This window comes from Engraulis encrasicolus, chromosome 9 (assembly GCF_034702125.1).
Source record: "Engraulis encrasicolus isolate BLACKSEA-1 chromosome 9, IST_EnEncr_1.0, whole genome shotgun sequence".
NCBI lineage: Eukaryota > Metazoa > Chordata > Actinopteri > Clupeiformes > Engraulidae > Engraulis > Engraulis encrasicolus.
The window spans coordinates 13,269,759-13,340,900 of NC_085865.1; the positions used below are offsets into that span (position 1 = coordinate 13,269,759).

The 71,142-nt window shown below is 41.8% G+C and overlaps 4 protein-coding genes across 10 annotated transcripts in view; 3 read left to right on the forward strand and 1 right to left on the reverse strand.

Annotated features, from left to right (window-relative positions):
* zgc:111976 (mediator of RNA polymerase II transcription subunit 1-like) overlaps positions 1-7,224 on the forward strand; it is a 10,520-nt gene extending 3,296 nt beyond the window's left edge. The window contains exons 7-18 of the mRNA XM_063206067.1: positions 129-200; positions 294-368; positions 657-733; positions 1,349-1,414; positions 1,825-1,936; positions 2,309-2,433; positions 2,828-2,955; positions 3,259-3,460; positions 4,156-4,251; positions 4,478-4,580; positions 5,322-5,476; positions 6,528-7,224. Of these exons, the coding sequence (XP_063062137.1) occupies positions 129-200; positions 294-368; positions 657-733; positions 1,349-1,414; positions 1,825-1,936; positions 2,309-2,433; positions 2,828-2,955; positions 3,259-3,460; positions 4,156-4,251; positions 4,478-4,580; positions 5,322-5,476; positions 6,528-6,841 (1,525 nt within the window). The 3' untranslated portion in view covers positions 6,842-7,224. The remainder of the gene's footprint in view (positions 1-128; positions 201-293; positions 369-656; positions 734-1,348; positions 1,415-1,824; positions 1,937-2,308; positions 2,434-2,827; positions 2,956-3,258; positions 3,461-4,155; positions 4,252-4,477; positions 4,581-5,321; positions 5,477-6,527) is intronic.
* Positions 7,225-9,701: 2,477 nt separating this feature from the next.
* On the forward strand, positions 9,702-46,320 carry si:dkey-192l18.9 (F-box/LRR-repeat protein 7). The gene is made up of 4 exons (XM_063206540.1): positions 9,702-10,078; positions 15,202-15,291; positions 39,173-39,730; positions 44,270-46,320. The coding sequence occupies exons 1-4, from the start codon at positions 10,042-10,044 to the stop codon at positions 45,028-45,030; spliced, it is 1,446 nt and encodes a 481-aa protein (XP_063062610.1). The 5' UTR covers positions 9,702-10,041; the 3' UTR covers positions 45,031-46,320.
* Positions 46,321-49,395: 3,075 nt separating this feature from the next.
* Positions 49,396-58,018, reverse strand: mettl4 (methyltransferase 4, N6-adenosine). Of its 6 annotated transcripts, none has more exons than XM_063206549.1 (8): positions 57,933-58,018; positions 52,537-52,605; positions 52,104-52,458; positions 51,763-51,832; positions 51,353-51,527; positions 50,829-50,950; positions 50,389-50,489; positions 49,396-49,838 (listed from the first exon to the last, which is right to left on the reverse strand). In XM_063206549.1, exons 3-8 carry the CDS (start codon positions 52,414-52,416, stop codon positions 49,654-49,656), a joined length of 966 nt encoding a protein of 321 aa, XP_063062619.1. In that variant the 5' UTR covers positions 52,417-52,458; positions 52,537-52,605; positions 57,933-58,018; the 3' UTR covers positions 49,396-49,653. The 6 variants fall into 6 exon arrangements, with proteins under 6 accessions (XP_063062619.1, XP_063062617.1, XP_063062615.1 ...); XM_063206547.1 differs by lacking the exon at positions 57,933-58,018 and adding an exon at positions 57,708-57,806; XM_063206545.1 differs by lacking the exon at positions 57,933-58,018 and adding an exon at positions 56,766-57,171 and having other exon boundaries at positions 50,389-50,448.
* Positions 57,491-71,142, forward strand: part of smchd1 (structural maintenance of chromosomes flexible hinge domain containing 1) — a 46,984-nt gene continuing 33,332 nt past the window's right edge. The window contains exons 1-12 of one of the 2 annotated variants that reach the window (XM_063206542.1): positions 57,491-57,617; positions 57,854-58,074; positions 61,712-61,787; positions 63,101-63,259; positions 63,442-63,524; positions 63,973-64,109; positions 66,941-67,055; positions 67,170-67,289; positions 68,326-68,492; positions 68,779-68,872; positions 69,143-69,356; positions 70,272-70,389. In XM_063206542.1, the coding sequence (XP_063062612.1) occupies positions 57,880-58,074; positions 61,712-61,787; positions 63,101-63,259; positions 63,442-63,524; positions 63,973-64,109; positions 66,941-67,055; positions 67,170-67,289; positions 68,326-68,492; positions 68,779-68,872; positions 69,143-69,356; positions 70,272-70,389 (1,478 nt within the window). In that variant the 5' untranslated portion in view covers positions 57,491-57,617; positions 57,854-57,879. Of the gene's footprint in view, positions 57,618-57,848; positions 58,075-61,711; positions 61,788-63,100; positions 63,260-63,441; positions 63,525-63,972; positions 64,110-66,940; positions 67,056-67,169; positions 67,290-68,325; positions 68,493-68,778; positions 68,873-69,142; positions 69,357-70,271; positions 70,390-71,142 lie in introns of those variants that run through there. The other variant, XM_063206541.1, reaches the window with a different exon arrangement.

The window sequence follows — 71,142 nt, forward strand, 5'->3', positions numbered from 1 at the left end:
TTAGTTCTTAGGCTATGAATTCTCTCATTCAAATTCCACGCACTACAGTTTCCACCCCTCTAGAAAAGCTAACTTTTCCACATTGTGCCCTATACTGTATTGACCTACAGTACATCTGTTTTATACAGGCAGAGAAGGTTCGAGGCCTTCTCCACAAAGCTGAAAGACCTCTCATCTCGTTACAATGTACCCGGAGACAAGTACTGCACCCTTGACTATCTGTAATTTAATCATTTTATTGTTCTTGTTTCTATGTACCTACCAAGTGTAAGCGCATTCAATATCTCTTGCAGTGATGCAAAGATTAAGGTATGTACAGCCCTGCAGTTTTTGGAGAAGGACTTGCTAACCATGTCAGACATAGTCAGGTGAGTGAGACACCGCTGGTCAATCTTGTCTTATCATATCTTCATTCTGTATCGTTATCCTCGGATATATGGTACATTTAATTCCGAATTAACTCAATTCAATTCCGAATAAAACTTGATTCTCCTCTGAAAACCTCATGTAAACACTTTCATTTGGAATTAAATGAAAGTGCAATGTAGACTTGACGGAACTATTTAATTCGGAATTATTCATTCGGAATTAGAACAATCATGTAAATGTAGCAATTGTCTTGTATGATTTTTTTTTAATGACCAATTGTTTTGAAGATCATCTGTAGGAAAGGATGCCCACATTGACACAGTTGTGAACGGGAAAGTTGGACTTATTACTGCAAGTGGCCCAGGTAAATATGGACACTAGATGTATCAATTTAGATGTCGTTGAAAAAGTAACTGCCCTACCTTCAGTAAAGCAACCCCTAACAGTTTCACTTCTTCACTCAACTGCTAATTTTAAGAGGAGGTTGGAAACAGGGGAGTATGAAGCACACTTGAGTATAAGACACTTCTGTTAGTCAATTGGGAAGATAGAAGATAGGAATAGCAAGTATTTATTTGGTTATCCTATGTGTACACAATCATCAGTACCTAGCAGGCTTGTACGAAATTCCGAATGGAAAGAATTTCAATTCAAAGTAATGCCATAATACAAACACTAGGTGGTGGTGTTCTATGTGCTTTCAATGGGTGGTGTAGATGAAATTCAAAGAAATTCAAGGTAATGGCACCACCTAGTGTTCGTATTATTGCATGATTTTGAATGGAAATTCATTCAATTCGGAATTTCGTACAAGCCTGGTTCGTAGGTGTCATCATCACATCATTTTTATGGGCCATTCTGCTAAAATTGTTGCGATGCTGCGAAAATTGTTTTTTCTCCGGTTTACACTGGCAGTAGAGAATGCAGAGATGTTGTAAATACTTGAAGGTGCAATAACACTATGTTTTCCTGTTTCAAGAGATCCCTATGAAGATCCAGTATTTGATCAGTCCGTCAGACTTGCTGTTACAGAAACACCGTGCAGGTACTGTACCAATTCATGCTTCAGCTAAATTGCCTATTTTGTCTGATCTTGAAATGCAACCACAAAGTTCATGGGTTTGTTACTATTGGTTGACTAAGGTTTGCATGTATTATACAAGGAATTGAACTTCTTAAAGTGAAAAGTTCAGAAAACACTGCACACATGATACTGTTCTTTTTTATCTTTATTTTTGTGAACAAAAAAAGTGTTTCGAGTAGTGCGTCTTCAGGTTCACTGTGCACGGTTTCCTGAACTTTTCACATTGATCAAGTTTTCCTGCCTTACGCCTGCACCTGGACAACTGAAGGCTTACGCACAAGGACTTCCATGTACATTGAATTAAACTTCTTCAGTGAATTTGCTGATGTTTGTGCTTGATTAACATTGTACACGTCAATCCCACTCCACAGATGTAGATGGACTTACTCAGACTGCTTTGGTGATGCTTGGGTCAAGTAGAGTGACACACCAACTACAATTGGCACCTCTAATTCCATCTCCTTTACAGATTGACGCCCAGGGGTAAGTGGGATTATGTCATTGAGACATCGCAATGGATTATCTGGCTGACCTATGGATTTCTCTATTGTGATTGGATGATGTGGCACTTAAGTGTCTGGGAATAGGATGCCATAATGTACCTCTCAAAAGGAAGGTCAAATGAACGTTCAGTTCCTATGTACTCACATTTTAACCAAATAACGTCATTTAATTCTATTCCATGCTCCATACTTTTCCCAACAGCCAATTGCATGCAATACTAAAGAGATTAACTGGTAACTTAAATTTCTTTAATTATTTTTCAGTCATATTTCTTTTATGAGGGACACTGTGTATTTAACTTCATGTGACTTTTAGAGGTTTTTCAGGAAACTGCTGTTCTTTTTCATTTAGCCTTCCCGTGTTTAATGACCTCTCAGACGTGGCGTCTGAGTCCCTGCCAGCCCATTTCATACTCAGCCTGAAGCCACCTGTGGTGGTCTCCTCTTCCATCATCCATCGCATCGAACAAATTTCAGGTAAATGGTTACTGAACGGGCCTACCAGGCCCAGGGGCCCAAGAGCGCAAAAAAACCCCACTTCATTACTAGTCTATATTTATGTTCTCATATTATGTTAAAATTGCCTTTAACTACCGTATTTTCGCATTTTCTCAGGGAAGAAACCCCTGAACCCCCCAAAACCAAAAGCTTTTTAACATCTTCAGCAAACACCCTTTTCAAATCTTTTCAAACCTCATGATTTCAAGGAGGGGGGCATTTCTTGTTGTTTGGCCCATGGAATCTTAAAATGTAACCATTGTCAACTGTAACCAATACCCTGAAAAACAATATCTGTAACCCGCTTTGGAATAAAGCATCATTTAATTTGAATGTAATGTAATATAAAGTTGTCCTTGTACTTGTCCTAAAGATGTAGGACCTTTGGCTGACCAGCAGAGGGAGTCAGTGATGCGACTGCTGAGGAGAAGTGCAGCAGCAGGAGGAGAATTTTGCCATGGCTCCTGGAATAGCATGGAAGAAGAGGCAGACTACTTAGTGGTTTGTATTATAGGATGATGGTATATAGTTTTTGAGTGTTGCACTTTGTTTCCTTTTGTGAGCTTTTACCTCAGCAGGCCATTCTCTGATATTAAAGGTAGGGTATGAGATTTTGGAAAGTAGTTCCAGTAAGACATTGAAAAGACCCACCCCTGCTTTTCCTTGAGACCTCCCACCCAAACCATGCCTCCTTAGTTCAGGAATGCTATCAAGTGCTGACCTTTTGCATGTTTGCCCCCTGTAAGTATTTCAGCTACAGGTGCGTGCTTTGGTGGTCTGATAAAGATCTTCTGTCTCTTACAGACTCTCCGAAGTAAACAGGTGCAGAGGTACGTGCTGGTGGAGTCGTCTGCACAAACTGAGGGATCATGGGAAGGGGCCTTGATTGACAGCATCCCCTTCACCCATCCGGCTCATGTGCCTCCCCTGCTGCAGTTGCTACGACAACAATCGACTCTCAATATTCTTCTTGCCAGCTGCATCACAGGGCATCAGCACCACACAGGTCTCTTGCTGTCTTGCCTACTGTAATGACAATTTGACATTAAGGCTCTTTGTTCTTTCATTGTTGCTAATTTTAAGTGAACGGTGCTACCTGTGATGGCTGCATAATATTACGTTTCATTAATTTTATTTGACCAAATTCAATTGAAGTATTTGAATTGGTGGCGTTGTTGTGGCACACAGTGCCAATACACCATCTAATAAATGGATCTACTGTCTCAGGGTGACCCAGGTTTGGAACCGGCCTGGGACTTTAAGCAACCCTTCTTCTTCTATCTCTCTCCCTATTCTATCAGTTCTTCACTGTTCTGTCAGTGAAGGCCAAAAACCCAAACCAAAACAAACATTGTTTTGAATTGCTGCTTCCTAAGCTCAAGGTGAGACTTTCTAGACGAGACTTTCTATTCAGTTGACGGGTGGTCCCTGAAAAATTGTGGGTGGACAAAGTGATCCTCGGCCTGAAAAAGTTTGAGAAGCACTGTTCTAGACTAAACTCACTGTTTTGTCTGGCAGTGGTGGCTCAGGTAGTAAAGGTCCACTGATTCCAAAGACTGTGTGCATCAATTAAAGCAAAAGATCCTAGATAAAACGAGAATCATCAATTACAATTAACATTCATGAATCCATGTTTTCATTTAAAGTGCATATAGATTGAGGATTGATACCTTTCCCCCGTGTCTTCTGATTGGTTTGCAGGAATGCCATGTGACCTGTACTGTGAGGTTATCCCGCAGTCAGAGATGAGTTTCTCTGTCACGTTTTTGCAACCTGGTGCAAGTTCTCTGTCAGTTTGTAAGTATATTTTAGAATTAAGTCTAATGACGAATTTGGGAATGGGCAGCATGAATTCTGAAAATTAATTACAAAAAATATTACACAGTGCACCTTTTGTTGAGATGATTATTTATTCAGAAAATTGTGATTCATTAATTAATAAGTAATAAAAGCAATGAAAAGTGGAGATCCTGACCGCGAGAATTAATATATATGTTAATGGAGGTCTTCTTTTGTATTTCAGTGGTGGTGACAGTGGTTGACTTTCTCCAAGTTCGCTGTCAGCTGTTTGCACCCCAGCTGCAGGATGACTCCACGAATGACTATGTCTCCAGGGTGATGACTCGGTATTACACTGTAATATTTATATTTAACAAGGTGCGTCTGCACACTGCTGCAAAATAAACTCCAAAAAAAAAGTTGTATTAAACTAAAACGGCAACGTTTCGACCACCCTGGAGCTTATTTCGCAGTGTGCAGACGTACCTTCCTAAACTGTCTGACACTTTTTGTCTGGCACCTGCAACAAGGGCGCACACTACCCAAAATGAATATTTATGGTCATTTCTGTTTCAATTGAACCAATTATAACAAGAACATCAATCAGATGGCTAGTCCAGCAGCTAAACTAAGGTGTGTAATATATAATGAGATGATCAGGTCTATTTTTCTTGCTGGCCTTACTACTTTGAAGTAAAGAAATTAACAGCCACATTTTTTCAACCTCCAATTATTATTTGTGGGGTATGTGATGAAACCCGGGTGTGGTGTACTATGAGAACTTCTTTTCAAAGTCTATTAAGCTAAGTAAACTGGATATGGGTCAAAGACGTCCAACATGTCCTTCAGTGCAACGGATACTTTTGCTTACTGTAAATGCAAAAAAGATTTTTTTTAAATATTTTTTTTTGGCTTGGCTTTCATGCATTCACTTCTCAAAAAATGTTTTGAAATGTCATGTTTTTCACAGTTACAGTAAGCAAAAGCCTGTTAGCACTGAAGGACAGCGGCATGTTGGACGTCTTTGACCCATATACACTTAAGAAATTGACGATCGTGGCAAAATATATCTGTTGTTTGTTTGGCAGATGTATGTCAGTCCCCATCACCCTGTGGGCAGTATGCAAGAGGTTACTTGGCCCAGTCTGCCCTGAAACTCCAAGTGTTGGTACTGATGAAGTCAACGCATCTCCCGATGAGGCCATGGACACTGCGGCCGTGATGGACACAACAGATACAAATGGTACAATGGTGCATCATAATACTAGACAAATGTACTGTAGCCTACACCATGTACTATGCACTCTGTTACAATGTGAACGATAGTCTTGTATATAATTTGAAATTAATCACATTTGCTTTTAAAACCTTAAAACCTATTCCTGACTTTCTCAGAAAACTATATGTCTTCCCATTATACCACTTATAACTCTGCTGTTCATTCTGCCAACACTATGGTATGCCACAGAAGTGAGTACACCCATCACTTTTCTGTAGATATCTAAGTATATCTTTTCATGGGACAACATTGAAAAGGATCCCTTTGACACAATGAGCAGTAGCCAGCACTTGTTCATTCAAATCATTTGAAATTCAGCCATTAATGTCTCAAAATGTACCTCACAAGAGTGAGTAAACCCTATGTTCAAATCCATGGCTGGATTGACCACATGATCTACAGGGCGTTTGACCGGTGGACTGTTCGTGACATTCTCCAAGACAGTGAGATGATGCGTTTTGGCTGTTGCAGTCAACATGGCTCATATTTGATGTCGAGTGAAAAGGAAGAAAGGAGTCGCACACTGGAGCTGAATGCAGAATCAAAAACTGTAAAAGCCCATCATCAGTGTTCCCAGTTTGAAAAACTGAAAAACTGAAAACATTTTCAAACTGGGAACACTGATGATGGGCTAGACCCGAAACGTTTGTCCCCTGTCTGTCGGTTTTATTTACTTTTTTCTGCTTTGTTTAATACCGTTTTTGATTCTGCATTCAGCTCCAGTGTGCGACTCCTTTCTTCCTTTTCATTATACTGCTCTTGGAATTACGCACCGAGCGATACGCTCAGGATAAGACATTGGCGTGGACGCCACCCCACCATTCATATTTGATGTCCTCCTATGTTTCATTGTCTCCCTGGATGCCTGGTGGACTAGTCTCAGTTGAAAATGCCCAACCCAGTTTTGTACAAATCTGCAGAAATGTGAGGGGTGGTGTACTTCCTTCTGTGTGTTATACTGTACATGTCCTCCGTATTTAGGCATTAATAAAACACCATCTCCTCCTCCTATCAGATCAAACAACCTTCTCACCAGAAATGACAAGTGTGAAAGAGGAGAGTCCATGTCTACCCGTTACCCAGAATGCACCTGAGGAGGAGGAGGAGGAGGAAGAGGAGGAGGAGGAGCATCCAGAGCAGGTTGCGGAGGGGGATGCCTCCCCTGATTGCTATGTGGTGTCTGTCTCCTCAGTTCAGGAGGAAATGAATGATGATGTAAATAATACAGATGCTGGTGCTGCTGATGCTGCTGAGCACTATCCCTTGTCTTCCGCGTATGTCTTTCCACCATGTTGGCCAGCCAAAGGGCCTGTGGCGGAGCCTGTTTGACCGTGTGGGTGCGTGCGTGCATGCTATATTCACACTGAGCTTTGTGATGGTTGCACTGTGTGTTTGTGTGTGTGTGTGTGTGTGTGTGTGTGTGTCTGTGTGTGTGTGTGTCCTGTGGTTAGAGGGGGTGTTGCATGAAGTGGGTCTGATTTCTGCATAAGTCTAATGCTGCCTGATTGAAAACCCAGTGTTGGAGGTGCTATTAGGAGAATGACCCTAAAGGGACTTTTATACTACCAGCCAGGTTCAGCACCTACTCTGGGTGAACTAAACTGAGATCATCTCTAAAGAATGTTCTTGTAATACCTCTGAAAGATGCCCCTGTAATTGTGCCAGATGTTTTTAAGTGAAAATGATTTAAATAAAGACAGTGATTTGGTGTACCATGGTACAATTCCGAAATCATTGTAACCAGTGTGTGCGTAAAGGAAAACGCATCCAGATCCACGCATCAAGACTTGTAATGCTACTGTGAACTTGCCATAAAGATTAAGTTCTCCGCAGTATTGAGAGAGAAACAAAATCCCATGGGAACTTTTTACAAGCAGAAAATATGGCTGTCATTGTTGGCCCTTTCCTGTATTTTTCTCCTGTGGGTCAAAGTATGTTTTTGTTGTTAAAGAACCCAACCTTTCGTGCTTCTGCACTGGCTTAGTGAATTCTGTCAGTATATGGGATTTTTTGCTGCATTGTTAAAAAAAAATTCAACCATAAAGTGTTGACAAGACTTAATGGGGATTTGCCCAAATGGTAACTAAGTTGAGCTTATGTGATTGCTACAGTTGACTGAGCCATTTCAGTTTCATAAAAAAACTGCCCAATGCACTGTAAGATTTTCTACCCTTGTTTACTCCCAAAGACCATGTGCAGCATACACACGCATGCAACCAAAGTAGGTCTCTTTTTAAGGCAGGAAGTTAAGTGCATTCTTGGTATGCATACCGCCAAGACTGAGCACTTTGGCTGTAAAGGAAAAAAAGAGCCTTGGCATTTGACCCCTCCAAAGACGGCCAGAAATGCCCACTGATTGGTAGCGTGTGAGCCAAATGACAACTGTAAAACGTACAGCCTGGATCACCATGCGCAACTCACACCCCAAACAAAAAAACTCCCAGTACTGATGAAGTTTCGCAGGCCTTCAATGCAGTTGTGGTGATCATGCGTTGGATAACAAGGTAAAAAGGCAGAATCGAAGCGAGGACGGAATAAGAAATAAGGTGTAAAGCTTTGCTGCATTTTTGGGGAAAATAAAGGGGAGGGGAAAAGTCAAGCATCAACTGTACATTATGTTTCGTGCCATCCACTTTTTTAACATAATCAGTCCACATGTCCAAATATTTTGTCACCAGGCTTCTGTGCTGTTGGCAAGATTGTGACAATGGACAAGACGTTAGTTCATTGTCTGGGCGCCTCAAAGCTTGCAGGAAGTTACTGATAGGAAGGCCATGGAAGTAATAGACTGATATAAATACTTTGGGTATTTGTGTTCCAGTTCCTGTTGCTTCAGTGTTAACCAGAGGGGGGTGTCTGTTAATAGTATTTATTATATGGTTGTGACGTCATCTGTCGAATGCTCCATTCATTTCAACGGGGCTCCCCAACGTTCGGACGTCTGTTATTTTTCGATAACGGACGGGTTGGTCTATAACAGACCGCTGTCAATGGCAACAAGACTTTTCACTGCTAAAGCGACTTTTCAACAAGACTCTAATCAGCTGCTGTGATAGACAGCACCCGTTGTCCTGGCTACCGCTGTCAATGGCAACAAGACGTTCACTGCTAAAGCCACTGGCTTGTATGTCAGTGGCTAAAGCGAATGTTTCATATCACTCCGCAGGGGGTCCGGTCTTTTGTCACTCTAATCAGCTGCTGTGATAGACAACACCTGTCCTGGCTAGCCTACCTAGCTGTTGCCTAGCGGTGTTCCACAACGGCTCTGTTTTGTTTTGCGCAGCAACAATCTTAACATTAAATAGGTCTAAAGAAATGTCCCCGCATGTGTGAATCATTTAAGTATATCCATATAATAAGCGGGTTAACTTTCGGCGAGTCGGTCGCTTTGTGGAATAGCAGCACTTCAGAGAGAACAAGACCCCTCCGCTCCGCGTCGGGGTCTAAAGATTCTCTCTGTCGTGCTGCTATTCCACGGTAGCGACCTTCTCGCCGAACGTTAACCCTTACTTGCTGGCCACTCTACAAGGTTATTTATTTTCTTTGTTTACGAGAACCTTTGGGGACGAATGGCTACTCTGCTTGAAAACACACTGATTTACCTACTGTTCACTCTCCAATAAATAAATAAAAAATGGTATATAGCCCCATAAATAAATACATACACGACAGATGCACTATAGTAATTGACATTGTTTGACTAAAAATGTATCAAAGCAATAAAGAAACATTTGCCAAGGCCTAGCTACCACTGCCACAGAATCTGCAGAGCAAACTATGGGAACATCTTTTTCTTTGGTCTTGTGAACCTGCAAGGGCCAAACCATACAGTCAGGACCTAGTTATGCATTTTTAAAACCTAAACATGTAATTGCTCTGCTCTACACTTGGTCATTTCAAAGGAATTACAGGCATAATTTAATCACATTACATTGCCAAAGGAGGCTTGTTGGACCTTATCAGCTTTGAATGTAAACCTAATCAATTCAGTGGGGTAGCTATAGCCTAAGGACTAAAGACATCTCTTGAGGGTTTTTTTTCTTCTTTTTTCATTTCTTTGAGAGTAAGATTGGGTTTAGGGCCAAAATTACCTAGAAGAATTGGGAAGTCCAGTGTAGTGGTGTTTGCTGTCTCTTTAAGTGTGGTCCAGCCCCTATTCTGCTCGCAAATTGTTCATGTCACTAGTGAAACGCATACTTGAGCAAAACTTTAATCCCCTTGCAACGGATATGGTCAGTGCGTCGTATTTTGGGTTGAGGTAACTTTCTCCAGCTCATTCCAAGATTTTACGCACGTCTACGAAGACCTGACTTTCAACCAATGCGCATGCCAAAGTGCGGCTGTCCGACTTGTCTGCAGTGATTTGCGCAGTCTCACTTTACCGTTATGTACTTGAGAGTTAATCCGAGTACATACTCCCATCGGATGCATTTGATTTTCTATTGACATTGTGACTGGATTGTGTTGTCGGATGGCCGTATGGACATCCCCGCCTTTTAAGTGAACTTTTGGGCTATGTATTCGCCAGGATGGGCGCGAACAATGGGAAGAACTGTGAGAGTGAGGGTGAGTATAGTTTTGTGTATCCCAAAGGAGTTGGACTTTTCTTTATGCCTTTGTGAGCCTGTATGCCAGTGTGTTTTTGACTGTACTTTTTCACGGTGGAGCACTGTGACTGCCAACGCGGACAAGTACAAGTAGTATGACAGAAAAACACGTTAAGAGATTCGTACGGAAAACTTTTGGGTTTTGCATCGATGTCGTCCAGCCTTTTTTCGCTGTTATCACTTCTCTGATACTGGATCCAGGGTGAAGCCACACGTTAGCGTGCTCCACAACAGTAGGCCTACACACCGTGTTATGGGTTGATGGTCGTTCTGGAAGAACAGCATTAACTGGCCTTGATGATGAAAGAGAGTTTAATGAAATTTTTTCTTGTACCAGTCAACACGAGTTTTATTAACCTGGACACAAGCATCAATAAATCCACCCATCACACAATATCAAATTAGTAATTTAAGTTTTCCTTGTTGATGAACAATAGGAATATAATATTGCAAATTATTCTGTGATAACTGCCTTGTTGATGGATGATGGAGTTTCTTTCCACCAAGTATCATTACTTCTTCATGCTCCCTGAGCAAGTATTCAAATGTAGGCCTACTGTACCTGTCTACCTGCCTAAGTGGCAGATCCATGCACATGAGTGATACAGGTGCACGTGCCCCATGTGACAGTCATTGTTCCACTCAAGACCATCCTCGAAATTAAGCAAAACTTATTTTGCTTTGGTCATACTAGTAAACATTAGTTTATTATTTAGTTAATATTCATGAAAAGATCAAATCTGACCTCTTTCATGTTTGCGGCCACAAAGGGGGATCTGTATTTTCCCTGTTTTTTTTGTGACCAAAATATTATTTAGCCTACTTCTGGTCTCCCGTAGAGAGATTGGCCAGGTATCACAATGACCGACTGTCTGATTGTCTAACTGTGGTGTATGTGTCTACAGGGAGAGCCGACACACACACACCCACAGACACACACACACAGAAACACACACACACACACGCACACACACCTACGTATCATATGATGTAAAAGAAAAAAAAAAGTAACCTGCAGCGTTGACCTGGGGACCAGCTTGCTATCTGATTTCACTTGTCTATTGAGTGTAGGACCAGGAAAGCTGCCAGGCATGTCAGGAGAATGTCCCTGGTGTGGTGAAAATGTCCCTTTCTTTACTGGTGTTGAGTGGGCTGATTATGATTGCAAAGTGTTGTTTTTTTGGGGAAGTGGTCTAATTTAGCAGTACTTTGACCTGAGCATCCAGGTTTGAATCCAACCAGAAAATAGTCCAAAGACTTGGCATGGTATGAAAACGCACGCACACTTTGGCTTCCAACAGCCTGGGTGCTGGACTCGAATCAAGAACTAAAAAAAAACCTGTTCGCAACACCTGTGAGCTCCCATCCTTCTCCCATGGAGGAAACAAAGAAGGGACAGAGAGAGGATGGAGTAATCAAGCAGCACGTGCTAGCCTGCTTCTGCGGCATCTCTCCTCCAACTCCATCCTTGTCCTTTCACTATTTTATGTACGTATTGAGACATTCTTGATGACCTCAGTCATGGGTAAGCTGTCATAGCGTCAGACCTTTAGCCCAAAGGTTGCCCGTTTGACTCCCAACCCGCCAGGTTGTATATAATCAGTGCTCTCCCCCATCCTCTTCCATGACTGAGGTACCCTGACCATGGTACCGTCCCACCGTGCTGTGTCACAAGGAGAGTTTGCCAGGTGGCTTTCACAGTGAGCCTTGAGGCATGAGGCTGGTAGACATTTGTAGACATTGTTCCCTTTCCTGTGTGGTGTCATAGCTGCTCGGTGTACACGTGTGATGGGTTAAAAGACAGTTGGACATTTCCCCATTAATTAGTGGGACATGTATGAAACATTGATTTAAAAAAGTTGAAAACCTAGTCTCATCCTTACAAGTATGAATATAAATGCATGTCTTTATTATTACTGTAAGTTATTATAAAAAGGTTATATTGTGTATCAAATCAAATAAAAACTATTATGAACATATATTATAGTAGAACCCTCGTGAAGTTTATTATATTATCAAGTCAAAGTGTTCTTCGCGATATCAGTTTAAAGAACGCAGGAAATTTTCAGGCAGTTCTGACCATCTACTGTGCAGTGTTCTACGGAATCCAGTCAGAGACGGTTGCCTGGTTAACACCAGACCTAATCACAAGTGTCTTTCAGATCGAAACGATTGTGTAGAACTAAAGGCAGTATGGGAGTTCCCAGGCTACAGAGACGGTACATTATGATTAGAAATGAAAAGAATCTTTGATCCAGTAGAACCGAGATGTGGGCCGCTGCTTGAATAGTTGTATCCATGGAAGTGTCATGCAGCATAACAAAAGCCCTCCCTCGGCTTCATGCCTCTCTTTTGGGTGCCCAGGGGACATTTGGGGTCCAGCAAGAATGCTAGTGAGTCACATTGCAGTAGACTGCACCGTCCGAAACATTAGCAGATGTTCCGTCTCAGTGACGTCAGCAAAGCATGTCATCAGGATGGTGGAGGATGCTGAAGCAGAAGGACTACTTCATGAGTTCATTCCCGTTATCCTGACTCCATAGGCGTAGCCAGGGGTGGGCCTGGGTGGGCCTGGGCCCGCCCACTTGACATCCAAGCCCACCCCATTCACACTTGACAGTCAACTGTTGTCTCATTGAACTATAATTAATGGCATAGCACTGAGCGATAATTAATCATTTTGTCAAAAGTCTGGTTCATCTTCTGTGATTTCTATGATTTCAATTTCAAAGTATCATTTTTGAGCACGATATTATAACATCTACCAACACACTTTCGGGTTGGGCCCGTCCGATTTTTTCTGGGCCCACCTGTTTTATTATTTCTGCCTACGCCCTGACTCCCGTCATCCCTTGTGCTTGTGGCCTCATGATGACGTCGCAAGATTGTCTTTGACAACAGCAGTTTAATTCAATATCTCTCAAGACAAGAGTGCAATTCAAAAGTCTTTTTTTTCTCATTTGCAATCGGGATGTTGAATGGGGAAAGGTCCCCCAATAGTTGATGTGGCTATGCTGACAGCGGAGATACTTTATTGTTTTCTCCACGGAGGCAGGGCGTCAGCGACGCACAAGGTCACAAGCACAAGTCGAGGATGGGGGTTAGGACAATGGAAAGAACCCCATGTGGTGTTGTTGAAAAAACTATTGGGGAGGCAGTAATAATCACATATATAATTATAAAATACAGTATATAACTGCTGTGATCATCTTTCTTTTGATGGTGCTGATTGGATACATAAACATACAACATAAAAGTATGTTTTTATAATATGACCTATATTGTATTGTATTGTATGTAAGCGTGGTTCAGAAATGAGTACACCCCAATGAAAGTCTCAGAGGAATGCTACATTTTAGTTATTGAGCAAGCATTCAATCAGTCGCAGAAGAGTTTAATTACACAGTTATTATTACCACACATTACACAGTTTTCTTTCGAACAGTTGGCTATAAAACAGTATTTCGCACAGCAAACCTAAACACACACCTAGGGTCGATGCTGATTTTCTGAGGAGGTGAGTGATTCAGTGATTATGACACTTGATTTGAACTCATTCGAACATAAATGGGGAGTTCTGAAGAATCAAACTAAGCATCAGTCTGTAGTGTACTCACTTTTGCACCACCATCATTTCACAGAAATGTAAAGGTTTGTCGTTTAAGTTATATAATTAAACTTATTTCTTTTGTGGTAAGGTTCACATGTGTTGTATTAAACTTACTCTATGCACATTTGGAAATAACTTGTGTGTTTATCGAAATATTGTTGAAAAGGTTAATTTTCTAACAGGGCCTACTCATTGTTGCTGAGCACTGTACAGAATGTTATCAGAAGGCTACAGATAGCAGGACTGCAAAAAAGGGGAACGAAAACAGTGGCATATTTTCCGTATTAGTGTCAACTCTGTATGCACATAGACCTGGTGTGTCTTTGTCAACAGTTATATCATTTACGAACCATTGTCTTGTAAAACAAATCACATTTTACGCCTTGTTTTTTCACAACCCACTGCGACCTTTGTATTTGGCGTGTACTGTACTCTATGGCTGTTTGACATGTCGAATGAGTCTAAGTCACCGCGCCCTGAAAACTGCACAACCTACATATACGCATAGTTGCGTTACTGCATTTGTTATTGCTCTGATTGATTTCCAAAACAGCCACACTAATTATGCCCAAATATTTATCCTGTCTTCTAGAATGGATCACTTAATATGAGAACAGGCACACAGTGATGTCATTTGAGGCATGAAGAATTTTTACATTCTCACAGTAACCGAGTAAGACTTAGAAGAAAGTGAGAGTTGTTTGTGCAACACCTGTTCAAATATTGTGCCTTGTCCAACCCAAAGGCTGGTCTCTTAACCTCCACATCTTGGCATAGGCCTATACAAGTACAATCATGTCAGTCAGTTGCTCTAGCAGAAGTGAGCACTTCAACAGCACATTTTCTCACAATGGAACACTAAAATTAGACCGTAGCTAATATTAAGCTGTCCAATTATAGAACCATGTTTGACAACTCATCAATTACCCGTTTCTTCAATTTCTACTGTCTTGAAAGTGTGTACGGTGCACATGACTGGGCTATGAATAATTCCATGAGAATGAGTTTACGCTCGACTACATTACTGTACCTCCAAAGGCGACTTGCCTACCCCCTCAACAAATTAATTCCCAGCAGCATGTCCTGCTGATGGGAGCCTTTGACTGCCACCCAATATAAAGCCAAATTACTCAAAGGTGATCTGGCTTCAGAGGCAGCTATTCAGTACCATTGTGTGTGTGTGTGTGTTGTTTCAGACTTTCACGAAACTGGATTCTTTTAATTGGCACAACTCCTTAGTCAGGTGGAAAAACAAGGCTAAATCACCTCTTCACCATACGTACTATGTTATTTGGCATACACAGTTGTGGTCATGGAATGGGACCTGTGTGTTTGTGTGTGTGTGTTTGTGTGGATGTGTGCTTGTGTGTGTCAGCCTCTGCGTACAGGTGAGTTTCAGCTTCATCATGGTAACTGCTGTGCTGCCTGCATCACTCCCATCATGCCACTGTGTTGTGTTGTCTTCCTGGCAGGTAAGGGAAGTTCCAGCATCTCCTCCGACGTGAGCTCCAGCACGGATCCCACGCCCTGCAGGCCCTCCAAGAATGCGGCTACCAGCGAAGGTAAACCATCTGCTCCTCATTATTGACAAACTGCCCTGCATTCCCCTTCTCTCTCTCTCTCTCTCTCTCTCTCTCTCTCTCTCTCTCTCTCTCGCTCTCGTGGACTATTTTTGGAGTTGTGTTTTGTTCCTGGGATGACCATAAATTGAAAACAAACTCAATGCTCCTGTCAGAAGTGAACACTCCAAGGCTTTTCTTCTCCTTGGACAGGGGGCAGAGTATTACTGCTGTTTGTCCAGAAATGCAGGGATACCTGAGGCCAAAGAGTTGCTTGGAAGAGAGAGATAATATGTGTGTGGCTGAAAGAGTGGAAAGAAAAAAAACTAACAAAATGGAATTTGTTTTCGTATGTAATACTGCAGTATTTGAATATTTGAATATTTCTTTCCACCAGCACTGTGGAACTCAGATGATGTGTGTGTGTGTGTGTGTGTGTGTGTGTGTGTGTGTGTGTGTGTGTGTGTGTGTGTGTGTGTGTGTGTGTGTGTGTGTGTGTGTGTGTGTGTGTGTGCGCGCGTGTATGTGTATTATTTTAGTTTGATTTACCCTCGGCTCTATCTCACAACTGATGTCTTGCTAGGCAGAGCATACTATGGACCACACAAGACTAGCAAAACTTAAGAAAATGCTCTGCCGTTATAACATTATAATTCTGTCTTCGGACCAATAAGCTGCACTATTATGGCAGAGGAGCCGTGATTTCCTGTCTGGGTGGGTGGGAAGTTTCTTTATCAGTGTTGTGTGTGGTAGACTACACAGTGATTTGGCTTCCAACAATAATATCTGGCTGGGTTGTAATTCCAAAAGGATAATAAGAAAAACATTGCCATCCCCTGGCGGAGAGGTAGATGCTTCCATGCGGATCAATTTCAGTTACGACCCATTTTACTACCAACATGAATTTTACATGTGCAAATCTTCTTCACCTGTTTTTTCTGTGACAAATGTAATAATGGATCTCATATCAAAACAAAATATAATATCTTGACATTGTTTTTAGACCTTTTACAGTTAATGTCTTGATTAATTAGACATAGATATTGTATGCAGATCATAGTAGGTTTACTCAAGAGTACAACTTGACTGAGGGTTTCTTTTTCCAAAAGACTTTCAGAAAACAGAGCCAGTATCTTGTGTCACCTGTTACCTTTTTGCATGCTGGCTGTTTTCTGTGGAAATAAACGCATTGATCTGGATGATGATCGCTATGTATGCACGGGCGTCCCAGACTACTTTCAGAAAGCAAAGTGAGTGTCTCGAAAGATCACCTGTTAGCTTTTTGCATGCTGGCTGATTTCTGTGGAAAGAAACACACCGTTGTAGATGCTGATGACGATGGCTTAGCTTAGAGAGAAGCGGTGTGTGAACGTAGCAGACCCCTGTGGGCAGGCAGGCATTGTTTTCATTACACCGTGGCACTCGCCCTCCTAACCCCCCTCTTTGTGCCACTGCCCAGACCCAGACCCACACAGCTTTCTTGGGCCATGCGCCAACCTCCCTGAACATTCCTTTATTTTCTCACTCTCTCTCTCTCTCTCTCTCTCTCTCTCTCTCTCTCTCTCTCTGAGTGTGTCTATCTGTCTCTCTCCTCTCTCTGTGTGAGTGCAGATTTGTCTGTGTGTGCATATGTGTAAATGCATGCTCATTTGAAAGCAGAGGCAGTCAAAGTAGGATGCCAGGTGTGTAGTGGCATAAGTGGCCTGTTTCTGTGCCCTCCTCACACCCAGAGTGCAATTCAACCTCTTAATGGGTCTGCGATTTAGTGCCAGTGCTTCGTAAGCCAGCTCTGGCTCCTGACGCATGTCCCTTTATACAGTATTGCGTGCCTCCAAAGCACATCATATTGACTTAGCAATCAATTGGTCTCTTGTTGGTTTTCAAGCTGTGGCTGGTATGTCTTTTTCAGACAAAATGTGAGGATATTAAAACCTTGTCTTTATTTTTCTTCGAGGGGCTGACTGCCTAGATTGAAGGCTGGAAACATGAAGTGAGCAGTCTTTGGCTTCTGTTTTGGCAAAGGAAATTCCATGACCGATACAAATGTTATAACATGCATGCAGTTATAAAGCTTTTTTTCTTCATTATTATAAATTAGTAATTGCCCTTGTAATGTGACTTGTGTCCATTGATGTGAAGGCTTTTTCAATTCGTCTGACCTTGCAGATTTAGGATTTGTTAGCTCCATTTAAGGCTTATGCATTTTCTTCATCAATCCCTGCTATTTGGTAACCTGGCTCTCCCGCAGAACCTTCGTGCATCTTCGTTAAACTTTGTTTGCTCACACTTGGGAACAACCATCGTGTGAGAACCAGGTTAACTATTTGGCTGAGATACAGTATATCACGAAAGTGAGTACACCCCTTGCAGTTTTGGCAGAATTGTGAGTATATCTTTTCATGGGAAAGCGTCAAAAAAATGTCACTTTGACACAATGTTTAGTGACCTTTTAACAACATATTTAACCGCTTAAATTTCTTGTTCACTCAGAACAGCCATTAATGTTTGAACATGTACCCACAAAAGTGAGTTCACCCCAGACTGAAATCCGGTAGAGAAGGGGCCGTGTTGGCTCGAATCGTCTCTATAAGAAAAGGGATTAAAAGGGAGGTCATTGGTGTGCGTTTCAACCTTTCTTTTCATTGAACTTTTACATTTTTGGTGTGCATCTGGCTTAAATGGATTGGTGTGAGATTTGAATGCAATCCTATGGAGAATATCATGATCGGCCTCAGTAGTCACAGTGCATGTTGACATGCATGTTTCTTTTAGATGTATTTCAGATTGCCAATGTTGACAGCATTCATGCATCCCCAAACCATGTCAGTCCCACTACCATGCTTGGCTATTGAGAGGATTCACTTTTTTTGTAAAACTCACTTGTTTACCACCACACATGCTTGACACCATCTAAAGTAAATTTGTTTACCTTGGTCTCTTCAGACCACACAAAATTAGCCTGGGCGAAAAGCCGACTGTTGACTCCGTCAATCAGTCTGGCAAAAGCCATGAGGAATTCGTCTCCGTGGACGATGGGAGATGGTCTGATCTTACTCTATCATTTAAATTAATTGACGTTCCAAACTCAAATTAAAACCCATATTGTGCTTTATTAGCATGCCTGTTACGTTATAGCGTCGCAAAAGCATACAAATAACAAAACGAAAGTGTGAATATAGTTACCTTAACCAATCAGTAACGGAGCTTGCGGGTGAGTTCTACGTCACCACTCTCAACTGTTTGCTGATTGGCGAAACACTGAGAGAACCGAGCTCGAGGCTTTTGCCAGACGATGTGTGGAGCCAAAATCTTTGGTGGAGTACAGAGGATGGCGTCGCGAGGCTAACACGACATGGCTCCAGTGACCCATATCCTTGGTCTGTTCATCTCTCTTGAGACCAAGATAAGCAAATTTGCTATAGATGATGGCAAGCATGTGTGGTGGTAAACAAGTAAATACTGTTTTTCGTGATGAAGGGATTAAGCATCTGTACGATTTTCCTGGGCATTTCAACACAACCAAGACCGCTTTCCAGACTACTGAAAGGTAAAGAATGCATTCGTGGCGTTATTTAAGCTCACATTGTATCTTTAACACATTTCAAGACTCAAGTGATGTTGAGGAACCACCACTTTCCCCATGTAAAGTCAATGTGGATCGTTGAGCTATTGAGCTAAGCTAACGTGGCTAGCTCCGCCCACCGATGACGTGGTGTGCTACTATTTTTTTCCCCGGTCAGTTCAGACATGGTAGAAGATAGGGGAGTGGGTAAATCGATTGCACTTTGAACATGGATGGCATACACAAGCAGCAAACTTTACATGTGAAAATCCGTCCGCCGGCGGACGTTTTCAAAGGCCTTCAGCGGCATCAATTAATGGCTGTATTTTGTTTTTTTCTGAGTGAACAAGAAATTTAAGCGGTTGTGTCAAAGTGACATTTTTTTATGCTTTCCCATGAAAATATATACTCACAAATCTGCCAAAACTGCAAGGGGTGTACTAACTTTCGTGATATACTGTATGTAATTGTTGAACACAAACCGACCTAGATAGACTTGGCTTCATCTGGTCATTGATGGTGACAGACAGCCTTTCTTAGCAGCACTCTGTGAAACAGGCTATGAACTTGACCAACTGGGTGGAGGGCGTGTGTTCTTTAGCTATGACTGACACAATCTTCAGGATAAAACATTGGGGGAAACACTACGCATGGAAGAAAACATGTGGTTTAATGTGTTTTCACTGTTTTCACACACATTAAATGCCACAAGGCATTTTTTACGAAGTATTCACAATGTACTTTGTTGTGAAATAAGGACTAACGCTTTGTTGGCACCGTCCCATTGGTCTGTGGTCTTGTGGATGACATTTAGATGAAGATTTCTGCAGTAAATTGGCTGCGATGAATTTGTGACGGTCTTTGCCCTGAGGATATAACACTCAGCGGCTGGCCCTTATGTCTGTGGTAATCATAGGCTGTCATGTAGAGAGAACATTTGTCTTCATCAGAGGTCAACGTGTTTCCCTCAGCAGAAAGTTTTTATGCTGCTCAACTCCAGTATGTAATGGCTCACCTTACAAACGTATAATCAGCGATGAGTGGACAGCATCTCCTAGTCAGAGAAGATAGTTGAAAAGAGAGAGTGACAGCTTATTTTTCCAAAATATAAAAGGAAATGTTCATCTGACTCGATCCAAACCAAAACAAAACTCGGTCTCTGTTTAATACAACAGTGCATGCAGTAGTTCTTTCTTCATTTAAAACTTTTTTCAGAAACATTTTAGTGGTTCATCAACTCATAGAAGGTTGAATGTGATATCTGAATTTGCTTTGTTGGCCATCTGTAGTTTGAAAGTGATGCAAGACAGACAATTTTCCTTCCAACTTGTGTGTCTGAAGAGGAAAAGAGTTTCAGTGTTGCTTCAAAGTTTCACTGACATTATTCATCTTTGAAGATTAATAGATGATGAGCCGTTTTATCAGCCGATCAGTTAGTGTGGTTCCATTGTCTGTAGAACGGCCTTGCTTGCAAGATTTATCCTTTGCACCCAAGGAATGAAAAGACTCAGGAAGGAAGAGAGCTCACGGTTGCTTGATGCCACGGCAGGCTTTGCATATAGACATCAAGTTGGATCATGACAGAGCCAGAAAGATAAAACAGTGAGGGTAACATTGGAATGATTTCTTTTCTTTCTCTGCATATTCATTTCGCTATGATTATCATGTTTGAATAGGTTTTTGTTTGAGCTTTGTCTTGTCTTGTCGACAGCCAAGTTTGTAAGAAAACCACCAAGTGTCCACCAAGTGTCTGTGAAATGTGCTTTTCATGCTGAGTTAGACTTAGACCTAGTCTTTATTTTCCAGCTAGGAATTGAAGTCAAAATCTCTGGAATAAAAAAAAAAAAGAAACTCACTAGGGACTGTCTGGCTGAGGCACAGCCAGCTACTAATGTTTTCGAAGATTTTTGTTACCAGGTCTGTTGAGTGCTGAGTAATTGCAGGCTCTCAAACAGCCGCAACCACAGCGGCCACCGTCCCCACTTAACTGATAAATGCAAAATACAGTCTGCACACACCAGTACGTACACATGGTGGGCGAGCAACAGCGCCATCACATACCACAGCCATTAAATACGTACCTCGGAATTACGAGGAGAAACCACAGCACTTGCTTGTTACTTGAAAGTATGAGATGAGTTGGAGATGAATACGAATCGTTCTTTTTTTTTTTTTTTTTTTTACAAATAGCAACAACAACAACAATAATAGCAATGGCAAAAAAAATATAAAGGCATATTGACAGGAGCACCTATCCTAGCTTGACATAAGTACAGTATACAGTATGATGCACTTAACAATGGTGAAAAGAGTTATCTGCTGATCAGCCTATGTTGAGGATCTGTTCGCTTGCCAGATTTGCCAGTTTGGAAAATGAAATGACGAAATATTTGATTTTGCAAGTAGGAAAATCTGATGACCTGTTGCTTGTCATCATCGCTGTTAATGTTTAAATCATTTTTATTTTTAAATATATTTTTGGGGGCTTTTCGCCTTTATTGTAAGGACAGCACAATGAAGATGGGCTGGCAAAGGACCCGGGTCGGGAATCGAACCCGGGTCGGCCAAATAGTAGACGAGTGCCCTACCATTAAGCCAAGGTAGGGCCTTTGAGCTATGGTAGGGCCGTCGAAACAATTTCTAATTGCATTGCAGCAGTTTACCCAAAGTGCTTTGCCGTATAGTATCAACCAATAAAGGAGTAGTCTTAAGTTTTGTTCTCCTTAGAAACAGTTGATCTGCAGTCACACTCAAGTATTATACTTTCTTCACCTGAAACGACGTTCAGGACACAGAGTAAGTTCAGCCCTGGGCTGCCTCTTGCCTGCCTGTGCTGTGTGAGGTTTGTCTTGGCAGTGCAGTGGTCCAGAGGCACGTTGTGCATTTCTCTCTCTCTCTCTCTCTCTCTCTCTCTCCTGGAGAAGCACTCTCGAACTGGGACACATTCCACCCAGCGGCCCAGTTGGCCAATACTATCCTGCCTGTCTGCCTTTGATTCGAAAACGTTGGTAACTGCTGGTATAAACTACATCAATATACCATAGATTTTGGACTATTCTGTTCTATTCTATTTCAAAAACAAATGCAGCATGCCATCTGACTCAACGTTCTGTTTCATTATAGATGTCTTTATCATATCTCTTTGCTAAGGAGACACAGATGTAAAAAGTGGCTATCGACTAAACGTATGTTTTATGACAAAAGCTTCATAAAAGATGGAGAATTCAACTTAGTTATTTTGCGTTGCTGAATCTGAAAGTTATCTTCCACACACCGCGCTATTCCTTATTGTTGGTGCGTGTCACTGAAGTAATCAGACATATAGGCAATAGATTGCACAATCCTTTTCCTTTTTCTTGTCATTTTATTAAATCATTGCCAGGTCATACAGACCTTTTGACTACAAGAGCCTTCATCAGTGCTTTAAAAAGTTCAGGAAATAGGCAGGAAGTGTTGCGCTGATGAAGTTGAGTCAGAGAGAGTAGAGAGAGAGAGGTTCCATTGGCCCATTGTTTCCGGGTTCTATTATTGCAAGGGGGAGGGGGGGAAATCTCCCTTTAGGCAGACCTAGGCAGACCTAAGGACTGTTCTATTCAATGCTAGGAGCATTATGACAAGCCCCTTTAGGCAGACCGGAACCTGGTCATGTTAGGTGCCCATAGCAACCTATTACATTGGCATATCTCTATATACTTAAAGAATCTCTGGTTGAGTCCCAACTTGTCTGAATGTAGCATGCTGATATATTATGAATAGTGAAATATTCTGCAATAATACAAATCCTTGATCAATCTGTATGCGTAAAGCCTTGATGAAGTGGCCCACTGTGGCTTTGGTTTACCAGTACACAGCACATATGGAAGTGTTGATTCACCACTTAGACAGTTTAATTTAACACTCATTGTGTTGGTCCTACTATAGGTGTTGATTTAGCACTGTGACATTTACTGGGTAGTATGTACATGTAAACAGACTAACAGAGCATGCAAATAGGACACCAACGTTCTTATAAAACTCTAACATAACCATATTGTGTAGCTCCTGCCTGGACGTAAGCTCACACAGCCATTGAAGGACAATGAAGGAGTTTCAGACATGGCAGCAGACACATGCCTGTAAAGAGGCCAAATCCGAGTCTTCTCAGGTTTGTCAGAGACTGGAGTGGAGTTTTATATCACAGCACACAAGTCAGCTGGGCCAGCTGGCAACTTCTCCGTTGCTGGCTCAGGTCTGCACAGAAAATTTAGTTGCAGGGATTTCGTTAAATGACTTAATGTTTTCTTTGCTGGATTTAGAAAATTTAGCATTTAGAACAGGCTATAATTGTCTGTTAACTCATTATTTGGATAGTGTGTCCAGAGAGGTACTGTATTACAGTTGTTTTCTTCACTTTTTTTATTGTCTACTGACTTCACATTAACAGTGTCAAACTGTCAACCTTATTGCCTACCATTTGATGTGTTATTGTCTCAACCTATGCTGGCAGTCTACAGCACCCCATAAGACCATCTACTGTATAGATATTGTGGCCTAGAATTAATGGCAGACAGATAATAAAGACCCAAATACAGCAAAGTAGTCGGTATGTAAAACACCCACACCAGGCACGGATTATGACTTCATGGGCCTCTGATCCAGACAGTGGAAAAAGCCATGGGTGTTGCTAGTTTCAAAAAAGATTCAGGGTTTTAGGCCAAATGTTAGAGACTCTACATCAGTGATTCTCAACTGGTGGGTCGGGACCCAAAAGCGGGTCGCGGAGGGTTCCTGGGTGGGTCGCGGAGCTGTGATGCAATGCACTAAAAATTACTATGATGTCGAAGACAGAGTGAAACATGGTTAATAGGCCTTTTCCTCTCCACTACTTCATAAGACACATTGTATATCAGCATACAATGCAAATAATAATGCATATTATGAAATGCATGGTAATATTTTTTTATTATTATTGGAAGAATCTGACGGTGCGACACACAGTTTGGGTCACACCATATTGACCACGGGAAATTGTGGGTCTCAAGACTATTCCAGTTGAGAACCACTGCTCTACATTGTTGGTGATTTGGGGGTTTGTCTCCCAAGAAAAAATGAAAATAGAGTTGTTAAAAGTGTTATATTTAACACCGTGTGAGAATGGATACATAGAGGATTGTGCTCGGGGGGTTCCCTTGGTTCTTGGGCCCCTGGGTCTGGGCCTGGTAGGATCATGCAGTAAACCAGCCTTGACTCCCACCCACATAGATGAGAGCATGATAACGTGGATACAAGCACTGATTTACGTCGCTATGGAACAGCTGTTGTTTATTAAGAGGAATTAAAGTGGCCATAGGCTAAGTCTAAATAGCGTGTTGTTACTCAACGTAGGCATTTGCTTAAGCACTCTATTAAGAGTCCGATGTGTAGGCTAATACTTCCCGTCCATTCTTCATACTTGCCAGGGACGAGAAATAACCTTTGATAAGGACACAGTTTGAAAATGAACACCTGGACCTTACCAACAGCTGGACCTTAACATTTCATCACACATCACATATATGTTAATATGGATCATAAATAGATCACTGGTGCTCAGGAATGGATTATGATTCCATGGCCACTGGGCCAAACAACAAGAGAGGTCCCCCTCCATGTTGCTCGTTTACAAACCGATTCAGGGTTTTTGGCCAGGTGTGAGAGCCTATGTTGTCTTGGGTTTCGGGGGTTGTCCCCCAAGCAAATTCGAAAATACAGTTGTTAACTGTTGTTAACTGTTGCAATATGAGAAAGCAAATACAGAGGCTAGAGCTTCAGGGGCCTGCCTTAACTCTTGGGCCCCTGGGCCTGGGCCCGGTAGGGCTGTGCAGTTATCTGTCCCTGCTTGTGCTAGAAGCCTTGAAGGCCTACATTCTTCAAATGTGCCGACAATAAAATTTCTAGTATGCTTTGCATATTTATGGACTCAAATAGTGTAGCCTTTTCGCAACAAACGCAACAAAATGTACTATGCTTTTCAAATGTATCTTCAGTGTGAATGGGACCGTTCAGAGGCCTTTCTGGTGTTTTTGGCTATGACATTCAAATCACAGCAAGCGGATGACATAAAAAGTTATGAAACTAACCACACTCCGCTCAAATTCTGCGGGGGTAGGAAGTGTGCACTGATCCCCCCGCCCCCCCAAGAGTGTGTCTGTCTTTTGCGATGTCTCGGCCACATGACAAGAGCTGACCACAGTGTGTGTGCTGTTCGTCATAACCAAGTTAGTGTGGAGAGGAGGAGGTGTTCTGGAACCCAATGCTGCCTGCTGAACATATGTGAGTGAGTGTGTTTGGTATCTTTTGTGTTTTGCACATGTAATGGTGTAGAGGGGGGGTTTGTAGCACTTGAGCATGGAAGTACATACGAATATTTATGATGGGTGAACTGGATTCAGAGGCTACATATTCAAAATTAAATGTTTTCACCAATAGATATTATTTATATATTAGCTTATATATTAGCTTCTGAAGTCCCAAGGTTGCCCATCACTTTTTGCATACACAACTTATCAGTATAAGTATAAGTATACCAAATATACGTGTACTTCGAAACATGTACTTCCAGTGAACTAGATTATACTAATTTAATACTTCTTTGAACTGAATTGTAGCCTATATAAAAGTATACATATGATTCATAATAAATATGCTGTAATTACAAGCACCATAGCAATTCACATTCACTTCACGATCATACACAATTCAGGCATTTTGAACTGGTTTGTGCAGGATTTGAACCTGCAACATACTGGTCTAAGGACCTGCTCCCTAACCATCGGCTACAGCTACCAGCTGCTTGTGTATTACCAATTACTATATATACTTCAAGTTCCCATTAGTATAGTATACTTTTCAGTGTAGTAGTAGTAGCAGCTTTATTGTCCCCCATGGGGGAAATTTCTTCTAGTGAGAGGATCGTAAGACATGAAAACAATCACAATACAGTCAGATTCAGTGCACCTCAAAGAGTGTACTTCAAAAGCAGTATACATATTACACTTTAGGACAGTGGTTCTCAACTGGAACAGTCTTGGGACCCACCATTTTCACTCTCATTCGGTCGCGACCCAATTTTTTTAGCGTTCAAGTCAATTCAATGCAATTCTCAAAATGTAACCAAGACTCGAATGACTGGTTGCACGCTATCTATCTCGCATAAACATTCAGATTGTATCTATGACGACAGATGACACGGAGTTCACTAGCCTATCAAAATAAAAGTTGTAAATTGTTGCAGGAAAAGTTGGATTTTTTTTTTAGAATTACGTTTTTTTTTTTTACACCAAGGCTCCGCGACCCACCCATGACCCCTCCGCGACCCACTTTTGGGTCGCGACCCACCAGTTGAGAAACGCTGCTTTAGGACAAAGGCCGTATATACTCATTGCACACTTCAATAAACTATTTTTTGCTAAGGGTAAATAACCTTGACACTCCCTTTCATAGTCAAACTTGTATTTAATCCCAACCCATGGCTCCTCCTTTCTGCGTCTCTCCATCTCTGCTGTCTGCCAAGTGAAGCACAGTTTGAGTTGTCCTTGGATGTCTGACTGACCATGTGCTTCCCGTAGGGAAGAATCACAGAGAGTAGAGAGGAAAGGGGGAGGGGTCCAGTGGTCTGCTGTTGCTGCTGCTGCTGTTAACACTTTGGGTGCATCCCAATATGTGACCTTGCCTCCTCCACTTGTGCTTGTATCCTCGTCCCGCCTCCTGGCCCCTCCTCCGTGGAGAAAACTATAAAGTTTCCCAGCTGTCAGCCTCGCCACAACAACTTTTGAGGGACTGTTTTTCATTCACCATCCCAATTGCAAATGAGAAAAAGACTCTACAATTGAGCTTTTGCAAGATATTGAATTATAATGCTGTTGTCAGTGATGTTATCATGACGAGAAGCAAGTGGAGGAGGCAAGTGGAGGAGGAGGCAAGTGGAGGAGGAGAGGTCACATATTAAAATGCACTCTTTGGGTGCATCCCAATATGCTAACTCCCGTCCTCAACCTGTGCTTGGGGCCTCGCACTTCCCTGACACTCCGCCTCCGTGGAGAAAAAAGTTTCCCCGCTGTTAGCCTAGCCACAGAAACTTTTGGCGGACTTTTCTCCATTCAATACACCAATTGCAAATAAGAAAATGACGTTTCGAATTACACTTTTGTGAGATATTGTATTTAACTTCTGTTGTCAATGGCGTCTTGTAACGTCATCACAAAGCCACATGCACAAGGGAGGGCGAGAGTTAGGATAACGGAAAGAACCCGGGTTGTTGATTGTTGGAACGTCGGTTTTACAGAAGGACCTGCAGAATATACAGTAAATATGTGCGGTGACTTATACAGTATTTGATGTTAGGAAGGGAGTAAGTATCAGACAAGTTGAAGTAACACTAGTTAGATCTACTTGCACTCTTCTACTGAAACATAGGCCCACAAACTCAAATGTTTTATCTGAGACTGCAAAAAGGCCAGTAAAAAATCTTCTCAGAGGGTTTTCCCCCCACTTTTTTTTTTTTTTTTTTTAACTAAAAGTGTCTTAAAAAAGCTACCATTTAAAAGGGCTAATTTCATGTGTTTTTTTCTATGGGCAGGAAAAACTTTCACAGCTCAATTTTGTTCCCATATATGAGACATCATTGTAAAGTTTAGAGTCTGCACTCTCAGATTCCATGATTAACTCTGTTTGCCTCTAGGCCTACTTGCGGCCTGTTTTCCTGTGACTGGTCACATTTGTGCATTGAACAGCTACGGGAGAATTAATGGGAAGCAGAAAGTAAGCAAGTGCAACTGAAGCCCTTCTTAAAGGTCGATAATTGTTTCAACTGGTTCTAGATTAGTTTTGTCGAAGAATGTATCATAAATTTCATTACATTATACTCAGTAGACGCACGCTTTTATCCAAATCGACTTATCGTAATTTAGCCACAGGGTATTGGTTATGTTCATTGAAGTCATGTGGGGTCATTTCATTTGCTTTGCCTGGCACACTTCAGAGGCCAGTATGGGATTGGAACCCACAACCTTCTGATTTAAAGACCAATAGAAACAACCTAACCCCTCGGATTCAGTATCTTAACAATGTATCTACAATACACACCTTACATACAGAACGCTGAAAGCAAATGCATTGAACTGAAGTCTCTACTCAGAGCATCCAGACTTAGCAAAACCTGTAATGAAAAAAAAATCTGGTCCATCGGGTCTTACTGTTTGAAATCCTCCCCTGCTCCCCACAGCTCCCTCTCTTTCTGGGACTATTTTCTATTTCATGGTTTATTTCCTCATCTTGGTTTTGGAGAGGATGTATTAAGCTCTGCTTCCTCTCTGCCAGGGGGGATTTGGAGAAGACTGCAACTTCCTCCTCCTCACACTCTCGGCTGCTCAGAACTGGCAGGCAGATGCTCTTGGAAAAGTCTGTTGCGAAGGAGTCTGTCAGGGCTGGAAGGCAACTGAGCCAATGGTTGAGAGGGTCTTTTTCTGGCCAAAGGCAGGGCTTAGCTGGGACAAAAAATCAGGCCAGGCATTTTCAGCCAGACAGTTAGAGAAACAATGAAGCCTGTGACAACACATTTAGTCATCTATTCCGAGCTATTTTGACCTCAACAGACAAAATTGATATTTAAATCTGGCTCGGAGAGGTCAGCTGTAGCGGCTTGAGAACTGATATCTCTACATTGAGGAGAGGACCAGGCCAAAATCATCAACAGTCCACCGGGCAAATGCCCTGTATACCTTATGACTAATCCAGCCATGGACGAAGGGTTATGGGACTGGAACCGGTCTCTGTGTGTATTGTGCAGTCATGCATCTTGAGAATATGAGTTACTTCTGTTGCAGCACAAATAGACCACATTGAAGAGCCAGCTGAATAGCTTTACCAGTGCACTTATGAGTAGCAACAAGGATTAAATAATTTGTACACAATATAATAGAGTTCGCTATTATTGGCACATTTATGTTTGTACTCAAACAAACACGCAACGAACGCACAGGTGAACAGAAATTCTCTTTTTGTTTCTATGTCTATGTCTACCTCTCACATTCTCTCTCACTATTTTATATACCTTAGTGGCCACATTCTAGCTTTATACACCCATTTCCTGACTCTCTCGCAACCTGGAGGGTGTTGGGCTAGGTATTGCAATGGTCTTGTTCTTGCAATAATTTGGGTCGTCTGCGGTTGATGCCAAATACTCAACACATGCATCAGGCATTGGAGAGGAGGACGGTTCACCATCTCTGATTGGTGAGGAGGACAGGTTAGAAGGATCAGGAGCGCGCTCAACACCTTGTAGTCTAATACTTTACACTGGGTGCTTAACTTAGTCAATGAATTAACTCAAATCTCAAAAATAAATGAATAAAAAGCACTCATCAGATTTCTTTTTGCTTTTTTAATCGCCTCACATCCCAGACGTTTAGGGCTTACCAGAGCCATTTAATAACAGAGTTGCGCAAACCGGGGACCAGGAAGTCGGTTGGTGATGTGATTCGCGTAGATTAAAATGTTTCTTAACAGTAAACTTCTGTTCGTTGGAAACTAACACAGAACCATCACATACCAAACAAAGATTAAGTACAAACAAATTACATTACCTTTACCACATTTTCTGTGTTCTACGGCCACCTCCTGGAACTAAGTAACTTCTAATAGAACTAAAGTCAATGGGGATTTCCATGTTAACGCTCCGTGAGGCTCCATGAGAGCCGCCATTGCTGTGGAAAGATTGGTCCATAGAGGTCTATGGGAGTGGCGTAACTCTGATATTAGATGGCTCTGGGGCTTACACCCTTCTTCAGTGTGAAATGGCGATGGAGGACAGGTTGCCGTCTCTAATTGGTGAGGAGGACAGGTTGCCATCTCTGATTGGTGAGGAGGACAGGTTGCCATCTCTGATTGGCGAGGAGGACAGGTTGCCATCTCTGATTGGTGAGGAGGACAGGTTGCCATCTCTGATTGGTGAGGAGGACAGGTTGCCATCTCTGATTGCTCTAGTTTTCTCAGTGCAGAGTTTATTTCCAAACGTTATGCTGTCCATTCACTAATTTGACCTTTTTCATGAATATTCACTGAGTAAATAAACTAATTTTTTGGTTTGCCGGCAAAGATTACTGGTGGACTACATGGAAAGCATCCACCTATGCATGTATTGAATAGTGTAAATGTCCAGGTATAATGAATACTTGTCTCCTCTACCTCCCTAAAATGTGGTAACCCTCTCAGAATGTTCTTGATTTGGTCTTACAAGTTATCACTGCTATTCAGTGGATTTTTCCCCTCTGTTTTCTGTTGGAGAAACATTCCAGAATATAAACAAATACTATAATGTATGCTCTAAACTTAAAGAATCAGTGTCTAATAAAGTTATTGAAGTTATTCTTCAAGTTTCTCCAAGCAATAGCCGGTTGTAAGTTAAGACGCAGACGCCAACGTTTTTGGTTTCCCTTCAAGTTGAAGTTTAACATCTCAGCCACACCTAATACTCGACACGAACACGACTAATAAGCGTCCAAGAGAGAGCTCACAGCACTTCTTACTGCATGCAGCTCATTGTTAAGCCGTCAACACATTCGTAAGAGATAATTCACCATTTCAATCAACACACAGTTGAGATATAGTTCCCAGCCTTTTGATTTCCCCTCCCTCTCCCCTTATTTCCCTCGTCTTCTGCCTCCTCTCACTTTCCCGAGTCAGACAGTCTTTCTCCCTTGTAGCTCTCTTTGTTTTTTTGTCCTCCTGTTTTGCTCTGCTCTCTTCCAAGCTAAAGACCAGATGTTCAACTATTTTCTGTGTGATATCTTGAGCTGCAAAAAAAGAAAAAAATAGAAATACAAAAAAAATCTCCCGCCACTGCCAGTTCACATCAAGTTCATGCAGCTGGAAGAGATATGTTTGTAATTACGGGATCTCAAAGCAGACTGATGAAGCGAGGTTCACAGGGTACAAGAAGGAGACTGAGACTTCACACGCCTGTGCACGCCAGTAGACAGGCATCATAGGCCACGGCCCATCAGACTACATCATAGTAGCATGTCCATTTTTAGTCATGGTGATAATGTTTAGTAATGCCATGCTAAGTTTTGCCATGAAAAGACATGCAGTTCAATAAAACTGATATTTAAAGATGGAGACATAGATGGAGATTTCTGGTGGTGAAATGTAAATACATGTTGATTTTGGGACAAAATGCCTTATTTGAATGGAATATGAGATCTGGCAAATCAGAATTCCTCATAGGAGAGTTGTGGTTTATGATTCCCCATGGCCATTTATTGGGCGTTATGAATGTATCATTCGGTATAGCCCATAGCCAATCGTGTCAGTTGCATTCAAGCAAGCTGTTAGCTTCCGTTTGTCAAGTACCACATGTCAAAGCCTTTCCACACCTCCCTGCTCTCTGATTGGCTCCCTGTCTCAGGTTAGTGTTTTGACACTAGGTGCGATCGACTTGTCGTCAACGCATGCATGCGCATTTAGACAGCAATGCACCCTGGATGAAAATGCTGCATGACGGTTAGATTTCCTGTCAAACTTCGAAATTTCGTCGATGTTGCGTCGACGAGGTGACATGTCACATGGTGTCAAACTATCGCGGGATGAATGCGACTGCAGTCAGATCTTGCAACCTCTGCAGTTGCTTATCCCCTTCAACGCTCGCCTGCAGACTGCCTCCGAGGTCACGCGCCCATGAACTGGTTGGTCAACAACTCACTCACGTGTGTATATGAGTCTTGTCTCACACCCCTACACAAGTTTGCGCAGGTCCCCACTTCAGCTCCTCCTTACTGCCTGTCCCCCCACTCCTCACACGTGGTGCGTTAGTAGAGCAAACTGGTGCGAGCTCATCGTCTCGTTCATATTTGTGGCCGACTTTAAATGCGCTGTATTTAATAACACCCACATCGTGACAACAAGTTCTCGCTCACGTGCTTCGTCAACGTTGGTCGACAGCAACAGAAGTCGTATGGGGCTATTGGCATCTATGCTGTCTTTCAGATCGGAGCGATAATGCAAAGCAGCATGGGATTTCCCGGGCTACATTTGTGCACCTCCAGTCAGTTAATATTTCCCTCCCTATTACTTCTTGATCGGGTCTTCTGGGAAGACGGTTAACTGGTGTAACCACAGGGATGTTGGAGCGGGACGTACAATGATGCATTACATACAAGCAGATTTACATGTCATGACCAAACGTTAGCGTTTGGGTCAAATCAGGCACACATTTCACACTTCAACAGAGTTCACCCCTCCCACCAGTCAATGTTTCTATATTTGGTCGTTCTAGACCCTATTATAATTAGTTGAAGGGTATGACAAGACCAGGATACTTTTGCCCTCTGTTGATTTGAGTTGGATCCAGTCATCTGTCACAGATTCGTATTTGTGTGACAACTTTTGTGTGGACAGATTTTTGAAATTTTCTGTTGTACTACTCTATAATTGATACACAAACTGATGCCCTTTTGGAGACCAACACTTTCAAGATTTCTGACTTTTAAGATACCTGTTGCGTTGTCAGAATAGATGCTTCGGCATCAAGTTCCACACGTTTCTTCACAAAGTGTTATTACAGTTTCCAATATTTATGCCCCTCAGAAGCACTTTTCCTTTTTTCCCCCCTTTTTCCTTAAATTAGAAAAAATAGTAAGTTCAACAGCTTGCTGATTAGACAAGTCAAATCATTTGGTTTCATCCATATGGTAATCATCATCAATCAAGGTACCAGATGCATCTTGAATCAAGCGAATCAGCCCTGGGTATGCTAACTACTGAAAAGTGCTCTCGATGGTTTATGGGCATTATTCAAAAAGAGATTCCAGGCATTTCTTCATTGAGAAGGCTAAAACAGCAGAACAACTTCAACAAATGAAAGCTGTTCTGATCCTCCTTTAGCAAAACAAAAAGTGTGTCTTCAGTTCCTCTTCCAGCTATGTAATGCAGGAAACCATGCTGATTAGCCACACTGATTTTGTGTGTAACAGAACATTGTGCTGATCAGTGACACATGTACGTTATGGCACCACGGCAGGCCGCTTTTTGGCAGGGGCGTCATGTTTGTTGTTGGGGGAATGTGTTACCCCGAAGTAGAGATGTCATTCAATCATCATTGAATTAGATAGAAAGAGCAGAACACGTGGCCAGCCTGTAGCTTATACGACCAAGATGTAGGCTGAAGGAAAGGTAACAACATCCAACATATGGGATCACGACACAAATCATCACCTCATAAGTGAAATCGCCTGAGCTAACTGCACAGTAGGACGACCAGATGGCTGATGCTTTGAGAGCACTGGATCTACATCAGTGATGGAAAACCTGACTGTAGAAACTCAAATTCAAAACCACATATTTGTTTGATCACGAGGATGAGAACTTTTATGCCAGGTTAAAGGGTACATTTGGAAAATCACTCGTCACCCAGAACCACATGATTAGTTGATATAGAATTTGAGCTTTGGAATCGTAATCGGCCTTCATTGATCTAATACTGATATGCAGGGCCACTGACAGCTTTGGACGGGCCCAGGACAAAGTCATCTAAAAGCCCCCATCCAATACATACAATTTATGTATCATATATGCCCCCTGTCTCTCTGGGCCTGGGACAACTGACCCCTTTGTTTCCCCACCTCCCCGTCGGCTTCCTTGCTGATATGTTTGGAATGTACATAGAGTACTGGCTGAACGAGAAATCACGCATGCCCTAAAAACAAGGTCTGGTGGTGTAAAAACAGATCACATACATCATGTGCATGAGAGCACCATACCGCTGGGACTGTATTCAGCTGTGTACACTTGGGCGTGGAGGTGTTGAGTGGGTGACATGGTTCTTCTGCGAAGCGTGACAGGGTTGAGAGACCACCCAAGCCCAGTTAGGGTTTTTTTCAGTGCTGAGGTGGGATGAAGCTGACCTGAGATCCCTGTTGCCTCTTGTACACAGAAAATGTTGCAGTGTTAATTCAACGGTTCTGAGCACATATGGTCCCACTCGATTTCATTGTTAAATTTTAACTTTTTTAGTGTTGAAGTAACACTGTGAAGCTATATGTGCTAGAAGATACGACACTGCTCAAGGCAGCCCTCTATGTGTTAATTCAACACTCAGAGTTGAATGTAATACTAAATCGAGTGAAACCATATGCTCAAAACAGTGTTGAATTAACACTGCAGTCTTTACTGTGTATGCTTTCATTTCATGCTTTCAGTGAGGTCACTACTCATACAATTCTGGCATACAATATGTAACGCTTGCACTTTTGTGAGAAGACGCATGTGGAAGGAAATGTTTTAGGTGCATGGGACAGGATATTGTCATTATTCCAATGTTGTGCAAATGAGCTAAACTTGGCTTGTGTGCATTGTGCCACAATTTTGTTATTAATCTGAAAGCTAAAGCTTTTGATTCCAATATTGTATTCTCTGGTAATGTTGGTTAAAAAAAAAAAAAAAACTACTGCATTAAACGGCCCACCTCAAATGTTTTATGCACATTTAAAGTACAGTTGACCTAACTGCATTGTGTGAGGTTCATAAAAATAATTTACATAAATGAATGTGATTTTGGGTAGCTCCACCTTAAGTTAAGTTAGTACAGTAACTAGCTTCACACACACAAACTAAAGTCAATAATAGAATGTGCATGAAGACAACCAGCAGGTTGTGCTTTACTTAAAGGAACAGACCACCCTTTTTTGATTTTCACATAATTGCAGTATCTCCAAGCATTATTCATGAACGTGCATATAATTTTCGTCTATGTGTTTGCATTGCCCCGTTTGACAGTATACCCAAATTAGGCATAGTAATGCAAGTCTATGGTACAAAATAAAACACCATCAAATGTACTTCTAAACCACTTTAAAATGAATGTAACATTCACCAGAGAGTAAAACAGCAATTTAATTCGGTCCAGTGATCACTTGTGGCTTGATGCTAAAGATACCAGTTACTTTCAGTGATTATGCTAAGCTATGCTAATAATTCTGATCCAATAAATCTAAGTACTGAAAACACAGAGAAGACAATGATATGCACATTCATGAACAATGCTGGGAAATACTGCAAATATGTGAAAATCAAAAAAGGGTGGTCTGTTCCTTTAAGTGCATGGGAGAATAGATCCCAGGGTGTGTAAGTGGGTCTATTTTCTTCTCAGAGGCCATCTGTTCACACACTTGTGAATCACTTATAATGGGCTTATGCAATATGCTACAACTGGGGTTTGTTTGGGCTGAGGGAAGGCATAATTCATTTGCATGATCATACAAATATCCAAGGTTTATGGTTCAGGAAAATTCATTAGATAGACCGAAGACAGATTTAATTTATGATATAATGTGCTAAGTACAGTCACAGACATGGATAATAGCTTTATGTGTTTTTAGAAGATTAGTTGTTGAAATTAAATAGAAGTATCAGAGTTTCAGTGCTACAAATTATAGTTAGACATTCCTAGTCCAAATAAAGTGGTTGCTTCTCTGTAAAGCTGTCTTTGCATTCAAATACTAGGCTACTGATTTTCATTGAAGTGGACTCGTTTCTGTCACCAATTGCATACCTGTACGACTTCAGCCAGCTTTTACTTTACTTACATGTATCTCTTTTAAGCCGTTTTCTCCAGTATGTGTGTGCTGGTTGCCACACAGGTCATGGCCATCAACGGGGACATTCAAGATGTTGGGTGTGTGTAGTATACATGTAGGCCTACGTACAATAAGGGCCTGTTTGTGTCTATAGCCTTTTCTTTTGTCCTTTTACGTGCTGAAGAGAAAACAACAGTGCATGACTGGGCCCTTAGCATAATAAATCAACTAAATGGTTATGTGAATAAACCTTTATACAAGGCCGCAATATCTAACTGTACATCATGTGCTATGGTGGATGAGGGGTATTGCCAAAAGGTATGAAACGCTTTCTTAAGTAAGGATAAGTACAGTGAGCGTGTCGGACATGAGATCTTTCTGGTTGGGATAAGTCCACAGTTAATGGATGATGGCACATAGTTTTGAACCGAGGTATGCCAGTGTTACTGTTGCATCCGTTTAAAGCAGTTTTATGTGTTCTAGTTTTGGCTCTTTGAGCCCTTGATATGCAAAATGATTGTCACATCATCTAATAAAAGCAATATGTAATACCGGTAAATCTCTCTATATGAAATAATATAATACCACTGATAAACACCCCCCAATGTTTGATAGATGACAAATACGTACAAGCTAGTACTTCCTAAAATGGACAAAGAGCTAACGTCGAGCTAACAACCACTGTAGTCGGGGAAAGGCATCCCTGGTCACCTGAGCAATGGAGCACTCCAGTCTGCTGCTGCACCGCCAGTCTAGGCCCATGTCATCTGTGGATTTCATCATAACCTGGCCACAAGGAACCCGTGGCCCCATGTCAGGTCTGGAATACCCATCTCTGGTTGCCAAACTCTCGCTGTAGACCTGTCTGGCTCTTTCTGCTCTCACAAATCTACCAGGCAGAGCTACAGTACAGTAAGATGGATCTTGTGTAGACAAACATGAGACAAAAACTACTGGCCTGAAGGTTCAATATGTATTCAAGAAGCACAAAGGAAGAAGTATTTACACTAACTGTAGAGAAAATTGATGTTGATTCTTCTTCTTCTTCTTCTTCTTCTTTTTCTTCTTCTTCTTCTTCTTCTTCTTCTTCTTCTTCTTCTTCTTCTTCTTCTTCTTCTTCTTCTTCTTCTTCTTCTTCTTCTTCTTCTTCTTCTTCACCTTTCTGTCTTTCTTTCACAACAAGAGGCTGTTGCAGATATACTGCATGTAGGTCCATAATGCCGGACCCCAGCTCCTCACTCCAGCTCATAACAGGGGGATTTTGTCCAAATCCAAGGATGACATCATCACTCTGTTTGCCTGCCATATTCTATAGTCGAGTAGATTTCATCTGTCTTTGTGTGTTTGCTTGCAATGGGCTGTGTGTGTGTGTGTGTGTGTGTGTGTGTGTGTGTGTGTGTGTGTGTGTGTGTGTGTGTGTGTGTGTGTGTGTGTGTGTGTGTGTGTGTGTGTGTGTGTGTGTGTGTGTGTGTTTGTATGTGTGTGTGCGTGGCTTGTGAAGCTTGCTTGGCGGTTTTATGAACTTGTGGGACAAACTGATAACTATCTTTGTGGATGATGCTTCAGGCTCTGCTGTGACCCCTGGATTATGTACAAGTCTTTCTTTCTCTCTCTCTCTCTCTCTCTCTCTCTCTCTCTTCTCTCTCCCTCCCTCCTCGCACGCCACAGAGATAGTATCCAGCTTACCCTAATCATGCCTCAATTCATCCTTCCTCCCTTTCCCACCAAGCCCAGTTCACCACCACAAGCTCCCTAAACCCTCTTCCCAATTAACCACAGCTGTGAATAAGCTTATTTAAGGCCAATCACCCACCATCAGCTCGAGGCAACCGCAACAGTTAAAAGACACAATGTTCTTGAAAAGCAGATGTCTTGCACTGCTGAGGAGGTGGAGAAAGAGAAGATATGCTCACAAGTACACTCAAGATAAACTTGACACACCTTCAACACAAACTCCTCATGCCATATGAATAGCATCATTGACGATCAAAGGAAGAAAGCTCACTAAAATCTCTTAAGGAAGGTTTTCAGATTTCACTGTGTCCTCACCAAGAGCAAGCAAAAAGAACAAAATAGATACTTTTATACAGAATATAGTGAGTGTGAACAATGATTTGCTTCACATGTGTTATGAGCATCTTGACTGGTGAGCTTTAAGCGATACTGCACCATTTCTAGAAATAAGCTCATTTTACTCCCTGAGTTCAGTTATTGAGTTTTACCTTACTCCTGTTCTTCCAGCCGTTCTTTGAGTGTGACAGTGCACATTTTACCTCCAAGCTAGTATTTATCATTGAATCTTATGGGTTGCTAGCTTGTTACTACTCAGGTAGCAAAGTTTATCTGGCCCATTGTTGGCCCTATCCTTTTGTCGCGAGTGCTGACAGTCGGCCCAATTCTGGCTTTGTCCGCGGCCCAATAATGGCCCTACTACCGTATGCCGACAGTGTCGGCTCAGTGTTGGCTCAGTTACTGCATGAGACTGACAGTTATGTTCAGTGTCGGCCGAGTGTTGGCTCGGTTACTGCATGAAGTGTTGGCTGAGTCACGGTAACCAGTGTTCCAGCCGAGCTGACACTCAGCCGACAATGCCGACATTCTGCCAAGATCGGGCCGACTGTTCTTGCTACCTGGGTAGGCAGCATCATCAGACTAAGACAATGGCTGAAAGAACAGAAGAAATGAGACTAGAACTAGAGGAACCATTTAACTGATGGAGAGGTTTAAAATGGACTTCTTTTCAGAAATGGTACAGTATCGCTTTGATATTGATGATGGCATGATGCCACCAGCAATCAGTGCAGACCCTTTTCAGCCAATATGATATATTAATAATGTGGTAAGATCACATTTTCAGCCATTGTTGAATGTTAAGATGTTTAGGTGCTGTTTCCACGTGGCAGGATATTTTTTTAGCAGGGTATTTTTTTCTCCTGTTTAGGTGTAAACGCAAAATGTGGATAAAAAATTATCCTCCATTGTAACAAATGCGTTTCAGCCCCCTAAATAGGATATTTTTTGCTCCTGCTTTTTATACCTGGATTTTGAATATCTGCTACGTGGAAACGGAAGGCCAAAACCAATGCAAAACCAATGGACCCAGGAGAAAAAAATATCCATATAAAATATGTGGAAACCGCACCTTAGGGTCATGGATGACATGGGCTCCACACAAAAGATTTAAGCTAGCGTTTTGTGTGAATGCCACAAGGGGTTTTAATGTGTGTCAGGACTAAGCAGCCTCTGAGTATAATGACTATATACACGTACCTCGATCAGGTTGATACATTGAAATCATCTATATTCCACACACAGGTGACTTGGAATACAGTAGGTGTCATGAGAATGTAGCTTTGTAACACTGTTTGCTCATTTCTGATCTAGTGCATAACATGCAAAACGCCATAGGTGTCAAGTACAATTCATTTAACACTAGCACATTACATTGCTGTTACACCATTGTACCTAATTAGATAGATAGACTGTGTTGTTACTTAAAAAAAAAAACTAACAAGGATCCCACCACAAACTTAATCCAACAGGTGCAGAGTCAACTGATCATAAGACAAGTACACAGGTCTACTGGTCACTCAGAAAGGTTACTTGTGTTTGAAGGAAACTGTGTTTCTAATGTTTTACTTTTACTTTTGACATTTCTGCAAAACACAAAGCTGCTATTGTAGAGGCTGTGAATGTGATGGTGTTGCTGTTGTTATCTCTCTCCTCTCCCCAGGCTCGGACAGCATGCGGACTCTGAGCACCCCCAGCCCTGCTCTCATCCTCACTCCCCAAACCATCATCCCTCTTCACACCAACACCTCCGGCTCCACAGTGTCCGGCGAAACGGTCGCTCTGGTGCACCCCCCTCCAGGAAACCACCAGCTGGCCCCCGTCGACCTCCTCCCAGACAACATCCTCCTCCAGATCTTCTCCCACCTCTCCACCAACCAGCTGTGCCGCTGCGCTCGCGTCTGCCGCCGCTGGTACAACCTGGCCTGGGACCCTCGCCTGTGGAACGCCGTGCGGCTCACGGGAGAACTGCTCCACGCCGACCGAGCCCTGAGGGTGCTCACGCACAGACTGTGTCAGGACACGCCCAACGTCTGCCTGACCCTGGAGACGGTGGTGGTCAGCGGCTGTCGGCGGCTTACCGACCGCGGCCTCCACACGGTGGCCACCTGCTGCCCCGAGCTGCGGCACCTGGAGCTGGCCGGCTGCTTCAACGTGTCGGACGAGGCCGTGTTCGAGGTGGTGTCCCGCTGCCCCAACCTGGAGCACCTGGACGTATCAGGTGATGTGTCTTCTTTGATATTAGGTCTATATCTGATGATATTAGGAAATTGGGCTTTGTTATGATCTGATCTTATTTAGGACTAATATTATTACTGTGTGTGTGTGTGTGTGTGTGTGTGTGTGTGTGTGTGTGTGTGTGTGTGTGTGTGTGTGTGTGTGTGTGTGTACTTTCTCATGTGAACCCTGGACAATTGGCGCCTTACGGCAGCCTCCAGAGCTGGTGTGGGCAGGGCATTACACTTAGCTGATGCTTTTATCCAAAGCGACTTGCAGTTATTTACAGGGTATTAGTTTCAGTCCCTGGAGCAATGTGAGGTTCAGGTGCCTTGCTCAAGGACACTTTAGACTTAGAGTAGATGGAGGTGTAGACTGACGTTGGTGATCTCAAGACCACCCCCTCACCATTAGTTGTAGTGGTGGGTGTCTTGGCTTTATAAAGTCAATTTCCCCGTCACACAGATTAGTTTAGTAGGTAGGTAGGTTAGTCTCCTTAGTCGATGCTGCACTGCACATAGGTCATTATAGACACTGGGATTGAAAGTCACACTGTACATGAATGCTGGAGGTGCACACTGTATATGTGGCTGCAGCAAGAGTAATCATTTTGTGCAATATTGCTGGCACCTTGGTCATATGCCGTTATTATTACCCTCAGCCCATCTCGGACAATTATTTTAAAGACAGTTTAGTTATGCTTAAGTCTGTTGTGTTGAATGGTTGGAGCAAAGTATTAACCCAGTGTTTCTCAACAGGGGTGCCGAGGCACCCTGGGGTGCTGCAGGCCCCCCTCAGGGGTGCCGCGGAAACATGGTTGATAATACATTTTGTAATATAATACATATTTGTGTAAATTAACAAATGAATGCTTAGTCAGTGGAATCTTTCATCTGCCATTTACGCACAATGAAGTAAGCTGCAACTTCGAACGTAGATTGTGTGACATCTCCAAATGTGTTAATTTTCTAATCTTGTGTGATATCGGATGCAATGCCATGTTACAGCTTGTTGGCTTGGGGTGCCTTGAAATTTTTCATGAATTGAAAGGGTGCCTCGCCTAAAAAAAGGTTGAGAAACACTGTATTAACCCATTGGTGCTGGATGCTGCAAAGACAAAACATTAGGTGCGATCGAGATGTCATCAACGCATGCATGCACATTTAGACAGCAATGCACCCTGGATGAAAATGCTGCATGACGGTTAGATTTCCTGTCAAACTTCGAAATTTCGTCGACGTTGCGTTGACGAGGTGACATGTCACATGGTGTAAAACTATCGCGGGATGAATGCGGCTGCAGTCAGATCTTGCAACCTCTGCAGTTGCTTATCCCCTTCAACGCTCGTCGGCGCTCGTCGGCGGACTGCCTCCGAGGTCACGCGCCCATTAACTGGTTGGTCAACAACTCACTCACGTGTGTATATGGGTCTTGTCTCACACCTCTACACAAGTTTGCGCAGGTCCCCACTTCAGCTCCTCCTCACTGCCTGTCCCCCCACTCCTCACACGTGGTGTGTTAGTAGAGCAAACCGGTGCGAGCTCATCGTCTCGTTCATATTTGTGGCCGACAACAAGTTCTCGCTCACCTGACTTTTGCAACATCGACGCTCGCAACAAAGTCGTACGGGGCTAGTGACCCAGGTGCCTGAAGCTGCGTGGACGTAGCATTCAGGCTCATGAGATTTTTATTCCAAATATGGTATGTTAGATCTGAATAAACACATTCTAATGCAAGATGATGGGCTTTGTTTTTAAATGCAAAGTTTATTTCATGTTTTATGTGCTTCGGAGGCTCAGATATTTAGGGTTTTATAGGCTGAGGGCACCTTTTCGAAAAAAAAAGGGCTTAGACATTTAAGCAGGTGTTGTTTGCAGGTGCCTTAGGCATCAATGGATTAATCAGGCGCCGTTTCATCTCATTGAAGCTGGAGTTTTAGTTTAATTTGTGATTTCAAAGTTCTTTTATTGAGGGTCGTGTTTACTTGTGGTGGATGTCCAAATGAACCTTGTACAATGCAGGCCAATGCCTCCACAATCAAACTGAATCATATCATTAGCATATCATAAGGAGGCGTTGCTCCCTAAATCCCACATTTTGCTGTGGACATTCACGATACATTTCTTAAAAAAAAGAAAACAATCATGATTCATTGCACTTCTGTTTTCTCTGCGCTGTGCAAAGCTGGAAAATACATTAAGGCATTGAGGGGGAATCACTGCCAGTGTCTACTACTCCCAAGAGGACAAAAGGCGAAGGCCTGGTCGGCTTTGAAAAAGCTGGACTCCCCAACCTGAGAGAGAGAGAGAGAGAGAGAGAGAGAGAGAGAGAGAGAGAGAGAGAGAGAGAGAGAGAGAGAGAGAGAGAGAGAGAGAGAGAGAGAGAGATTCAGGCTGGCTGTCTGCTCCTTTCATTAGGGGTGTGACACGCTAAAAAGCTATCCTCATTATTGAAAAGTCCCCATTATTTCATGGTCAAGGAAAGTCAAAGTCATTACAAAGAGGAAGTCACTTTCATTGAAAGAAAGAAAAGAAAGTCTCGCAAATCACCATTGTTGCTATGAAGAGAAATGGATCAAATATAACGAATGAAAGTGAACCAATATTATTCTGCCAGTGGGTAATGTGTCTGACTGAATTCTTCCCCTCTCTCTGCCTCTCTGAGGAAAGACTAAGAGGTAAGACCATTTCTCTCATTCTTTCTCTCTCTCTCTATCTCTCTCTCTCTCTCTCTCTCTCTCTCTCTCTCTCTGTAAAGACTGAGAAGTGAGTCCCTACTTGAGGGCGCATTAAACTGCCACGGATCACTTCCCTCTCTAAATAAATGATTGTAACCATAATAAGAGCCTTTCTTGCCACGTCTTCCCAAACCAAAACCTTACAAGACACTGATACAGCAGAAAACTGCTACCAACATTAATAAATCTTGATTCTCTTAAAGATTATTCAGACTCAGCGTGGCCTCCAGTTGGCCTTTGGTTAAAGCCTTTGACACTCTCTGGTCTTTGTCAGTTTTGAATTCTCATAAACACTCTGGCTGAGCTACTGTAAGACCTAAACTAGTCCCTGCAGGCCTCCGTACAAAATGCTCTGTCATTATGTCAATGAAGTTTGTTTCGTTTTATTTTTGATAGGGACAGATACATAGCATGTACGTAGGTTGAATAATAGTCAAACAGCTAACATCCAAACACATTACTCTATAATATTGACACGGCGGCTTTATTTAGCCTATACTTCATCTCTGAGTCTTACATCAAGGTATTTAAGTGTTCTTCATAAAGTAAGGTTAGCAGTTTTTAACATAGACGAATTATGCATACTACCACTACCGTATACACATCTGGAATAACGTCCTCATCTGAGGAAACAAGGACAAGTCATCAGTCTATGTAGGCTACGGTTAACTAAGTAAAGTCTTTACACCAGCAGTAAGGATCAATTCTCAACCGATAGTGCATGTAGGTAGCCGAGCATAACTTGACTGAAACACAGAGCTCACACAGAGGAAAAAGGTTGGAATATGTGACAGTGTGGTATTATTAACTTCCCAACACACTGGCCTTATGCATGATGCCATGATTCCAATAGGAGCTTTGTTGTAATTTAAATAATATACATGATATGAATGATGCCGTTGGCTACAAATAGATAGATAAAGACACAGAAAGATCATTCAGATACATAAATATTAATAGTTGAATTTGTGCACAAGTATGTGTGTGTGCATGTATGTGCAATGATATATGTAAAACAAAGCTAGGCCTATATTCCTGTAGAAAATGCAGAAAGTGGGCTAGGCTTTTATTGTGAGCAGCATTATTGAGCAACAAAAAACAGTAGTCAAAGCTCAGTGGACAGGTGTGTTTCTACTGATATTTTGGCAGTTGATAATGCAAGCAAGTCCAGGGGAGGATTCTAACATCAGAGTTCTAAAATTCAAATTCAAAATTTGGAGGGGGGGAACAAGTGGCAGTTGGTCAGGGTCCTTGCTGCCACACCTGCGCAGCTTCTGCCTGCTAGAGTGGAGGAGAGCATTGTGACATCACCAGCCTTGCGGCGCAAGACCGCTTGATAATCTATGAATAAACCAAAAGCTAATTTCCAATACAATACTACAGTAACAGCAAACAATACAGCAACAGCATGTTACAACATGATCTGGAGTGGCAATGAGAACACTACTGTAGGTTTGAGCTACTAGTTTTCTTTTGAAACACAAAGAAAGCAGTCCTTGCTCATAATTGCACCCCAGAGCAATGTCTTAACCTTGATTGGCTTAATCTGCAGCATTGAACTCTGCTATTCCATGATAGGGAATATGAATGAATAAATGTTAAATGTCTGGTTGCAAAGGTGTAGGTTTGGCTCGAAAAGTGGTGGGGACATTTCAATCGCAAATGGTCCGGATATGCTGTTTTTGCATTATTTTTGTGAACGAATGGTAGGGACAAGCTAGGTTTATCTGGAAAGTGGTATGGACATGTCCCCACCGTCCCCCCCTAAAATTACGCCCATGTCTGGTTGTCTCTCCTTCCTTCCAGGCTGCACCAAGGTGACCTGCATCAGTCTGGCTCAAGACCCTCCCGTGGCTCCCACCACCGCCCCGTCCCCATCCCCATGCCCTCAGCGTTGCCAGCAGATCTCCATCCGCTACCTGGACATGACGGACTGCTTCTCCCTGGAGGACGAGGGCGTGCGCACCATCGCCTCCCACTGCCCGCGTCTGACCCACCTCTACCTGCGCCGCTGCCAGCGCCTGACGGACGAGGCTCTCCGGCAGCTGGCCCTCCACTGCCCGGCCATCCGCGAGCTCAGCCTGAGCGACTGCCGGCTGGTGGGGGACTTTGGGCTGCGGGAGGTGGCCCGGCTGGAGGGACGCCTGCGCTACCTGAGCGTGGCGCACTGCTGTCGCATCACGGACGTCGGCGTGCGCTACGTGGCTCGCTACTGCCCGCGGCTGCGCTACCTGAACGCCCGCGGCTGCGAGGGGCTCACGGACCACGGGCTGGGACACCTGGCCCGCAGCTGCCCCAAGCTGCGCTCCCTGGACGTGGGGAAGTGCCCGCTGGTGTCGGACTCTGGGCTGGAGCAGTTGGCGCGGAGCTGCCCGGGCCTGCGCAGGCTGAGCCTGAGGGCGTGTGAGAGCGTGTCGGGCAGAGGGCTGCGGCTGTTGGCTGCTCACTGCTCTGAGCTGCAGCTGCTCAACGTGCAGGAGTGTGAGGTGCCTGCTGAGGCACTGAGGCTGGTCAGACGCCACTGCAGACGCTGTATCATTGAACACACCATCCCTGCCTTCTACTGAGTGGCGGGAGCAAAGAGTAGAGAGCTACTGAGTGGAGAGGATGGGGGTGGAGGAGGTACATGCCAACCCTGCTTTCTACTGAAGGTGGCACAGAGGATAAATACTGTACACATGTGCTGTTCAGCAAGATCTACCCAGTGGAAAATATTGCTTCTCGGAATGGTTTTAATTTTCGTCCTTCAGAAACACATACAATTTTTTTAAAGAACCTTTTTCTCTGAATGATTTTCAAAAAGACAGAATTCAATAAGATCACTTTGTCATGAAACACAAGTGTTCAGTGTTACAAAGTATGTTCAGTCCAAGTTGAACTAAGAATGATCTAGTATTTACCATTCATTAATGTCAGTTATTTTCTATTTTAACCGGAAGAGATCAGTAAGATCTTATTTATTTCTGAGAGACAAGAACAGGACTATTTTAACATGTAATATTTTTTTCTGAGGGGCTAGATGCACAGAAATTCTTATCATTGACAAATGGAGCGCTTTCCTCCCGGCTTTTTGTACTGGCAAGGTAAAAGTAAACATTACACATCCAACAAGGACACTAATGTCAAGTTTAATACATTAGTTGATTTTTTCTTGCATTTAAAGCAACTCCAAAGAATATTTCTCTAGTCGCCTATAGGTGCGTAATTATCAATCACCATTGTCACTATTAAATAGCAGGCTAGTCTCAAAATCCCCTTCGTTACCCATATGTTGGTAATCTAATGGAGAATCTGCATAATTTAGGGGCGTTTGCACATGCAAAGACAATTGAATATGTTTCAGACGTTTCCCAGTAACCTCTGGGCAACTAGGGCTGTAAGACAAGGATGATTTGTAAGACTTTTTTTGTCCATGAACAACGAATTGCCTACATAGTGTGGCAAGGTTCCATTGTGCCATCGACATTGACATAGGGTATGGCAGGAGTGTCATTTATCCTTTTAAGAGATGATTTACCCCCAGAACAATTAAAAAAAAAATCTATGTTCTGTCCATTTGACCTACAAAGACTATTCATTGCTGGTATATTTATCAAGAATGATATTCTGTTTAAAGCCATCCAGTTAATATGTAAGCTGTTATACCACATAATGATTATTTACTGCCTTAACATTATAGGGTAAGCATTTGCACTTTATATGCATCACAGGACTGCTGGGACCAACTACTTGCCAAAGGGAAGCTGCTTATAGCCAGGCTTTGAGGGAGAAAGGAAATGTGATGCTGATATGTTTATGCATAAGGTTGTTTTGTTATGCTTTAATTGACACAATCTACTATTAAGCCCTAAAATGGAAGCACTTTTCTATTAAAAAAAAAGAAAAACTTTGCGTTTGGTGTTGCTTTATTGAATCAACAGCATGAGAGTGTGGAGTGTAGACCATTGTTACATGTGAATATTGCAGCTAATCTTGAAAGTTGTTCATAGTTTGTACATTGTTTAGTACAATGCAAATCTGTGCTTTTAAATCTGTTGCTGTTATGGTTCCCACAGCAGTCATGAGTCCCTAAAAGAGCGCTGGCTAAGAGGCAGCACGGCTGTGATCTGCATTTAGTGTGCAGCTCCTTTCATTACACTGCCTGTGGAGTTTCCAAGTCCTGCAGGCGGGGAAGCCGACAGGGGGAGAGAAGGGGCCAGTTGCCCCGGGCCAAAAGACAGAGGGGGGGGGGGGGGGGGTGGGGGGTGAATTGGGTCCTCATTATTACATCGTAAGCAGGGGCGGAGCTAGCCATTTTGGGGCCCTAGGCGAAATAAAACATGGGGCCCTCAAAACGTCGTTATATAGACATTATAGTATACACATATCATTGTATATATAGACATTATATATTTTAGTGTTTCATCTTTGTTTACTTGACACAAGTGACAAATTAAGATCAAGCCTACTTTTTTGTGTGTTTACCGCAACTCTTGTGACAGTTGGGGCCCCTATGGAGGGCAGAGTTGGGTCGGGGCCCTAGGCAATTGCCTAGGTTTGCCTAATGGAAAGTCCTCTTCTGATTGTAAGTATTGGTTGGGGGAAACCTTTCAGATGACTTTGTCCCGGGCCTGGTAAAAGCTGTCAGCGCCCCTGCCTGCAGGTGCCTCTAATTCTCAGTTCCCACCACTTGTTGGAAATCCAAATGGCTTCTTTTATTATTAAACTATGTGCCATATAGTGTGTGGAGAGGGCCCTGGAACAAAAACCTAGTCTAACCACAAATTCCTATCTGGCAAAATGTTGTTGAGCTCTTGGATAAATGGCTCTATGGTGACACACATGGAAAAAAAAACTGTGTGAGAAAGAATATTTCCATGTAAAGTGGCCCAGACTATAGCAGAGAGTGAAATGTGGCTTTATGGGTTTTGGCTCGGCCCCGAGTATGAGCTTCATGTGACACTGAAGGCAGGTGGCCACAGACTGCGCTGGCAACTGATCTCCATAATACAGTACAAGCCATTCCAGTGGAACCGGCTATCAGCAGAGGGAAAGGGTTTAACTTCAATCTGCAGTCCTGGACTGACTTTGACGTTCAGCTGTAACTATATGCACATTGGAATCCACTCACAATTTAGCAGATGCAGACTTGTAGAACAGGTGATGAGAATTTTGACACAATTCTGTCCATAACATGACAAGAGGTTCTTGCAGTGATTCATCCAAGGTGCCTTTCATTCACATTTTCTTTGTTTTTGGAAGAGGAACAGGTCTCTTTCTTACTATGCCACTGTACTATAACCTCTCAGCTGGCTCTCGCCTCTCGGCAGATGAATGTGGTTCTGCCTTGCTCCACATACTGAGTGGAGCTAAGTCGAGCTTTGCAAAACCACATCTGGCGAGAGTCAGACTACCACTGTTCCACAGATTCCCTGTTCCACAGGTGGAAATCCTGGCTTGAAAAAGTGAAATATACACAGGCAATTAGTTGGATATACCTTATTTTGTGCTCATACATAATCTAGTGCAGGGATGTGGAACTTTAGTCCATTATAATTACAATGGATTGATTCAGTAGTGATTTTGAAAGGCTGGCCATTGTGTTTTATCTAAGGGCCGCACTTATGTGAGGAGGCGGGCGGCATGTGGCCCCCAGGCCTCCAGTTGCCCATCCCTGCCCATGAGTCTGTCTGTATACTACTGGATACTGTAGCTGCTGAAGGCAATCCATTAGCTGGTACTGTTTAAGATGGCAAATTCTAGACATCAGTGACCCTGGAGAGCAATTGATCGCTCACAAAATCTACAGGTATTTGCCAGGGTCGGTTCCAGGGCTTGACACTGGCACCTGCCAACCGGCCAAATGCTGGTAAAACTTGACAGTGGCTAGTAACAATTACAGTGCCACTAGCCAATGTGGCAGGTACCTTATTCAACGGTATGACATTTTTACGCCTTTTGTATCAATTGTTAACATTCAAGAAAAAGCTCAGTTCCTCAGTTTTTATTTGTTTGATTTATTTCCATGTAGAAAGCTATGCACTCATCTGATTGCTTTAACACCTCATCTTCTGAGGTTAGATGAACAGCGTCATGATAAAGAAAAAAAACAATATCAAATTTGTGGCTAGTAGAATAGCTGGATGGCTAGTTACTCAGGAAAACCACTAGCCACATGGCAGACAAGTGAAAAAGTTAGTGTCAAGCCAGGGTCGGTTCTAGTCAGATCGGAGCCCTAGGCAAACATCCCCTTTCCTTTTTGTTCATTTGGAAATTGGCATTTGCAAACATAGCTTTGCTCATCTGATCACAGGCACAGCTGATCTAGTATGTACATATGTGAAGTAATCGTTTTCAATGTTAAGTTGACGGTTTTATTTGCCATTCTAATTCTGTGGGTCTTTCGGGCATTACGGATGCCCCCCAAGACATTTGACACCCTAGGTGACTGCCTTGTCTGCCTATGCCTAGCAACAGCCCTGGTACTTGCACACACTACTAACTGAATCAGGTCAGTGTGGACCATAAGTAAGTGGTAGCCAGAAATTCATCCATGTAAGCAGTCAATAATAATGAACTGTTGGTTCACAATACTCTACCTCAAGCAATTAATTCCTGCCACAAAACTCTTTTTCTATTTGGTTGGGGTAGTTTGCAAGCAGAAAGAACGTTTAGTCACTTATCGTGTTTTTTTGTTAACTCAGAGAAAGTGATAACCTCCTAATAAGAGCGGTCTTACTTTTTTGATTTGAGACTAAAGCCAAAGAACACACAATTATTTGAAGTAAACTTTAGTTAAAGGTCTGCTCTTTGCTGCCACCTGTTGTCTTTAAAACAAATGTTCTACTCCATCACATACAGATTCAAAGCTGTTCTGAAAGGAGCATGCCAAACTTTCAAGACAAAATGGCAAATTTGCCACCTACGTATATGTTAAAAACAGACTACTTTCATAAATTTCAACCCTTTTTTATTTACATCTAAAATGTGTGCACATTTACTAGAAAAATAATCAAACAAATTTACAAGCAGATGCAAAATCATCCAGAAAGTTGCTGCCCAACTCTTGGGTTACCTACACAGACTTCATCCAGGAAGCAATGTTATATTACTAATACAGACAGACTTGTATAATACCTCATGTTCTTAGCATTTCTACATGTACAAAAACATTATAATATTTGACAATATTTAAAAAACGTATAAAGGAATCATAATAAAAATGAAAACTGGGTTTTAAAAACATATTCACACTGTGATATGTGCCTTTTCCTCGTTTGGTTGATGTGTGTTAGTGGAGTCCTTGGTGAAGTAGCTGATATGTTGAAACTTGAGCACTTCATTTCCCCAGCTAGTCCAGTCTGATTGTAGGTTGCGTGCAAACAGCTCCAGACATCTAGCATTCGGGCGAATATATGGTTTTAGCACAGCTGTAAAAAGGACACACCATTAGGATTATGAATGTCAGGGGTGCTGTGGTGTATTGCGCTAAGTCACCTGTGCCTTCCACAGGGAAGTGAACCATGGGGACCCAGGTCTGAGTAAAAAAAGTGTGAGGCCCGTGCACATCCTGAAACAAATTTGCAGGTGCAGGATGTAAAGGAACGCAAAGGAAAAAAGAAGAAAATCCGCACACCAGGTGTCTCTGACTGAGACTATGCAGGTCGAAATCTTGTGCCATTTTTCCACAAAATACTGTAAATCGTCTCGAAGCAAGGGAGCTTTTGTGGTGTGTGGATTTTTCTTATTTTTTCCTTTCTCTCCCACTCATTCCCTATCCCACTTCAATGTTCCATCATAATAAAGGCCAACACCCCCCCACCCCAAACTTAACTGAAAAACATGAATGTCATGTCATGTTCGTGTCACTCAGGGCCTTCCTGCACCTCATAAGCCCTTCATTGTCCTAATAATTCTTAGCTGCATCGTTATTGAGTTTGTGATACCTGAGAGTGAGGGTTTTTGGGAATGCAGAGCTGAGGGAACGCTGACAACCAGGCGATGGTCTGGAAGAGGTACAGCACATTCACTCAATTCACTGCCATCACTAAAATGGAAATAATGCACATGAAAACCAATGAAGTCATGATGTCAATAAAAATCACAACTGCATTTACTTCTTTCATTTAAATAATTCATTCCAGTGTTGTCTTTGCATACATGGAGGTAAATCGTGGTAAAAGGTTATCCTACTACAAAGTTTAGGTCCAGGCGTAAGCACACTACCTTACAGCAACTGAGTGATCGTAACGCAAATATTTTAAAACTATGCTAGCATCTGTTGCACATGAAAAATAAGAATTTAATTCCATGGCATTTAATGTTCTTACTACAGCACATTGGTATGCAATAATACAAAGAAAACATCTCCATCTCCTCTATGTACCTGGTTGCGACTGTTTCATTGGAAGATGTGGAGTTGTAGCTTTTTCGTCCCAGTACCATGAGTTCATACGGTTTCTTATGTGGAGAGTCTAAAGGGAAAACAAACTCCCCAGCCCGAGTCACCTACAATAACAGAAAGAGGTTTTATAACAGTTATACAATTACCATGAAGTGCATCCTATATCTCATCCTATTTGTTGCTACATAATGACTGTAGTACTATTCTCTTCCATACAGCATTTCTGCTCCCAATATTTTATAGTTTAAGAAGGTAGGTCTGCATACTGCGAAATGAGATCCAAAAAATATGCTATTTTTGTAATGCAGGGAGAGGTATTAGCCTACTGAACACCCACACGCTTGGACCACATACTCATGTGTTGATGCTATGCACCTGAATGGTGTAACTTCTTAGAAAGTATGTTTTGCACCATTCAAATCGGCCATTATTCATCAGATTAATTCATTTTAGTGTTTCGACTGATATATTCATTTTTGTTTTATATATTTTATATATATTCATACCTTCACCCAAAGCCACTCTGCGAGTACTTGGACTCCCCAGTGTGGGTACAGCTCTTCTTTGACAAAACGCAGATGCCTGGGCCGGTTTGTTACCCAGGTAACCACCAAACACTCGGGTGAACTCAAGACATCAACTGGAAGTTGTTTGAGTTGAGAGGATGGGAGGAAGCTGTACCTGTTCACAACATAACGTCACTCACTCTTTGTGCAAACATTACAATGAACAGTATTTTTTGAGCACACTATGGATCACAGAAGGTGGGCAGAGTCTCTCTCTCTCTCTCTCTCTCTCTCTGAGTTGTTGTGTCAGAAATAAGATACAATGTAATGCACATACTATTACACACTAATCTGTTGGTCACTCATAGAGATCACACTAACATCTTGAGGGTTAAATGCGTAGAACCAACCTACTGCTCCTTTTCACAGACTTGTTTTCCCATGGTGGATCCAGGACAATTAGATCAAACGTCTCTCCACCTGAACCAAGCATAACAAGCATTTAAAACAGTTTGGCAAATCCACATCCTTCTTGATTATTGACTAAGAATGTTTAATGTTTCTCATGGAGTTTATCAATAGTGGACGAACAAAGATGAGAATGTAAAGGTTTTGCGACTTAATCCCTATGGCTGTTGTGGAGAAACTAGTTGAATGGATTTGAAGAAAAAAAAATGTGGATAGTCTTGCTTAACAACAGGTGATTGAAATATTTACTTTGTAAAAATTAATGTTTGCCTCTGAAACTCACTGTTCCGAAGGGGCTGTGTACACGTTATATCCGACAGAAGGAATTTGCAACGTGGAGGAATGAGGTAGCGTCCCCTCATTAGAGTCATCTCACAGCTCTGATCGCGTGGATTTTCCGTAAGGCGGGAAAACAGGTCCAGCGCATCATCATCTCCCCAGATGGACTGGGGGCATGCATCATCAGCACCACCATCATCCAAATGCAACGACTTGGCCATATCACACATGTCCGCCAGGTGGCAGTCCGGAGGCGTCATCGTCTCTGTTGCTTTCGAAGCCACTACTCCTATCATGTAGCCCAGAGTCTGGCTCATCTCGACTAGAGATCTGGTGCCCTCTTGAACCAGCAGTCTAATCTAGAGTAGAAGCAAATAAAAAGTAAATAAATCGCACTCGAAAATGCACTATACGGTTCATATCGATCAATAGCCTACCTTGTCATGGTAGACTTCCGAATCAAGCTCACCCTGGTTCAAGCTTCGCTTACGCTTCCTTCCTTTACCCTGGGAGAGGTGGACAAAACAACATTTTAACAGAACTGATTTAAATTAAAGGGGAAGTCCAGTTTTTTTAACATTAAGGCCATTTTCTGAGTGGTCTGCAATGTTTTAGAGTCCCCCTCACCGTTTATTTCATGTTTGCTGCAGTCTCTGTTATTTGACTGATTTGGATTTGATCTCAACCAGCTTTAGAATGGCCGTCTATGAGCACCTGCAACTCGGTTCTTAAAATCAACTTTAACATTTGTTTTCGAAAGTCTACAGCTCACAAAGTGGTTAGGGGTGTTCACTAGCAGTCCCTAACAAGTTTCAAGGCGAAATTTGGCTTCTGTCATTTTTTATTTGCCATTTTGTGAAAGAAAGTGAAAGTGAAAGTGAAACTTAATTTACAAATTGCTACATAAAACACACATAAAACATGACAGATGCCATATTTCGCTACAAAAATTGCTAAGGAACACCAGTGAATACTGTTGAACACTTGCTGAGTTGCATATTCTTCAAAACAAATGTTAAAGGTGATTTTAAGAACAGAGTTGCAGGTGCCCATAGACGGCCATTCTAAAGCTAGTTGAGATCAAATCCAAATCAGCCAAATAACAGAGACTGCAGCAATCATGAAATAAACGGTGAGGGGGACTCTAAAACATTGCAGACCACTCAGAAAATGGCCTTAATGTTAAAAAAACTGGACTTCTCCTTTAAGTCTCTCGGACTATGCCTCTACAACAGGTGTCACCAACGTGGTGCCTGCGGGCACCAGGTAGCCCTCCAGGAGCTTCTGAGGTGGGATGTTATTAAACAAGGACGTTATTTATACCAAGGATGTTATTAAACAATGAAGACTACCAGATTTTAGTCACAGTTAATGTTTTTCTTAAGTTAAATATACAGTGTTTCCCATACATTGAGGAAACTATGGCGGCCCGCCATAGTTTAAATTTGGCCGCCATAGTTTACGAAAATGTAAAAAAAAAAAAAAATTACTTTTTTTTTTTTTTTTAACGATATCCGTTTTTGTTAAAAACGATTTGAATTACGATTTTGAATTTCCTTCGCATTTTCCTCCTGGAGTAAATACATCCTATAGACTCTGTATTGGTTAGATAAGTAGTCCCACGGTAACACAGAATGAGGGGAAAGCAGAACATGTGCGCAACGATGCGTTATGACACGCCGATATGCGAGGATCTTCGTCCAAATCGCTAGTCGCATGCATCATCGCTAACTGCGTTTACATCGCGTGCCGCGTGTAAGGGAAATGTTAGTTGTTGACATGTATGGAATTCACTTCAATTTGTGCTGTTTCTTGCTTCAGTTGTGGACAAAACGATTGGCCAAAATCACAATAGAAAGCCTTTGCTGTGCTACTGTCCCAGAGAGCTGAAAAAAAAAACCTTCATAGAAGAAGTCACACTTAACAGGGGTGTTAACCAATCCAATGAGTTCTCTCATTGCTCTCTCTCTCTCTCTCTCTCTCTCTCTCTCTCTCTCTCTCTCTATTTACCCATAACAAATGGTAAATTTCTGAGCCCTTTTTAATTTGTAGCCTATACCACAGAAGGCATGATAATGCTTCATCATATTTTAGAAATAGGGCCTATGTGCCTTTTATATACCAAATGTTTATCATTTTGAAATTGTTTCAGTTGTTTATGACTTGTGCATGACTGAAATTATCTCTGCATATTATCAGTGCTGCATTGCTTTGTAAAGATAGGCTATTCAACACACTTTAAAAACACACTGAAAAGATACGGCCATAGTAGCCTACTGAAAACATTTTGTTCATAATAATGGTGATTAATAAATGGTGGTCTTAAATTTTCATACTGACATCCTTGAATTTGACTTGGTAGATCACGGCAGACCATCAACTTCAAAAGTAGATCTTGGTTAAAAAAAAGGTTGGGCACCCCTGCTGTAGAGAGAACCACAAGTGCTTGAAAGACAGGGATCAAAAGCCTAGTCAAGTTGTTGTAGTTTACTTGGGTTTGGGAGCAATATAAAAAACCTTCAGAGAAGGGACAGTTGGGATGAGTTTACTAACACTCCCTAGGCTTTGTTTTACAGTTGTAATGAGTTTGGTGACAGACCTTCATTGACACAGCAGAGGAGACATCGGGCTGCATATAGAAATTAATGTGTAATGAATGTGAATATAGACATAAATGTGTAATATGTTGTTCAGCCCTTTTAATGGGAGGAATTTGGAAAAAACTGGCCCTGTGACCAGCACCCTTCATGTAGAATGTGTACGCCTACAGATATGTGTGGGGGAAAAGGCATAGCCTACCCTCTAAGACCCTTTTTGTCTATGCGTTAACAATTTCACAGTGCTCTTAAATTCTTATCTCTGCTCCTATTTTGTTTTATTATTGTTTCCCAGACCCCTGCATGAGGGACGAATGAAACAGTGTTGTAAACAGAAATTATTCACTGTACTGCATTTTTTGACAATGACAATGTACTACTATTATACAAGTCATGGGTAAAATCTTATGTAGCCTTATTTCTCAAAATATAAATGGCTGAAATATAGGCCCAGGCCTACAGTTTCTCCATGCGCCAATGTCATACTGTAGTCATTGTTTTGCCGTTTTGCATTTACGCTGCTTCAATAAACCCCGGCTGCCCCCATAGTTTCCAAAATTTCTGTGGGAAACACTGATATATATTAATAATATATTCATTATGTATTACCTATAACCAAATTATCATTTAATAATAGTGTGATTTGAGAATGATGCCAAGAGATCAGGATTTTGAACAAAAGTAGCCCTCCGGTAGCCCTCAGTAGCCCGCGGGTAGCCCTCAGACCCAGAAAGGTTGGGGACCCCTGCTCTACAATGTTGCGTCTGTAATGGGCAGCAGTGTGGGAGTTTTTGGGTGATGTCTGGCACCAGTTAATAAATGTATGTATGGTATGTTAGATATGTATGTATGGTAATGTATAGAGTGCAGCAATGAAACTAGTTGTGGAAGAAGTAGGCCCATTTACACCGTCTGTGCCTTTGTTGGAGAAGTAGGCCCAACAAGGCCGCTTGTGCCTTGCTGACATGAAAGACAAACAGTCCAGACACACTCCTAATGCAGGAGCAGATGGTCAAGAATGACAAGGGTAGGCGCCTCGCTTAAGCATGTGTACTCTAAGCACACATGCCAGGTGAGGCACAGACAGACACACACACACACACACACACACACACACACACACACACACACACACACACACACACACACACACACACACACACACACACACACACACACACACAGAAGCAGTTAAAGAAAAACCTATAGTGATAGATAAAAGACAGAACCTGTACTGAACAGATATACCCAGGTAGTGCATGGCACTATCCAAGAAGTCTGTACGCAGTCTAATGTAGTGATGTAGTAACACAGAAGTAGCATGACCTAGGAAGATGCTCAAGGGGAACATAGGTATACACACACCACACACACACACACTACACACACATACCATATCCACACACATACATGTTTTTAACTATGGTACATTTATATGAAATCTAATGTACTGACATATGTATATCTTGATGTCTTGCCTAGGTGTAAGATGGGATGCATGTACTGATGATGGAAATGTACATATGTGTCACAGACATGGAAACTTCCATCCATCGTTAAATGTTAACCCAAGTCCATTAACGTGTTCTAATGTGTTTACTTATGACCAGAAAGTGCAATTTGTGAGCGGGTGCGCTGTAGATGCACCCACGGAACCGAGAGAAAGGAGACAAACATATAGTATATAAACGGGCTGATCCAGGCCGTTCAGTTTGGGAAAGTCCTCTGGGACGACCGTACTGTTCTCCGGGCAGCGCAGCTCTCTATGTTCCGGTGGTCTCCTGCAGCGCATTCGCATCAGTGTACTGTACTGAGTGTATTACTTTAAGTATACATCTCTTTGTGCAATCTGAGCGAATAAAGTCTTCATCAACAACGAGCAGAACGGGTTGGGCAGCATTTCTTTCTGATCTGATCTACCTCAATCTGACTGTGCCTGGGGACTGACTTCTCCCAAGAAGAAATCAACGACAGCAGCAACACAGTAACTAACCAATGCCCGAATGAATCGCTGCACTTTCGTCCTGAACAGAGGGACTGTCATTTTTCCGAAGAGATGCTCGTCTTACCTTTTGAACAGCACTTGGGGTTTTCAAATCGTGCATAGACTGTCCTGTTTCCCCGTTTTCGGTCGGTTTAGACACAATATATGGTCTTTCGATGTTAAAATACTCCCTCTTAAAAGTATATGCTGCACTTTGTTGCGAGCAACCATGCTTTGTAAGGCAACAAACATAATGTTCATTAATAAAAGAATGGGAATCCAGTAGCCAGCCGCAAGCATCCGAAACTACGACAGACATTAGGAGGATGAATGACACAGACAGCAATTTTCAGAGAAACGTGATGTAGACAGAGAACTTTATGTAGAAAACAGCTTCCATCCACTGTGTACTTATTTGTAATCGCGACGAAGTTTGTTTGAACCCACGTGTTTTCTGGCGCATAATATGACGTGACTAGTTGGCCATAGAGATGGTTAATTCTTTGACGACTTTGTGGCAGAACGCAAGCCTGAAGTCAGATCGTCGCCATTTTTTTTTTACCAGGTATGTATTTCTGCCATCAATCAGAAGACAATACGATACACGTATCATCCTGTAGATGGCGATACCATCTATGGAAAACATTAATATACCGGGCCAAGAAGGCGGCGCGTGGGGGTTGACCATGAGAAAAAGCTGAACACGGCACCAGGTGTTCTTATATCTACGTGATAGTTGGCCCCGCGAGGGTGTGTCCACCATAAACAGTGGCGCGTGTTGGTAAAATCAAAATAGCCTAATAGCTACTTCTTTGCTATTTGTGGGAGACTCTGGCATTTCTTTTCCTGGTGAACCAGTAGCCTGTAAGATTGAATACAACACACATTCGTTATAGACATGTTATACCAGTCACGACACCAGCAATACCTCACTTCAGTGAGTTTTTGAAACATACTTTAACATGCAGGAAGGTCTGTCTTTTAGGGACATTTCATTTGGGACAATATTAGATATGAATGCAGATACCTGGCGTTATGTGATTAAGAGTCTTCATTTTTTTTCAGCTCAGTCACTCACGACGAAATTCGCCAGTTGCACTTGAACGTCTAATGCAAATTATGTGAAGTTAGCTTAGCAGTCTTCAGCTAAACTCCTCTGTTGTCTGAACCTAGGTCTGGTAGAAGGAGGGAGAAGAGTCATGGCGGAGAAGCAGTCACAGAGCAAAACGGCGGGTTTGAAACCATGCCTTACAAGCAGTTCCTCGGAGTTGTTTGCGGACTCTCCCAGAAGAATACGAGTGTTTGACTGCCGCCCTGAGAAAAAACAAGTCAGGGATGAGGTCGTGGACGCCTCAGCAAAAAGTCTTGAGGAGTTTCTTGAGGATGTGTCCAAGGTAACGAAACGAGTGCTGCTCATTAGTCATTAGCAATTTAATAGTTAGCCGACAAGTCAACACAACGAAACAACACCTAATATAATAGAAGTGCATATATCCTGTGGCAACACGGTTCCGTGTTTAATTTGGGAAGTACACCTTCGAAAATGAAACTGTAAAGGCTGGGTCACAAATTGACGCTAAGTGACATGAAGTAGCTAGCTAGCTAGTATTTTAGCTAACAATTTGAGTCTGTCAGAATCCAGTTAGCTGAATGACTAGCACATTTTGGGAATTTCATAATTTACCAGTGTTCAAACTACAGCATAAACATGTCCACATGTTCTTCTTGGATAGAACGGGAGACATTTATTATCATTATAAAAGTCCAATACGTTTGAAAGCTTCACCAAATGCCCACGTAAACAAGAAAATATGTACAATAAAACTATGTGTAATAAACTACTGACTACTAAACATAAACTATAGGCCTAGTGCGAATCATTGAGAAACACGGGCAGGATTGACTCGAGAGTAAAATGAGAGAGTGACTATCAGCATCAAGTGATGGAGGTAGCGATGCAGACACCTGTTTGTTTTCAGTATGAAAGCAGCTTAGTTGAAAACAGATGAACTGACTTGATATTATAGTACAAATATGGCAGTTTACAAATGGCAATGGCATAACAGTATCTATGCTAATGTACAGTATTTAGTACAGTGGCTGTCTGAACAGATTAACTAAGGTAGTGCAATATGACAGTGTTGTGACATTTACCTATCTCTAGAGTAGAGTAGTAGTAGACTTGAGTAGAGCAGTGGTTCTTTACCCCTTTTTTCTGAACGCACCCCCTTCCCTTGTTTGATATATTAATCAATACCTTAATGACATTAAATGGGGACCAAAATATGATTTAATTTGCTCTTAATTTGGGCTAAGTATAATGTTTGCAAGCAATTTTGGACACAACATCAACACAAACAAAATCCTCTACACCCCCTCAAATTTCTGGTGCTCCCCACGTTAAGAACCACTGGAGTAGAGTATCATGTATTAATCCTGAGGGAAATTAAGGAAGTGGCCATGTTTAAACATTTCAAAATGTATACTTTCATCATAGTAATTCAGAGATTCATGATGTCAGACATGCACCCATCATAGGGAGTGCGTTACAATATGCAACCTTGCCTCTTCCACTTGTGCTTGTGGCCTCGCCCCGCCTCCTGGCCCCTCCTCTGTGGAGAAAACGATAAAGTTTCCCAGCTGTCAGGCTAGACACACAACTTTAGAGGGACCTGCTTTTGCAAGATATTGAAATATAATGCTGTTGTCAGTGATGTCATCATGACATATTACTTCCTGGTACGAGGAAACAAGCACAAGTGGAGGAGGCTAGGTCGCATATTGTAACGCACACACAGTAGGCCTCCCCTCAAAACTCAACAGGAAATACACCAAAATCAGCTGGGTCATTCCATGCCCATCCACATGATTCTCAAGAATCTACCCAAGTGACCCTCCTGATATTACACAGACCTTGATGCCAACTGAAAGAACACTAGGGCTGTGTCTCAAATGCCGCACTTGTGCACTTTGGGCACTGTTTTTCAGTGCCTAGGGCGCTCACGCTGAAAATTTCAGTTGAGCCAGTGCACTGAAAGTGCCAGGATGATCCCCTAACAATGGCGGAAAAATGCAGTGCTTGAATGATGGACACTGCATGCACTAAACGGCGGCCATGTTGACAATGACACGGAGGAAATGTGGCATTCAGTTCAGTAGAAGAGTTTGACCAACAGTCTCCTAATTCTGTGAATAATGTTGATGGGACACCAACCTTTTCATGCCAACCAAAGTATTGTATGTGTGATTGTTGTCCTTTGGGGTGAAGGACATGGAAATAGAAGCACCAGACGCTGTGCATTGTAAACAGTAGCCAACTCATATTATGGCGAGCTAATGCCATGCTCAGCCGTCACTTCCAGCGAAGGCACAGTGCATAGTGCTCAAAACTTTCCACAACGCTATGCACTAAAGAACTCAGTGCACTGTGTGCACTGTGCACTGACTGTCACTGAGTGCGTCATTTGAGACATAGCCTACGTTTACCATCCTAATGGTTGTGGAGATCCAAAGCTTGGGCACCACGCCCACTTTTCAAGACTGCAAATTGTATACATAACTGACAAGCAGATTTGGACACCTTCAGCTTTAAAACGGAAGCCTTCAAATGGCAATGTCCCCTCAGTATGACCCTGTCTGTAAGACTGTACTATTTGGACACAGTTTATGTAAAGAATCATTAGGAAGAAATATAAATCTAATGCATTAGTAGTAAACTGGCCACACCCGCCAGCGACCAAAATTATTTTTTTGTGAGTGGGTCTAGGGCAGGGGTGTCAAACTCATTTTGGTCCAAGGGCCGCATACAACCCATGTGGACCTCAAGCGGGCCGCATTAGTAACATCATCTAAAAAAAAAACGTAAAGCAGAGGATTAGTGTTTAGTACAATCACGTTTTAAGTGTGTTGAATATGTAGAAAGCAATGCAATACTGATAATCCTATGCAAAATTTCCTTGACTTCATTCATTCATTGCCAACCGTCAATGAATTATATATGAGACAGTTCATTTTCGCCGGGGGTCTGGGCGTTTTCCCCCAGAAAATTTTGTATTTCTTAGATGTAATTTCCTGCATTTTTACGCATTCTAACATCCAGTTTCCAGTTTCAGCTTAATAGGAACCAATACAAATCCAATTATATTTATTATTTAATTGCAACCAATACCAATACAATACGAATAAGAAGTATTAACATTTTATCTCTATAAGTAAGGTCTATAATATATGAGCTTCATCAAATGCCTGTTACAGTACAAATTCACCATTTTTAATAGAAGTGTGATGTGCACTTTGCTACATATATACAGTATAACAGAGGGACCATTGGGTTAATGTCATTTAGGTCTCGATTTTGCACCAAGGGGCGTAATTGCGCATTTCGGTTATTTCATTAAAAAAAAAAAAAAAACGTAAAAAAATAGTAATAAATAAATAATTAAAAAAAAAAAAAAAACATCCGGGCCGGATGGAACCCTCTGGCTGGCCGGATGTGGCCCGCGGGCCGTATGTTTGACACCCCTGGTCTAGGGCCTGCGAGTGGGCCTAGGCTCGGACAATGCCCCAGGCCCTGAAACTGGCTGACCAATCACAACGCAGGAGATTTGTTTTGATTGGTTTGAATCTTTGTATGCAAAGCGGACAGGGTTTTGAGGGAGTGATGACAAAGCATTGGCCAAGAGGCATAGACGCTGTTCGAAAAACAACAGGTTGTTCCCATCAACAATCTTCCGATGTCTCATTGATTGGGGCCAGACTAAATATTCACATTTTAGTCTCACATTTAGTCTGGCTTGCCTGGCTAATCCATTGTGTTACATTAATATTATATTATATTATATTATATTATATTATATATTTTATATATACAATATATACACACGTTATTATTATTATTATTATTATTGTTATTGTTGTTATTGTTATTATTTTAAGGTTAAACCAGGTGAATACACACACACATACAGACTGAGCTTCTCTTGCTTATTCATACATATTTACTGAAAGCTAAGAAGAGCATTTCTTTTTCAGGTATTTTCTGTTGCAAAGAAGGAAACCTATGTTTTAACAACAACAGACAGACAAGTAATCGATGAGAGCGTTTTTGGTAAGTATCAGCTTCCCTATTGATGACCTCAGAAGATATCAAGGTTGCCATTGAATTTAACGAAAGTGGACACATTTTAATACAAAATCTTAAGCTTAACCTTTTCAGAGGACACAGTCAAGGTGGAAAGTGTTAATTGTTAAAGTGGCCGTCTTTTGTATTTTTTTTCCCCCATATGTATTTATTTTGGAAGTGTATGATATTTCCATTTCACTTGAAGTGGACACCCTGTATCAGGTACAGCGCTGGTTATAAATGCCTGTTGGCCATGTCCAGTGTTGCAGCATCGTGCTACTGCTGACATGTTAATATACAGATTTGAAGATCGTGTACTGCAGTCTAGAGTGTAGAGTTGAGTAAAGTACTTTTATTAACATTTTTAGAATTTTTATTAAAATTAAGGTGATTGACAGCTTACATAAATACACAGATACAAAACATACACAAAGACACAATGTACACACAATACAAAAGCCTTTCTTGTCACGGGTGCGCTCTTTGACTCTCCGAGTTTAATTTGAGGGTCTAAATGCATTTTCACGCCCGAAGAACAACTCCAGTAGCTTCCAAGTAAACTATTTCAATGCAAAAATCACCTGGTCAAGCTATTGTTCAGAGCCACATCATCTGAAATGCTGGCTAGCTAATGTCACTTGATTGGCAGTTTTCGTTCTGTAGATAAAAGACGTGCCAAAGTACTCACCCAAAATTAGGTTCCTTCCTGCTGTGTTGCATGCTGTTTTTCATTACAACCTTCCATTTTACACATATTGCAGCAAAACTCCTTATCCTCCCATCATATGTTTAGGAATAGGCTAGCTGACAGGCACTGATAGGACATGTTTTGATTCTCAAGGAAGTAACTTGAGACATGATGTGACGTAATCAGGAAGTGGTTTGATTCGCTATAATAAAACGCAAATACTGTGTGCAATAAAATGCACAGATGATGAAATATCCAGATCCTGACTTTGTAGGAGTTTTTACTTTGTAGGTGTTGTCATGATCTATGTCAGTTCTGTTCATCACATAATGACGAAAATCACACATAATGTGCATTAGAATGTGTAGATTCAGAATCCATTAAAAAAAAACGTAAAAACGTAATTTTATGTTTTGGGAGGCAAAAACATATTTTTACGTGACTTGGGAGTCAATGTGTTAAGATTCTGTGAGCAGTTGTCTTGCATTTATTTAGGTTTGTATCGTGTTCTCCAGTAAAACAATGAAGCTTACATAATGAAATATACTTGCAGTCTACAACAATACCCAATGATCTGTGATTATATATATTTTTCAATGCATGATTTCAGATAAACTGGATGATGGCATCACCCTACAGCTTCTGCGCACTGCAGATCAGGAGTTGCCAGCAGCAACCCAGGAGCACATTAAGTATGTGCCCCACTACTACACGCTGGTGCAGAGCGGCATGTATGAGTACTACGCCAGCGAAGGGCAGAAGTCACTCCGTAAGAATATATTCATTATTATGTTTTTATTTGTCACCATGTTGGCCGGTGTAATGGAACACATCTTTATCTGTAATTGTCTCAGTTACGACACAGTTACAAGTGCTTTAGCAGTCAATGGGAACCAAATTACTTTTACTAAATTTTTTTTTTTATTTCCTTTTTTTTTGTCTGTTTTTCAGCCTATGCTTTTGCAGAGCTCATTGACAACTCTCTCTCGGCAACAGCTAAAAGAGAAGGAAAAAGGATGATTGATATTAGACTGGTGAGTTGCGGTTGACAATCCTGTTTTGCTACAAAATATTGAAGTCCTCCAATGAAAAATGATAGCAACCTGTGTTCAAGTATTACGTATTTCTTTATATTTAAGGCATTTCCGAGTCAGCTGATTGAGAACACCATAAGTCTTAAATTACATCCTAATTACTAATAAATGAAATCAACCATTATTGGATCCAATTATAGTTTTTATTGTAAGATCCGTTATGGACACTGAAGAATTGCTTTCATGAGCTTTACTGAAACTCAACTTGTGTTATCAACATGGCGTGACATGGCTGCTTAGCTCTGGTCTGACTAACGTATATACAAATGGTAACTATGGCAACAGCCTTAGATGGTGCACGTGCACCGTGACATTAATCCCAATACAGTTATCCCCCCCCCCAATGGAGTGTATTGTAATGATGTCTGTGCATGTGTGTTGGTGCCAGTTGTTTGATGAAGGCCAGGGGAAGCATGCTGTGGCGGTGATCGATAACGGCTGTGGCATGACGTCCAAGCAGCTGAACAACTGGGCAGTTTACAGGCTGTCCAAGTTCAACCGGGAGAGCAGTGCTCCCCACCACAGGTAATGTTAACCACCACTAATCATATCCCGCTATACTGTGTGTGTGTGCGTGTGTGTGTGTGTGTGTGTGTGTGTGTGTACACCAATTCCAAAAATATATGCAGAGCTTCATTGCAAAATGACGTATATCCATTTTTGAACAATTTGGGAAATTGATTTTTGTAGTGGGCATTGCATTGCATTGCAAACTGCATTTTACGTAGGTTTAAATAGTATGTTCTGAAAATATTTGAATGGCAAGATTTCAATATTTCAAGAAGGAGGCCGCACCTTGCATAGTAGTGTTTTTTATTGCACAGACGCGTTTCGGCGTGTGCCTTCTTCAGGCACACTGAAGAAGGCACACGCCAAAACGCGTCTGTGCAATAAAAAAACACTACTATCAGTGTTTCCCCCAGAAAATTGGTTAGTCAAGGTGGTGAGGCTTCGATCTGTCCCTGGGGGGCGGCGTGGCGGGGGGGGGGGGGGCTTGGGTGCGCGCCACTCGCGATGGGGGAGAGGTGTTGGCGGGGTTTGATGTCACGCACGGCACGAATACTGTTTCGGGGGTTTGGGGGGTTTGGGGGGGGGGGTTGAATAATAACAAAGCTGTGTAGAACTGGAAAATATGTATTTATTGACCTGCCATATCAAAACTATTTACAGAAGCTGAAAAGAAAAATGTAGGCCTAACAAAAAGTGCAGTGCAGGTTGTTTACATTAACGAAAAAGAGAAACCAAATGGAGTACAAAATTGACTGGCTACCTATGACTACCTATGGCACATTTTGCAAGTCTTGTCCTTGCAGGCCATCCTTCTCGGTTTTTCAAAAAAGAGTTCCAGTGCCCTGTTGTAATTAAACTGCCCTACTGGTGGCCCATTTATGCTAATTCTTGGGTTGCTGCTGACGTCATAGTGCTGCCCCCTGGTGGTGATCTACCGCTGCTGGTGGACAACCTGGGCTTGGAGCCATTGAAACCCATTCAAAACTTCATTTTTTCGATCTGACACAGAATGTTTTTAATTATACCTAATGACACACCATTGGACTTGTTTAAAAGCTGAGAACCTCAGCTTTCCATAACTGAAAGCGGTATTTTCCTAGCATCTACCAATCCGAAGGTAGCCCACTTTAAGTGCGGAATTACTTTTCTAAAGATAGCGTTTTGTTTCCTTGGAAACGGACGCGGTTACTCTCAATGGGTTTATGTGTTACGCATACGCTATTTGACTCGGTTTTGCACTATTATGGATGAATTTCTAATCTTGACATGTTAATGGACAATCTATGCGAATTTCATAATGTGTTTTTATGTGATATGGGAGTAAATGTGTTTACATCCCGTCTGGGATTTGTTATTAAACTAGCTGGCCGCTAGTTAGCTAGCAAGTGCTAGGTCTCTACACTACATCATGTCAAAAGTGGAAAGATTTGCGACACTCAAGGCTGTGGATATAATGAACTGGTTCTGTGAATGTTCTCAGAATGTTTTGCTTTGACAAATTGCTGATATTATAGCATTACATCCAAATCTTGGTGTTTCTTTGTTTATGCTTGGGCCATTGAGACAGATCGATTCTAATATCTATTACCAGAGAGAGTTTATTTCTGCTATTACTTACTTGCTAGCTAACTAGCGAACTAGCTAACAAATCCCAGACGGGCGTACTGTTAACACATTTTACTCCCATGTTACATAAAAACGCATTTTGAAACTCGCACAGATTGTCCATTAGAATGTCAAGATTAGAAATTCATCCATAATAATGCAAACCCGAGTCAAATAGCGTATGCGTAACACATAAACCGCGTCCGTTTCCAAGGAAACAAAACGCTATCTTTAGAAAAGTAATTCTGCACTTAAAGTAGGCTACCTTCGGATTGGTAGATGCTAGGGAAATACCGTTTTCAGGTATGGAAAGCTGAGGTTCTCAGCTTTTAAACAAGACCCATGGTGTGTCTTAAGGTCTAATTAAAAATATTCTGTCGAACATCGAACAAATGTACTTTTGAATGGGTTTCAATGGCTCCAAGCCAGGGTTGTCCACCATTTCAAATTTGCGCGCTCCAGTGAAGGGGCATTCTGACGTAACTGCAACCCAAGAATTGAAAATTAAAATTGTTTCAAAATATGGCCTCGAGGATGGACACACATGGCGTAGTAATAAATCCGACCACTAGGTGTCACCATTTAGTCCAACCGATGTTGTCCTAGTGCCTGCGCTTGAACATGCATTACAACTTTTTTTTTTTACAAGTTTGTTTTTTTTTTTTTGCCCTCGGACGCATTTTTTTTTTTTAGGGAACGTAGCCAAGGCGGGGGTGGGGTTTAGTCAAGGCGGCCGCCTTGATAAGAAAGCGCTGGGGGAAAGCCTGGCAAGGTGCGGCCTCCTTCTTGAAACATTGAATTTGAAATTTGGGCCAGCACCCTCAGAGACTGTAATAATTAAGAGTGACGCCTGCTCCAAGAAGAAAAATGGCAAGAATTCACACATGGATGATAGGACTTCTGAACAGTCACTTTCAATAACAAAATGGAAAAGTAAAAAATGGTGGATAAGTCATTTTGCAATGAAACTCTTCAATCATATATTAATCATTAGTGCCAGACAAAGGCAGAAAATAAGGAAAACCAGCATTTGAGTCATACCATGAATATTGTGTTGTTGCATGTCTAGTTAGTTTGAGTGTAGAAACAAGTACCGTCTGTTTAAAATGTATTTTTATACCAAAAGACAGGGAAGACATGCAAGTGTGTATCTGGTTCACACAGAGCCAAGCTTTGTAAGGATTTGTGAATAGTAATTTTGCATGTCAGATGAAAGGTATTGCCTGTGTATTTGTGTTTAGTGATCATGCTGGATACGTGCGGCCGGATCCAGTCCCGAGGAGTCTCAATAGTGACATTTCCTTCTTCGGTGTGGGCGGAAAGCAGGCAGTGTTCTACATTGGGCAGTCTGCACAGGTAATCTACAACCCAAGCTAAAATGTTTGACTATGATTGATCATCATTTAGTTATTTAGTTATTAGCAGAGAAGATGGAAGAAGCGTAATGTTCTAGGAATTTTGTGCTTGCAGATCATCACAAAGCCAGCAACGTCCCCAGACGTGCATGAGTTTGTCATGTCAAAAGAGGACTTTGAGCGCAAGGCAAAGAACAAGGAGGACATCTACTGTGGTGTGATCAGGAACAGAAAGGTATGTCTCGGATGCTTTAAGTCCCCGGTTACTTGTATGCAGATTTTTAAAAAATGCAGATATTATTTTACTTTCACGTGTCAACACATGTTGATAAAAATAAAAACTCAATTGTGACGGGTGCATTTTAGCCCCTTAAATAGGGTATTTTTGAAACCAAAGTTTTGAAATTTGCATTCTAAAAATCCATGTATGTGTAAACCAGTGCGTTTTCAAAAATATTAATATAAGTGACTTCATAACCCGGACCTGCATACCCGAATTTTTTTTTCCCTTGCAGGTGTGGCTTCACGCATGTTGTGACTACATGTAAACAGAGTTTTAGAAAGTGCATTTCAAAATTTAGGGGGTTAAAACATGACTGTAACGACAGAGTTTTTATTCCTATCCACATATTGTGTTTAAATGGATTTTAAAAATCAACATTGAAAAATATCCACATATGTGTAACCCACACCTTAGATGTTTGAAATGCAGAACAAGTGGATGACTTCAGACATGGTTCCTAAAATGCGGCACTGAGCATTGGGCTTCATTTATATTTTTATAAGTGTCCTGAAAAATGTTTCTTTGTTACTTTAAGATATGGTCAAACTTAAATTCAGTTGTAGCTGTGGTTAAAGTCTTGCCAAAGATTCCAAAGGCACACTGCTTGATAAAGTTAAAAAGCCTTTAATAAGATGGGCTGACGCTGATCTTTGGCAAGACTTAAACTACAGCTACAACTGAAGTTAAGTTTGACCATATCTTAAAGTAACTTTTTCCTTTGAGCCAAAGTGCACCTGCCTAGGAGACAAAAGTAAAGCATCACTCAATAACGACCAGCATTCCTCAGTGAAGAGTTGTTTTTTTAGTATCTGAAATGTTTCTTTGTGCTGTGGAAATACATCCCCAGTGAACATGTCCAAATTGATAGAAAATCTTAAATGCTTTCATACGGGATCACCATTGTTATCTACCCCTATTGGAAATTGCTGCAATATTGCAACAATGAAATTGTTGTAAAATCGGAAAACTGTAATTGTTTCACCCCCAGGCTGGTGACAGTGCCCATATTGTGGCCGAAGATGAGCTCTTCCTGCGGTCCCTGATCGCAGAGGAGGATGGCAAGGACAGTTTCACGGCGGTGGTCATTACTGGTATCCAGTCGGACCACATCACCTACCTCAAGCAACACTTTCACCTGTGGACCAGAGAGTTAGCGTGAGTAGCAGAAGCCCTGTGCACATGATAGACTTTGAAGTGGCATGAATCTAAAAATGCATATTATTATCTGCACATTTTACATGTAATTTGTGGTGTGTGGTTCCTTTTCCATTTTTTGGAAATAACCATGTTCTTGGAAAGATGCAGACTAGCTTTGCAAGAACCATTGACTTGCTTTAAAAACAAGAATTATATTCCATACCTACTTACCCATGTGATTCCTGTTTTGTTTTCCCATTTCTAGTTGTTCTTTCATATAAAAACTTAATCCCTGTTTCCTCAGCCACATCTATCATTACTACGTACATGGTATCCATGGAAATGAACTATCTCAATCCTCCAAGGATAATCCCCCACAATCTGATGTTGACATTCAGGTAATGTCTACAAATGGTGTGCTTCTAATTTAATGTGCAGGATGAAAAAATTGAATACAGTAGTACGGAAGAGCTTGTTATCGTAAGAGGTGCCAGAAAAAAGTGTTCACCATCCAATTTATTTATGTGTGTATAAAATTATAAAATATTTTTTAATGAAATATAAAGGTAACATTCGTTTTTATAAAAAACAAAAGACAATGATACTAAAATATTCACTTTTGACGTCAATTGAATTTTGGTCTTAATTCTCCCATGTTTTCATACCAGATCACCTTGATGGAGAAGGGCGGTAAGCAGCCTCGTCGCGTCAACCTGCGCGACATCACCACTGACATGCAGACGCTCTACATCAATTCCAGCGCGGCCTCCTTTGAGTTCCGCGTGCAGGCTCAGGGGGAGGCGGCCGTGGAGGGGCTCATCAGATACCACCCCTTCCTGTACGACCGCGAGACCTACCCTCAGGACCCCTACACCAGCACAGGTGAGGCCATGCATATCTGCAGACACCCATAGACGGGTCATCTGCTGGAAACGGAGCAGTGGCCATGTTGAATTTTGGGGGAAATTTGTAGTGGCCCGCAAGTTTTAATGTCTTCTGAGAGGTCTTTTGGTCATTAATCAGCAGGGAAAACTTTGGCAGGGAAGAGGGCCAATTTTTCCAGCCTGTCTAGCTACCATGATGTGGAGCCTGAGTTGGCCAGTTAGAAAAATAACCTAAGTCAGCTGCATATTTTTCTCAATCAGTTACAGCTGTACTGGTGGTTCTGCTAATTATTGAGATCACCTGTGTAAGGGGGCTAATATTAGGTGCCGTTTACACGTAGCTGGATATTTTTATATGTGGATATTTTTTTCTCCTGGTTGTATTGGTTTTGCATTGGTTTTGGCCTTCCGTTTCCACGTAGCAGATATTTAAAATCCAGGTATAAAAAGCAGGGGAAAAAATATCCTGTTAAGGGGGCTGAAACGCATTCATTACAATGGAGGATTTATTTTTATCCACATGTTGCGTTTACACCTAACAGGAGAAAAAAATACCCTGCTAAAAAAATATCCTGCTACGTGGAAACAGCACGTTACTCCATATCAAGAGGTTCTTGTAATGAGTCGTAATAGTCCCAAAAAGGCCTCCAGGTTTTAACAAAACTTTGTGAAGATCCTTTGAGTGTGTACTTAATGCGCTCCAAATTCAGAAAGTACAACATCTCCTTGATCCAATTTGTAAGGGATTGGGGTGTTTATTTCTTAGGATTTTAATCTCTAAAACCATAATTGCCATCTTTGTCTAAGCGTAGGTTATGTTTATATCGTATTATCCTCGTCACCTTTTGGAATTAATAATCTTTCTGTTTGACAAAGAAAATTTCAAAATTGTAATTCTTTGCTCTCCCTGTAGGTCCGGCTGAGGAAGAAGATGATGAGTGTTTGGTGTTGAACCCAGAGGGGCGAGGGAAGAGGCCCATCTTCGAGTGCTTCTGGAACGGCCGTCTGATTCCCTACACCACTGTATCAGAGTAAGCTCACACATTTCGACTCAGCAGCTGACGCACATCTTTGGTACTGGTTACATGTATGCGAATATTTGTAAATGCATATATAGTGTCTTTTCAATTGTTTATTGGTAAACACGACAGTTTGATCAAAATAAAACTCCTTTGTGACAGTGTGTTTTAGCCCCCTAAATGGGATATTTTTTAAACCAGAGTTTTGAAATGTGCATTCTAAAATTCTGTTTTCGTCTTAAAACCGAACCAAAACCAATGGCTGCATTGACTGCAGTCAGAATCAACCCATAATTTCAGAAGCGAATTTCTGTTTTTCACTCTGAAAAGGGGTAAAAAAAAACCCTAACTCCTTGGAAGTTACGTTTTTATTAAGACACTGTTTACACGTATGCAGATATTTTTAAGCACAGATATATATATTTTTTTAAATCTTTTTTGTTTTACAAATAAACACAGCATGTGGATAAATAAAAAAACACCACTGTGCCAGGTGCGTTTTAGCCCCTAAAAGCAATATTTTTAAGGTAGTTTTCTAAAACTCTGTTTACGTTTACCTGAGATACTGAAACTGATGCGTTTTCAAAAATATCTATACGTCTAATCCACGTCTAATACATGGGTATTGATTGACACTCCATGAGGTCATTAACTTCTTCATGAATATACTGATGGTCATACTAAGAAGCTGTTTACACGTACATGAATATTTTTGGAAACACATTGTTTTTTTTAAGCAGAGTTTTAGAATGTGCATTTCAAAAT

Coding starts and splice junctions, on each gene's coding strand:
- si:dkey-192l18.9 (XM_063206540.1), top strand. CDS start 10,042: ATGGGCGCGAACAATGGGAAGAACTGTGAGAGTGAGG. Junction 15,292..39,172: donor GAATGCGGCTACCAGCGAAG/GTAAACCATCTG, acceptor TCCTCTCCCCAG/GCTCGGACAGCATGCGGACT. Junction 39,731..44,269: donor GGAGCACCTGGACGTATCAG/GTGATGTGTCTT, acceptor CCTTCCTTCCAG/GCTGCACCAAGGTGACCTGC.
- mettl4 (XM_063206543.1), bottom strand. CDS start 56,999: ATGTCTGTCGTAGTTTCGGATGCTTGCGGCTGGCTACTGGATTCCCAT. Junction 51,528..51,762: donor TCTGTGAAAAGGAGCAGTAG/GTTGGTTCTACG, acceptor TGTTGTGAACAG/GTACAGCTTCCTCCCATCCT. Junction 49,839..50,388: donor CCAAAAACCCTCACTCTCAG/GTATCACAAACT, acceptor CCCGAATGCTAG/ATGTCTGGAGCTGTTTGCAC.